This window comes from Protopterus annectens, chromosome 7.part0, assembly GCF_019279795.1.
Source record: "Protopterus annectens isolate FY-2018-M chromosome 7.part0, PAN1.0, whole genome shotgun sequence".
NCBI lineage: Eukaryota > Metazoa > Chordata > Ceratodontiformes > Protopteridae > Protopterus > Protopterus annectens.
In genome coordinates, this window is record NC_056739.1 from 1572173192 (window position 1) to 1572245280 (window position 72089).

Genomic DNA, 72089 nt, shown 5'->3' on the forward strand with positions numbered 1-72089 from the left:
AAATGCCAATAAATAAATAATAAGTTACATGTCAATAAACATTTACCATATTAAAAATTAAAAATTCATATACTTAAAATTATAAACTTATATATCTGAACTCCTAACATTCACATTTCAGGCACTAAGGTTTCTTAAGTTTTCTATGATTTAATGTTTATGACTTAATTTAAATCCACTTAACAATCAGTTCATAGCCTTAAATGCCACTTAGTTTCTTTTATTTCGAATTTGTTTTTAAAATAACTCCCTCTTCGAATCTATCTGAAAATGATCAATAAGAAAAAAACAATTATTTTTTTTATTTTTCTTACATTCTCTAACATGTTTATATAGAACATTCTTAATATTGTCTACTTCAATGTCATAAAGATGTTCCTTTATTCTTTAATGTAAACATCTGGTAGTTATTCCAGCGTGAACGGCAGAACATCCAAAGTACTTTGCAATGTAGACAACTCCAAAAGAATTACAGTAGTTTCTATGCATGGTATCAAAGGTTCAAAACTGATGTATAGTCCTTCCAATATGTACCTACAAATATCATAATTACCACATTTGTAGTTGTTTTTAGGTTTCTTTGTCCTTGGTATTTATACTAAAGCATTATTCATCTGGACAATTGAGAGGTATACTTGTCAAAGAGGAGGAGTTCTCTTCAGTAATGTCACTACATTGTATAGCATTATTCATCTTAAAATAATAAACCCCTTCACATGTCTGATGATGTTGTAGACCTCCTTGAATCTTTAAAGGAACCCGATAGGCAGTTTAGACTCATAAGCAGTTTTTATCTCTTGCAATCTTTTTTTTTAATTTATAAACAACAGCTGTTTTCTCAAACTGTTCTACTCCTGTAAAAAACATTGTCATAGTCAGCCTTCAAAGTGGAATGGTTTCTCAAAAGGTTTTTAATATGTTTATCCAAAGAGGTGATTTCTTCATATAATAAATTAATACATTTAATATTGTTTTTGACTAATAACTTTAACAATTCCAGTCCTGATTTGTTAAAAAAGTAACAAGTTCAGTATAAAAAAGAGTCAGATTCTTCCAACCTATTAGGAAATTTATAAAAGCACAGACCATCATATTCATTTGAATATATTGTGCAAAAAGTACATATTGTCCAACACTGGGGTCTGATGTTTCCTTATTTTCTTTTCCAAATCAGAAATAAATTCTTTAATGTCACCTTTTCTAGAAGAAATACAACCAAAATAGTATTCTCAAAAAAGAATTACTTATGTTATTTAAAAAAATGGAAAGTTTATAGTTGTAATTCACAGAATCAGCTGGAACACTTTGATCCCCGCTAACAGTAGCTTTTTACTTAACTCGACAAGTATAGGTTCATTTGAAATTGATCCACCTTCATTAAAACTATATAAATTGCCTTCCTTAGCCTTCTGCAATTTGGCTACTTGTGTAGATAGCTTGATGATAGACTTTTTATACATGTCATGGCCATTTGCAAATAATGTAAAAGTTTTGGCTCTGGGGAATGGAATAGATAGAAAGATCGAGACTTTGTTGTCGCAAATATTCAGCATCAGAATAAACCTAATAAAAAACAAATAACCCAATCAGAACATAGATGAAGAAGCACCAGTGTACCTAATGTAACCCATTTATTCACCATTTTATCTCTCTAACAAAAAAACTTCATCAGAATAAAAGTGATAAACATTTTATCATTATAAGAACAAAAACTGGTCACATAATAAATTGTGTCGATAAACATTGACCATATTTTGCTTTAAAAATTCAAATACTTAAAGCTATAAACTCATATACTTGAACTTCTAGCTTTCAAGTTTAATATACTAAGGTTTCTTAAATTTCCTATGCATTTGATGTTTGTTATTTCATTAAACCCAGATAACAATCAGCTCCTAACCATAACTGCCACTTGTCTTTCATTTCTTATTTGTTTTGAAAATCACCCTCTTTGAATCTATCTGTAAATGATCAATAACAAAAAATAAAAATCTTTTATTTTTCTTATATCCTCTAATGTGTACATAAAGCATTCTTAATATTGCCTACTTTTATGGTACTTATTCTAATGTAAAATGCAGAACACCCAGAACACTTCACAACATAGACAACTCAAGTGATGTTTTCCTAAAATAATCCCATCCCAATGTTCAAAAATGCTTCCTCATTTATGGTCTCCACCAGAGATTTGGAGGTGAAGCACATGCCTCAGTATATACATCTCCAGCCCTCTACCCTTAACAAGACAGAAGATGTAGCTTAATTATAGCTTGTTTTCCCTTGATGAATCTTCCAGAAGCTGGTCTGCTTATTTGACCCAGGTTGTTTGGGTCATAGTCTGAATTCCATCTCTCTACACCATAGAGCGTGTATAGTTGTATAAAAATACCAGAAGATACATTGCCAAGTAAAGGATTTCTAAGTTGGAAATTTAGTACCTTTATGATCTAAGACATATGCCAAGTTTTAGCTGATTAGTCTAGACTGCGATATAGTAGCTTGTGAATTTTCCTACAAAGATTAGTAGGACTTCTGTCCATTTATAACCCTGCCCTATAAATTAAATAAGAGGTATATTTGGGAAGTTCATTGGACATAGCATCAAAATAAGATGGATTAGTTCTCGATCTTCTGATGAAATTCTATGAACTATGGTACGGAAAAAAAATGATGGACTTGAAAAACAAAACAACAACAACAAAAAAAAGAGAATTAGTTCATAACGTCTACACTAAGTGTGCACCGTTTTGAGTGAGCAGACAACACTAGTATAACTCACATCTTCTTCATCCTAATTTTAGATTTTCTTCTGATTTTCTTGCAGATTGAAATACTAAGGGGATTCATAAAAGTTACCACAAAGTGTAGACTACATGTGCACTTAGCATAATCTTTCTGAGTGCCTAAAAGCACAAAAAATGTGGTAGGCATGTTCTTGAAAACAGATAGTCTACACTTAGTGCAGGTGTCATTGAATCTGGCCACATTAAACCCACAATTTTCTACAGAGGTTATAGCTCCTTTTCTGAATTTCTTCATCATCCACACTGGCTTTAGGATTTTTTCTCCAGAAAATTTTCTTGCTTTATATTTCTGTTATGAGATGTCATCAAGTGCTAGTAATGGATTATAGATCTCAAGATATGTTGTGTATTGTTGAAATATATACAAATACAAATGGGTAACCGAAAATTCACCCCAGGGTTCTACCTATGTCCCTCTTGGACAGGGGCAATAAGTGCTGATTTTAGTATCTGCTTGAACCAGACACCCTTGGAAACATGGGTTGAAATTGGATAGGCTTAAGGGCCCTGGGGCTATTAGCATAGTAACCTCCTATGATCCTATGAAATATGTATGATATCCATAGTAAAGCACATCATATGACAAGGAAATTGTTTCATATCTATCTATCTATCTATCTATCTATCTATCTATCTATCTATCTATCTACATATATATACGCACACACACACACACACAAACACACACACACACACGCACGCACGCACACACACACACACACACACACACACACACACACACACACACACACACACATATTCCCGCTATCCTGATTGATTAATTCCATGATATGTCTTTCCATTGCTTTTCAATATGAGACTGGGCAGACTTATGTAATTGCCTGCGTCTGTGGAATGTCCTCCCTTATACAGGAGAATGACTGAAGCTGCTCTCCATTCACTTGGTACAAACCCTATATGGAGACTGAGATTGAACAGTGTTGTTAGGGGTGTGACTAAATCATGCTTCATGCTATTTAAGATACATCTGGGGATATTATCAGGACCCATCAATGTAGTAATTTTAGCTTTTGACAGCAGTAGGTGACACAGTTTCTGGTATATCTTGAGGTACAGACAGAGGGGAGAGATAGGTAACTTTAGAGCAAAATTTATCAGCCAGTAGCCATAGCTCTCAATTGTACAGATTTTCACAGAATGTCAAGATTTTTTACTCATATTTTTGGATCATTTCTCCTAAAATAGTAGTTTTCTTGTATATAAAATAGTAGTTTTCTTGTAAATCACTGTCAAATCATTGAGGACTGAAGTCAGAAAATGCCAGACATTTAATTTTCAGACATTATATCCTTCAGAAAATTTATGCTACACAAATCCTGTTATTATATCAACTTTCTAAGTTTTAAGAGCAATATTTAAAATGTGTCACGATTTTTGGGCCCCCCACTATTTGTGGCTTTGTCTAGATTTCTTCCTCTAAGAGGCTGAGAGGTATCTTCAGCTTCAGTGTAGGTAACAGCATTCACAATCAGCTCAGTGCATTGCTGCATTGTTTTTTTGAGATTATGAACATAACTAAAACATGTCTTCTGATAGTTTTGGGCTTGGGTAGCTATTTTAGCCTCAAACTTGGCTTTTGTGGATTTCATTAAGCTCCGGAGTTGTTTGTTTATTTCACTGACAAAGGCTCTAACATTCTAGGAATTATTCTTCTTACTTTTGGTCAAAATTATTTTCCTTTTATTATAAAAGCTTGTTGATATGACTGTTCCACCATGTGAAGTTGTTTCTGGGGGTTTGCCTTGCACCTGTTCCTACAGGGTACAGTTGCATCTATGTATATATATATATATATATATATATATATATATATATATATATATATATATATATATATATATATATATAAATATATAATAAATATAACTACTCTATATATATATATATATATATATATATAGATATACAATATAGCATGGTGATGTACATTTCTGCATAATCAGTGTAATTATATGGGAATTTTTTTTTTCAAATGTTTCTTTTATTTTTCATAATAGAAAACAATGCATACAGAAAAATAGAGAACATTGCAATTATGAACATTAAAATAAAACGTTGAATTATCACAGGTTGTTGTGGATATGAAGACAATTTAGCAATGGTACATAAAAAGAAGGGAAAAAAGGAAAATAAGGCATTGTAATCAATCTGACCAAAAACACTTATATACAGTATTTACAAAATAATATGCTACCAATCCTCTACAGAGACATTAAGGAGAGGAGGAAAGATAAAATTAATTGAGTTGGCAGTGGATCTCCAGTTAATAACAGGGATAAGGATACGTATTGCACTAAATGCAGGAATAGGGAATTATTCGCTCAGGATTAAATCAATAAGATGTTTCCATAATTTGCTAAAATAGGCTCTCTTCTTGGGACCCTTTATAATGAACTTATGAGCTGAAATGTGTTTGTAAGCCATCTCTTTCAAACCCCTCCAACAAAGTCTGGTGCGATCCATCCAGTTGTTTGTGATGTATAATTTAATTAGGGAACAAAGAATAATTAAAATGTGAAGTTGTAGTTTAGACAACTTAGAGGTGGGGATATGTAGAATGGCTGTTTCCCATGAAAGTGTGGAGTTATAGTAACCCATTTTTTGCAGACGGACTTTTAGAGAGCACCAGAGTTTGTGAGAGTGGTTGCAGTACCACATAATGTGTAGTAGATCAGCTCTCGGATAGGGACAACAAGTGCATGAGGGGGATAGATTGGGGTTAAATTTATTAAGTGTTACAGGAGTGTAGTAAGAGTTATTGTTCAGCATCAGTTGGGTATATAAGAGTTTTTTGAAGAGGGAAAGTTCTAAAGTAGATTTTATGGCTGAGAGTTTTTGATCCTCTGTAATAGGGGAGCCAAGGTTATTCCAATAGTTGGAGAAAAGACAATTCGAATTGTATAGCAAGGCATTCAATAGTTTGTAAGAGGATGAAATTGTTTTTTTAGGGCTCGAGATTGCAGAAATGATTTCACCTAGTTTGTTGATTTCCTGAAGATTGGGAGAGAGATTGAAAGGTTGTGCAAGCATAATCTCTCTTAGTTGCCGGAGAATAACTGTGTATTTGTTATTGGTCCCAAGAATTAACCGTAGCTCGGCAAGGGTTTTAGTCCTATATTTGAGGATATCCCATATATTAAGATCCTTGATGAGAGGAAATTCAGTGAGGTCAAACATTTTATTATTGATCTTGAGATTTGGATTATGGTGTAATGGTTGGAGAAGGGGTAAGATATTTTCAAGGTTGATGTCTTTAATCAGTTTTTGGAAAAGCCTGATTTTGTGTTTCAGGGATTGAGCTAGTTTACAGTTGGTCATGGAAGTAGTGGATAGAAAGGGGATAGCCTGTGGGTTAATTTTGTTAGAGATAATATGGTGATGCCAAATTTTCATCCAGGATGGATAGTGAGTATGAGCTTTACTGTTAATATTTGAGATAGACCAGACCCTATTAGAGCAGATGATCTTGTAGTAAAGTTGAAAATTTGGAAGGCCTAGCCCTCCTTTCTCCTTAGGGTAGATTAACTTGGAGTAAGAGATCCTGACTGACTTAGGAAACCAGATGAACTTGGCTAGATCTTTGTTAATTTTGGAGAAAAACTTATTAGGGACTAACATATCAGAAGCATTGAATTGATATAGGAGTCTGGGTAGAACATTCATTTTCACTATTGCTACTTTGGATAAGAACGCTAGGTTCAGGAGTTTCCATCTTTGTAGATCTTGATGTATACTAGACCATGTTTTTAGTAGGTTATTTTGAAGCATGGAAGCTTGGTTATGTTCAAAGTGAATACCGAGATATTTAAGGTTATATGTTATTTGGAAAGAAGACTCAGGAAAATAGAAAGATTTATGTGCATTAGGGTTGATTGGGAAAATATGTGATTTTTTATTATTAATTTGGTATTCTGAGGCAATAGAGAAGTTCCTGACGGCGTTTAAAATTTTAGGTAGATCTGAATTGGGAAATTGAAAGTATAGATTTAGGTCATCGGTGAAAGCCGATAATGCAACAGTATTTAGGATTTTAGGAATAGAGTGGTGTGAGTTTTGGGTGATATATAAAAAAGGGCTCAATAAAATGTTAAAAAGAAAGGGGGAAAGTGGGCACCCCTGCCTTGTTCCATTGGTGATCAGTATTGGACTGGATCTCTGTTTGTTTATGTATAGGTATGTGTGTGAGTTTGTATAGAGTATTCTGATCATATCAGAGAAGGTTTTAGGTATATTAAAATGAGACAGGGTAGCAAACAAAAAGTCCCAATTAACTCTGTCAAAAGCTTTTGATGCATCCAGGGTTAAGGCGTATATCGGGTTTTTATCTTTTTTTGTAAATTGTATTAGGGAATCCAATGTTAAGGTGTTGTCCCATGTGTGTCTATTGCTCATAAAACCAGCTTGGTCAGGGGATATTAAGGATGGGAGTATCTTTTGGAGTCTATTAGCTAGAATAGCAGCAAAAATTTTAATGTCAACATTTATTAACGAGATTGGTCTATAATTGTGGGGGTCTGCTTTATCTTGTTTGTTTTTTAATAACAAGATAGTTTTTGAGTTGTTCCAATGAAGGTCAGTAATACCCTTCTTTATAATAAAGTTGAAGACTTTCAATAGAAAAGAGGAGATTTTTGAGCTAAAAACTTTGAAGAAGTTAGTGGTAAAGCCATCTGGGCCCGGGGATTTGCCTACTTTAAGGTTATTTATGATGTTTTGAATTTCTTGAATGTCGAGCGGGGCAGATAAAAGGGAGACTTGGTTTGCTTTAAGAGAGGGAAAATTGATGGAGTTGAGAAAGGTCTCCATCTGTGGTTTAAAAGTGTTGCGTTCATTTCTACTATAAATATCTGAATATAGTTCATAAAATAATTGGATTATTTCAGAATCTGATTTGTAGATTTTACCCTGGTAATGGAGAGTGGAGATTCTAGGAGCACCATTATTGTTTTTTAGTATTCTTGCCAGTGTTCTTGAAGGAATTTGTGCCCATTCAGAGTATATTGCTATAAATTTTTGTTCCTGCAGGGAGTAGTTATGTGAGTGGAGTTCAAATAAATCTTTACGTGTTGTATTGATCAGTTCATCTATTTTTGGGTCAGGGAATAGTCTCTGTTTTTTTTCTAAAGAAGAAAGTTTTAAGGACAAATTAGTTTCTTTTTTTTTGTTGAGTTTTTTAAGAAAGGAAGCTTTATTAATCAAAAAACCTCTCAATTCAGCTTTGCAAGCCGCCCATTGGATGTCTAGTGGAATTTGGGACTTTTTAAGATTAATGTCTAGATCAGATAGCATGTTATTAATTTTATTTAGTATATCCTTGTTATTTAGTAAATTATTGTTAAGGGTCCAGTTAGCGAAGGTATATGTAGGGGTAGTAAATCTAATTTTGAGGGAGATTTTTGCATGATCTGAAAGAAATCGGGGTTCAATATTGAAAGCATTTTTAAATTTAGATAGAGGGTCTGAAATTAGAAAGAAGTCTAGACGTGACCAGGATTTATGGCAATTAAAGTAGAAAGTATATAAATTCTCTTTGGTCAAGATATTACTAAAAGCAATAGTGTCAATAAGATTAAAATCTGAGATAAGTTCCTCTAGGGCTATAGAAGCTTGGAAGTTATAAGAGGAAGAGTTGCTGGTGCGGTCTAAGCTAGGATCTATTACAGCATTCCAGTCCCCACCTATTATGAACAAGTAGTTTGGAAATGAATTTAGTATATTATAAATTTCTAAAATAAAGGTTTGTTGTTGAGAGCATGGTCCATATAGATTCAAAAAAAGAACTGGTTTGGAGGAGTCTGGGAGCATAGAAGTGAAGTAACACCATCTACCGTTTATATCAGATTTAAACTCGTTAATAGCTTCCTGGAATTGTTTCTTAATTATAATGGCCACACCCTTCGAATTTGAGCTATCACCGGCACTTATTATAGACCTAATCCATTTTCTGTTGTTTTCTTTCTCCCAATCTTCTTTAGACAGGTGTGTTTCCTGAAGAAAACAGATACTAGCCTGGGATTTAAAAACAAGGTGGAGTAGCAATTTTTTTTTAGCAGTATTTTGTAAGCCTCTGATATTCCAAGAGTCAACAGACCAACTCATGCAGGTTAACACTAAGCAGGGTGTAAGGAAACGTTATATATTTGGAACCTTATTATTAGATATGGAAAGGTTAATGAGTGTTGAAAAGAATCTGCACTATAATTGCAGTAGAAAGGGGAATTGGAGAACCACATCAAACCTGGGTTTGTAAAAAGTTTAAATGTAAAGGAAAAGGTAGCAAAGTACTCCTTCTGACTCACCCCGGTGCCTACCCACCCAAACCCCTTAGGTGAAGAAGTACAAAACCAAGCATAAAATAAACATAACATTTCTATACATATGTACAAAGAAAATCTCATCCAAAAGATCATCAGACTAGATCCCTACTACAGTGCACAGAAAGCATCCATAAATGAAAAGTAATCCTACTAGTATGTCAAATTGCTATGACACGATGTAAATTAACATATAGTTACAAGCCTGTTCGCTTAATCTTAATGCGTATGATAAATGAGGATCTATGAAATCCATGGAAAACAGACTTTATACAATTAAGAACAACTCTTATGGAATCACAAACAAAACAGGTAATATGTAGGACTGGTACACAAATAAAACCTCATGGAGCTTATCATATACAATAACATGTTACTGGTGTATATAACAGTATAGCAGAAGTTGTAAAAGTTTAAGGAGCTGAACAATATAGATATTTGTAATGTAGTTGGGCAAAAATACTAATTAGTAATATAATAGTAATTATATGGGAATTTAAATGTATCACTTAGGCTAGGTACTTTGTCTGAAAGAAATTTATAAAGGTAGCAGTTTTGGTTTTATTTTAAAGGAGACTGCTTCATGATCAGACCTAACAGGTAATGAAGATACTCAAGGGATGGTACAAGATGCTTCCATGTTAGTAAGGACAAGATCCCTCAGTGGGTACTCCGACTAATTGTTCCATGGGATTTATATTCACAAAGTCCAGAAATTTCTGTGCTTGTACACTAGTTGTGGTGTAGGTTTCCCAGACTATAGTATATGTACACACACATAAACACACACACACACACACTCACACACTCACACACACACACACACACACACACACACACACACACACACACACACACACACACACACACACACACACACACATATATCTATAGTACATAGTCCATATTATCCTTCAGTTCCTAAGCTCTGCTCTCTGCCTTTTTCCCATATTCCCCACGTACTGTTTCAAATACCTACTTCCGGTCCCTTGTAATATTCTATATGTCTGTTTTTTTACAGCTTTTGTAATTCTGCTATGCCAGGCTAAGACATGTGCCTGTCCCTTTTCCTTCCCTCCTTTCCTTTCCTCTCATCTACCCTACTCCACTTCAGATGCTTCAAAGTCTTTTCCTTACAATTCACTGATATACTGTTATTGAACAATAAAGTGTTCTCTTAGTTAGTCAGTCTTCAACCATCCAGGACTCTCAACTCCCCTATCTACATGCCATCTTTGCCTTCATTTTCTCTGGGATATTTTCATTATCATATAGGACCTTGCCTACCCTTTATAACTTCTCAATTTCCCTGTATTCTTCAGCATTTTGAACAAGAATGGGTGTCCTTACCAGCCAAACAACTTTACAATATTACTGATAACATTATGCATTTCTGATAGAAGTCAGTTTCAAACCTCCCCCCTTCTGCTGGAATATGTCTGAGAATGCATCCTTTCAGTGGTCATATCATCACTCTGATAATGTTAACATCCCCTGTTAGCGCACACACTCTCCCTCTTTCTCACAATAATAGGCATTCTGCAAATCTATTTAACTTTAAAAATAATTTAAGTATGGCAAGATAAAGAATATTCATTTTGATGTTATTCTTTTGGAAAACTTTAGCTAAAGACCAGCAAACTGTCTTTTTTACCAGTTTTAGTAGATAAGATATTCTTATTGCCTATTTTAATAGAGATGTTAGATCAGACAGATGGTGTCCTCCTGACTGTCATCTCATCCACTTTGAAACTGGTACCCATAGTGTAGAGGCAGATATTCTTTTTTCAGGCTAAACTTTTACCTCTAGAGTGACAGGAACACTTTTAATGTATATTGGTGCCCTGTTGACCCTTACATCCCATCAACTTTTGAAACTGTCACTTGAAGCATGAAGGCAAATTTTCCTTTTTCATACTAAACTTTTACCTCTGGAGAAACAGGAAAAAAATAGCTTCTCAGGTAAAGGACAACCACAAAACTTTCTACAGTGATGTCCATAACCTCAAGGGAAATATGCAACAATGTGCAAAACTTATTGTAAATGGCATCAATCACACTGAACCGGGGACCATTGCCAATTTTTTGGTTGAGAGGTTCAGCTCCAATCCCCCCCCCCCCCGATAGTCCAAAGGAAATACCACATATCACAATCTCCCACATCATTGCCAGGGAACAGGTCATGAATGCACTTTCCAAGGCTAAAAACACTGCATCAATGGGCCCTGAGAAAATCCCAGGATACTTACTAAATAGCATGAAACATGACCTCTCTAGTTCACTTGAATGACGTTTCACCTGGAGCCTACAGTTAGTTTTTGTGTTCAAGGAATGGAAGATGGTTACAATAATTTACCTGCACAAAGACAGTCCAACCACCGATCCAGGTAACTATAAGCCTAGAAGTCTGACCAGCCTCATATGTAAGACCATGGAAAGAATCATCATGGACATGGCAAAAGAGGACATAGGTAACCTGCAAATGCTGGACCAATCACAGATGGGCTTTGTTAAAGGAAGGTCATGCCTATTAAATCTGGGGCACTTATTTGAAAAGGTCAGCAAAGCAATGGATGATGGCAAGATTGTGCACGCAACTTACCTCAACCTGGCCAAGGCTTTTGATACAATATCCCACTCAGGCATTATAGACAAGCTCGCTAAATTAGGTATAAACCCTTTTATCAGCTGATGGGTAGCCAGCTGGCTCACTGATAGTACCCAGGAGGTCAAAATAGGTAAGACCACCTCCACCAAGAGGCCAGTCACTAGTGAAGTACCTTATGGCTCAGTACTGACCCAGCTCTTTTTTAGCATCTATTTCTCGGAAGTGGAAGTGACTATGTTTGCAGATGATTGCAAGCTGGGGGTTCGACTCCCCTGCAGACACTAGTATTTTTCAAAAAGGCCTATCTCTGATTAACAAATGGTGCCAAAACCATGGTTTTAAACTCATTGCTAAGAAATGCATAATTGTACCCTTTGGGAAGTCAACCATCCCATGTCGATAACATGCCCCTAAGAGTTGACCCAGTGGTCAGGGATCTAGGTGCACACATAGAGAGTAGCTTTATCTTTGACCATCACATGGCCATAGTGGTGAGGAAATCATTTTATGTTGTGCAACTTATAAGTAAGGGCATGGCATCCAAAGAGGTCATTATCCCACTGTACTCTGCCATTATCAGACCAATCATAGAGTGCAATTCTCCCCTCTGTATGTACCTGACCAGTCATATGCAGCAACTAGACTGACCTCAGAGGTTCCTCACAAATAGAATACAAGGCACAACAAATCTGCCTTATGCAGAGCACCATAAAGCCCTTTCCCTTTACTCAGTCTCCTAAAGAGTGCTGAGAGGTGATCTGTTCCTGGGTTTACAAGGCATCTGCAAACCCTACACCTGTGAATCTCCGGCATATTCATAAGTCAAACAGTACAAGAAATACAAGGTTTAGGGGCCTAAATTTTGTCTGTGACTTAAACAGAGCATGCTGGTGAGACAGATATCTCTCCCAGAGACTGGCCTTCCTATAGAACAGGCTTCCCATCCATGTGAAGCTGATTTCATCTATTACTCAATTTAAGTGCAACCTAGACCAGTGGCTGGGGAATAGGAAATTTACACCAGACCTGACACCCGTATCCCTTATGGGCAGAGGTAGCTTATAATATACCTGGCCCACAATGTCCTATTTGGATACAGAATGTCATTATTCTTTTGGGGCAACTTTTCTAGCCTTAGAAAGGATCCCCAGGTTGTTAGCTTAGAAAAAAATCAGTGAAGTTATGAATCTATTATATCATGCATTTCATTAATGTAAACAGTTGCACATCCTTAATTTATTATGAAAACAACAGTTTTGGTATATTGGCAGGCTGAAAGGGCATTAATGCCTGTGACTGAAATATCTGCATGTATACTAACTGTTAAAATGAGTTAACAGAATGCCGAATTGCGATCATCACTGAATGCAGGCAATGCATTCCTCGTACTCCACTTTCACATTGTCAATTGGAATCTACACCCTAACCGCTTGTACATGGGGCAGTCACCCCTTTGCCTTACCTTAGCTATGATTCTGCTGACATATACTGGTTTCCCTTAGAAAGACACCACCTACATAGGCAATTATTGAAACCAATCATCTTGTCTTTGAATCCTAGTATTTGAGCATGGCAAGAGTCTATGAGTATAGACTCAGAAAGGTATAACAGACTAAAATAATACAAATATAGAGCTGATGCTAGCTTTAAACTCATTGACTCCTAAGGGCAAGTGTCAGAATAGCAAGACAGAATATGTGTAAATGGGGACTTACATCTGACTTTACTGTGTCATGGATTATGTGCACAACTGACATTTATGAGGTCAGACAGGTCACCCTAGTAGAAATGTTTCCCCAAACTTAAAGATACTTATTTTTTTGGCAATTTCACTCAGGGAAGTCATAAGAAGTATACCTAATAGCATTGCAGAATTTGCACTTGGTTTGATTATTTCTTTTTTTCTTCCCAATTTTCAGAACTGGCCCAGAGCATCATGAGTCTAGACTTTACTAATGATTGCACTTTGTGAGGGCAACATTTGACACTTCATCTGTCTATGCCCCATACCTCTCAACCTCTTACAGCAAGAAATCTGGACAAAGCCATAAATAAAAGTGGGACAAAGGACCAAAAATAAGGAAAATTTTTAAATATTGCTCTTACAAACTTAGAAAGTTGACAGAATAACAGATTTTGCATTAGCATGTATTTTCTGAAGGATATGAAACATCTGTCATCATTTTTTAACTTCAGTGTTTAATGAGCTGCCACTAATTTGCCAGAAAACCATAATTTTATGAAAAACTGACCAAAAATATGAGGCAAAAATCTGGACATTCTGCAAAAATCTGTACAGTTGAGGTATGCTATGCCTCCAAAGGCAAGGAGTTGCATCACCTAAATGCCAGGTGGACTTCCACCCCTGCCTATCTGGCTGTGGAGTCAGATCTGTGGAGTCATCATTTAACTCTCACTTCCACTGATTCATGGTTGCAGTTTAAGACAAAGATTGCCAATTGTTATCATTGATTTGAGGCATCTTTTTATAGATTTATTCGACAAACATGCTTTATTCCTCTTATTTGATCATTTTGGATGCCAGCTGTAAGATTTTAGGTCACACACTTTGCAATCTATATGATCACAATTTACTCCAGCTCAAACAGCTTATATGGTTCTAACAACATGTAAATAAGGGCAGCGGTGAATTAGTGTTGCCCTACTTAGAAAAATCTTGAGAAGTGAAAATGTTTTTGATAGTTTGTTAGACAAATATGGTGTGATTCAGTCTTATCAGGAGGTTGCTTGGTCTGTAGTTTTCTGACTACTTTCCATCTTTGTATGGGAAAGCCTACTACGTCATGCCATTAGCCTCTTCCTTTTTTATCTAATTACTGCCATGAAGATTTAAGTAAACCAGTGTCATTGCCTGAACTGGATAAGGTACCTTCCTTAGTTAATGTGAACAGTGTTCTGGGGCTTGATGGCATTTCTTATCCCTTAGCCAGGGATCCAATCTTTTCTGATTAATTTGTTTGATGAATGGTTTGAGCAGGAGATACAGCATCCTAAGATCATTTGAATTGCAATATATTTCATCTAGATGAAGTGTGATAGTTGTCTTCTAAAGAACTGGGATTCCTGCTATAATACAGAGTATGAACTCTTTTGTAAGATCTTGTAATTGCTGTTTCATGCTAAAATGGATACCACACTGAGGGCTGTTTTTTATGGCAATGTTGGCCAGACAATACAGGAATCGCTGTTATATCTTAATGAGCTGATTGCAGAAGTTTTTCCTTCTTCCAGAGGGATATTGGTGTTCTCTACTGACATATCCAAGGCATTTGACTGTGTGAGCCACTCACAACTAATTTCCATGTGATCTGCTTATGGTTTTGGAGTTGTCTTCTGTTTGTTCATTTCTTTAGTTTATGCTGGCAGTCAGGCAATAGTAGTATTCAATGGTTGACAGGGGCATTGGATTCCCATGTTAAATAGAATATGACAGGGCTGTCCACTTAGTAGTTATCATTTTATGATGGTAATGAGGGCTGTTGTGTGTAAGGATCAGGAAGAGCATCCCCTACCACCATGGTTATTTGAGTGTAAAGGGATGATGGTTCACCATATTTGAGCATATGCAGATGATCTCATTGTGTTCGCTGAGGACTGTCCTGCTCTGAGTGTAAATGCATATTTTACTACATTAAGATTTCCCCTTATTTGTTAACACCTAAAACCTTAACAAAAGTGTTAGGTTTGGTTGTACTGGTCAATTGGAAGGTATTTATTTAATGGACAGGGCTTACACATCTCGGGCTGCCTTTTGGAGATCAGTACCCTTGTGGAATTTCACTGGTCCAAACTCTCGAATACAGCCACATAGAAGGTTAATTTTTGGAGAACATTTACTTTGTAAATGAAAGTAGGTATACATTAATGGCTGCTTATTAAACATTTTAGTTAAATTTGAGACACAGTTGACATCCCCTGTATTTTATTTATTAATTTTTTGGGGTGGGATCTAAGTTAAACCCAGATGAAGTGGGTTGAGATCTAAGTTGAACTCGATGAAGTGTTTTATTATTTATACATCAGACAGCAAGAATGGCTTGGGTTTATTACATCCTGGGGTCTTTTAAAGGCATTTTCTTATTAAATATATCCTTCACCATTTCAAACTTAAGATCAACTCCCTTTTGGGCTGGTATTTGTATCAGAGACGGACTTATTTTTGGGATGCTTACCTTGGGAGTCAGGGTAAATGCTTTTTGTGTTTAGTCTCTGTTGAATGCAAGGAAATGAAGCCTGTTTTGAGGCACTGGAAACCATTCTTGGAGACGGTCCCAAACAGCCATAAGTTATTGTATAACTCTCTCCATGATGCATATTATGCAGAGAATGGTTTTGCAGGATATTCTCATTTATTTTATTTATTCGTTGTTGATCAGGTTACTTTTGCTAGGCTAGTGGACTCTTTTGAAGGTAAGCCTGAGGTGGTACTTCTATTATAATGAAAAATTTAGTCAGGGTATCATAGAACTTCCCCTTCTCTTTTCAGTAGGTGTGTTGGGATCTTTTATATCCAACTGAGCTACCAGCAACTCATGCAGATGGAATGTCAGTTTAATGTCTCATCTGAAGGATGACACACTCAGAGGTGCAGCATCTCAGTCATGCTGCATGTCAGTGGCTGCAATCCAGTTACCTGGAATGGGAGTAGAACCCACAATCTTCCAGTCTTCTAGCACCAGAGGGGAGTGTGCTACTTGTGGATAACTAGTTGGAATTCCAGAACATCTCAGCTGTTATCAGTCAGTGGATGAGTGGTCTGACTTCTTTAGGAAGTGCTTTCTCCAGAATTTGCCTTTAAAGACTGAGGTAAAATATCATCCTTTATCTGAAAGGTTGTGTCACAGACCTGACTGCGGCAGCACAGAAACACATGAACACCTTTTCTTTTATTGTACATGTATGGATGGATTTGGGTTTTTTTCATCAGTTTTTTGGGGTTACCACTTTTTTTTTATTGTTCATGAGTGGATGGATTTTTGGATTTTTTTCTTCAGTTTTTTTGGGTTACCATTGTTATTCTCTATGTCCTTGTTCAATGCTCTTTATGGAGACTATGGTATTGCATGGAACCTTCCTATACACTGTACTGATTTTTGCATTTGTGTATGCTCTTTGGCATATTTGGAGGGCACACTGTGAAGAAATGATTTATAATAAAAAGTCCTCTCTTCAGGATATATTGACCTCATTGAGTTGGTGGCTTTGGCAGAAGTGCTGAGAAGGTGGAATGAACATCTTTATAATTTTTGTGGTCCTTTAGAGTTGATAGTTTGATTGTTTTATCTTCACTGTTGTTTTCTTCATACTTCCGTTTTGGCCATTTTTGTGTGTGACTATCCTCCTACTGTATTGATCCTTCTCCAATGGTTGTGACCTTATTAACTGGAAAGGATTAGGATTTGATGTATATTTGCTTTAGTGTATAATTTCCTTTTCCCCAAGGTATGTCAGTCTTGGAGTTAGTATAAATAAGTAACAGATTCTGGAGTGCCACCCCAACTTTGGAGGTACACTTCAACTAGCCCCTTTGCAAAAATAACTTTTAAGAACATTGCTTAGCAGACACTGGAAAAGGTACTGTATGAAGCACTTAGTGACTACCACAAAACTGATGTAAAAGTAAATTTATTAAAAATCAACAGTACCTTATGATATCAACAAAGTGAAATCTGAAAAGAGAGGTTCACAGATCCTCCCAACAACAGAATCGATTCTCCAGTCATTGGAACAATGGAACTTCAGCATTCAGAACAAGGTGAGCCATTTCCTTTAGAGGAGACCGTTTGCTATAAATCATGTACAGTTACTGTTTCTAAACATCTGAATTTTAACATTTTTAACTGTACTGGTTACCCTGTGAATTCTACACATCACAGGCTTTTTTAAAGGGTTTTTCTTTTGTTCTGGCCAAGTAGGCTGCTATTGCCCCCACTATTATTGACCTAAAACATTTCACTAGAAGTTTGAAATTAAAGTTGTTTCTTAATTCAACAAATGATTCAATGACAATCAATAACATTTTAAAAGGAACAATACTTTCATCCCCCCTTAGTCTGTTTCTTGATTCATTTGGAAAACTGTGCAAGGGTGACTTATGCAGGGAACTGATGACTCTGTCCAGAAACAAGTTTTTCAACCTCACTAAAGCTGAGAGAAAGATCTGCTTCATACTATGCCAGGGGATAAGACATTGAGATTTATGAAACCAGACAAGGGAGGGAGATTGGTTATCATGGAATCCCTTGACTATTTTGATTGGATGATGGCCCTAAGAGGGGATGTTGATACATTTGAGATTGTATGCAAAAATGAATTTTTTGTGGCATACAGAAAGATTGATCTATTTTTGGACAATCTTGTGTTCAATGAGGACATATTGCAAATCTTAGTTCTTTATTGAAGGTTGAATCCTCCCTTTATTCTGACAATCTTCCCAAGATTCATTCTGAGCTGGGAGACCCTCCTTTGAGTTCTATAGTGGTCACAAGGGGATTCAAAACTGAACCTCTTGCTAAAATGTTGATGAACAAGACAAGAAAGTTTTCTTACAACACAAACAAATTTAGAAAGACTTTTGGAATTTTCTAGATTAGTTAAGGCAAGTATACATCACAGATAGACAGTTTGTTGTTACCCTGCATGTGAAAGACCTTTTTACCGTTATCCTCCATGAAAATGGGATGGAAAGGTTAGAGGTGACTTTTAGAAAATTAAGGAACTCAACAGTTGTGACATCAGAGTAATGGGTGCATTTATGGAGATTGTTTTATAAAGCAATTATTTTTTTGAGGAGGAATTTTTTAAACAGCATAAAGTAATGGCCAAAGGTCTGTATGTGCCCCAATGTTTACTAGTGCAGCAATCTGTTGGTGGGAGCACAATTTTGTTTTTAAGAATAATTTATTTAAATTTGTGTACTTTATGCTATAGGTACTTGTACAATGTATTTATTTAGTGAAAAGGGTCAGGTCCTCAGTTCACTCAATTTGTAAACTTTCTAGAAAGCGCCCCCAACTTTTTAAAATTTAAATTCACCATAGATAAAAAAAACAAGTGCATTTTTGGATCTGAATTTGATGTGAGATGAAGAACAATGCAGTTGTTTCTAACATTTTCTGTAAACCCACCTTTAGTAATTTGTTTTTACACTTTCAAAGTTGTCATCCCTTCCACCAAAAGAAAGGGCTGACCAAAAGTCAGTTTATTAGACTGGCAAGGGTGATTTCTGATGATGGGATATTTTAGCATGAAGCCCTGAATTTCATGGGGATGTTTCCTGAAAGGCAATATCCCATGGATCTGGTGAATGGTTTTCTACATGAGATTCTACTCAACAGGGTGACAAAATATGGCCCTATTATTAGAGTAGGGTTAGGTACTATTCAGTTGAACAACAGAGGTTATGAGATCCGTGCTAACCCTACAAATGTTGAACACCATAGAAATCAAAATTCCAATGCCTTGATATTAACATTATTCCCTAGACTGTGGTTCTGTAAGGGATATTGTTTGAAGGTACTGAAAGGTGTTTGACCAGCTTGAGGAATTTAAAGACTGGGTGACAACCCCAACATTATGTATAAAGGTCATTCACACCAGCATGAACAATGACAGAGTCATATTTGTACTTGCTTTGGAGTGACCTGAGTGCGTGTGTTATGTGGCGGATCCTGGCACCCAACAGACAGCTTACAATGACCTTCTCCTTGTTCAGCCTGGTGAGTGGGACATCAGTGTGTCTGACTATAGATTCCCCTACTACAAGTGTATTAGGTGTGTTGTTTAGCCCTAAGGGCTGTGACTGTGTGGCACACTGACTTTGTGGACTATGTGATACGTGGGTATTGTTGTGGGGTAGCAGTTGTTTGGGTGTCTGCTTTGGAGGTCTCTGCTGCTTAGGCAGATTTTTATTTAGAGCCTCCAAGTATGTTTTTGTGTGTTTAAGTGTTTGGTTTGTTGTTGCTATAGGTCTATGTGAGACTGGATTTGTGGTGTGTGTTGTTACCTTCTTCTCCTGATTGACTGTGCCAGTCATGGGTCAAGTGAGCTCAGCCTCCAGTCTGGCAATATAGTTGCATCTCTCAAATATATTTGAGTTTGTTGGTAGGATAAGAGGGTTGTCTGTGTACATAAGGCAGTTGTAACATTGCCTTAAGATTCCCATATTCACCAGCTGGACTGGAGAGTACACATGAAACTGACCTTTGGACATGTCAGGATATTTATGATTACTACTATTGACTGATCTAGGAGGATCAGTTAAGTGTTTAGAAGAGTATAAGAGAGGTTTTAGTGCTTTGAAATTTCTTCCAAGTGCAATTGAAAGGCTATAAAGTGAAAACAGAGTGCTTCCTTTAAGATACAGATCAGTTCCAAGGGAAAAAGTGAAGAGCAGACTCTGTGGAGCCGGTAATAGTTTAAACCTGTTTAGGCGATGCCGCATTATGCGCACAATCGCGCAAAGCTGCACTAAAGTGGGTTTTTAAACAGGGTACTTGAAAGAGCTAGTAATTAGCCCAAAACAGCCAATAAACAACAAGATTCTGTGCTGAGATCACTCCTCCAGGGACAGATAGGCTGCTCAAAGCTCCCCACTCACACTGGTGAACAAAGAAGCTTCCTTCTATCCAAGTAAGGATATGGGCAACGCAGGAACTATTCTAAAGTCCAGAATACAGCAATACCTGTATTAGGGACTATTCTAGCTCATGCACAGTAAATACTTTACACAGGCTAGCGCACTTGAGTGAGCAGCCTCAACAGTTAAATCAACAAAAAGACAAACTTTAAAGTGCAGGTATTAAATAAATGCAGAAAACCAGCTTAATTCTAACAAAAGAGCAGTTTTTACTCGCTTTTCGGCAAGAATAGACAGTCACAAAGGTAAAGGCAGTAAAAGGTACTTAAAATCAGGTAGCAGTCACTCTTTTTCATCTCTCTGCTGCTAGCACCACTCTGCAGGACCACGAGGAGCTTTGCTGAGTTGGAACAAGCGCAAAAAATGCGCCAAAGTGGGTTTTTAAACAGGGGACTTGAAAGAGCTAGGAATTAGCCCAAAACAGCCAATAAACAACAAGATTCTGTGCTGAGATCACTCCTCCAGGGACAGATAGGCTGCTCAAAGCTCCCCACTCCCACTGGTGAACAAAGAAGCTTCCTTCTATCCAAGTAAGGATATGGGCAACACAGGAACTATTCTAAAGTCCAGAATACAGCAATACCTGTATTAGGGACTATTCTAGCTCAGGAAAGGCAAGAAAACAAGGATTTTTTTTTCTTTTTTTTTAACAGGCAACAGAAAATGCACAGTAAATACTTTACACAGGCTAGCGCACTTGAGTGAGCAACCTCAACAATTAAATCAACAAAATGACAAACTTTAAAGTGCAGGTATTAAATAAATGCAGAAAACCAGCTTAATTCTAACAAAAGAGCAGTTTTTACTCACTTTTCGGCGAGAACAGACAGTTGCAAAGGTAAAGGCAGTAAAAGGTACTTAAAATCAGGTAGCAGTCACTCTTTTTCGTCTCTCTGCTGCTAGCACCACTCTGCAGGACCACGAGGAGCTTTGCTGAGTTGGAACAAGCGCAAAAAATGCGCCAAAGTGGGTTTTTAAACAGGGGACTTGAAAGAGCTAGGAATTAGCCCAAAATGGCCAATAAACAACAAGATTCTGTGCTGAGATCACTCCTCCAGGGACAGATAGGCTGCTCAAAGCTCCCCACTCCCACTGGTGAACAAAGAAGCTTCCTTCTATCCAAGTAAGGATATGGGCAACACAGGAACTATTCTAATGTACAAAATACAGCAACACCTGTATTAGGGACTATTCTAGCTCAGGAAAGGCGGTAAAGCAAGGATATTTTTTTTTTCTTTTTTTTTTTTAACAGGCAACAGAAAATGCACAGTAAATACTTTACACAGGCTAGCGCACTTGAGTGAGCAGCCTCAACAGTTAAATCAACAAAAAGACAAACTTTAAAGTGCAGGTATTAAATAAATGCAGAAAACCAGCTTAATTCTAACAAAAGAGCAGTTTTTACTCACTTTTCGGCGAGAATAGACAGTTGCAAAGGTAAAGGCAGTAAAAGGTATTTAAAATCAGGTAGCAGTCACTCTTTTTCGTCTCTCTGCTGCTAGCACCACTTTGCAGGACCACGAGGAGCTTTGCTGAGTCAGAACAAGTGCAAAAACAACGCCAAAGTGGGTTTTTAAACAGGGGACTTGAAAGAGCTAGGAATTAGCCCAAAATGGCAAATAAACAACAAGATTCTGTGCTGAGATCACTCCTCCAGGGATAGATAGGCTGCTCAAAGCTCCCCACTCCCACTGGTGAACAAAGAAGCTTCCTTCTATCCAAGTAAGGATATGGGCAACACAGGAACTATTCTAATGTCCAAAATGCAGCAACACCTGTATTAGGGACTATTATAGCTCAGGAAAGGTGGGAAAGCAAGGATATTTTTTTGTTTTTTTCTTTTCTTTTTTTTTTAAACAGACAAAAAATGCACAGTAAATACTTTACACAGGCTAGCACACTTGAGTGAGCAGCCTCAACAGTTAAATCAACAAAAAGACAAACTTTAAAGTGCAGGTATTAAATAAATGCAGAAAACCAGCTTAATTCTAACAAAAGAGCAGTTTTTACTTGCTTTTCGGTGAGAATAGACAGTTGCAAAGGTAAAGGCAGTAAAAGGTACTTAAAATCAGGTAGCAGTCACACTTTTTCATCTCTCTGCTGCTAGCACCACTCTGCAGGACAACGAGAAGCTTTGCTGAGTCGGAACAAGTGCAAAAACCCACCAAAGTGGCTTTTTAAACAGGGGACTTGAAAGAGCTAGGAATTAGCCCAAAATGGCCAATAAACAACAAGATTCTGTGCTGAGATCACTCCTCCAGGGACAGATAGGCTGCTCAAAGCTCCCCACTCCCACTGGTGAACAAAGAAGCTTCCTTCTATCCAAGTAAGGATATGGGCAACACAGAGACTATTCTAAAGTCCAGACTACAGCAATACCTGTATGAGGGACTATTCTAGCTCAGGAAAGGTGGGAAAACAAGGATTTTTTTTTTGGTTTTTCTTTTCTTTTTAAACAGGCAGCAGAAAATGCACAGTAAATACTTTACACAGGCTAGCGAACTTGAGTGAGCAGCCTCAACAGTTAAATCAACAAAAAGACAAACTTTAAAGTGCAGGTATTAAATAAATGCAGAAAACCAGCTTAATTCTAACAAAAGAGCAGTTTTTACTCACTTTTCGGCGAGAATAAACAGTCGCAAAGGTAAAGGCAGTAAAAGGTACTTAAAATCAGGTAGCAGTCACTCTTTTTCATCTCTCTGCTGCTAGCACCACTCTGCAGGACCACGAGGAGCTTTGCTGAGTTGGAACAAGCGCAAAAACTGCGCCAAAGCAAGTACAAATATGACTCTGTCATTGTTTATGCTGGTGTGAATGATCTGAGACATACCTCCCTGGACTACATGAAAAGAGACATAGAGGAGCTCTCTGATCATGTAGACCAGGCTGGTATGACCCTGACCTTCAGTAGCATCTTACCCTCACCAAGAATGATGCCACAGTATAAAGACAAAATGATAAGCTTTAGCAATTGGCTAAAGTATTGGTGTCATTCAAAGGGGATCCAGTGTCTGTCAGCCTGGGATGACATGCTCGACAAGCCACGTTGCTTCGCTAGGGATGGCTTGCACCTGTCACCCCTAGGTTTTTGAATACTGGCTAAGGCTCTTGCCACCCCCATAGTGCCTTTTTTAGGCAAGGCTCAAAAGGCAAACCCACCTCCATAGACAATACAAGGAAAAAGAAACTAAGGGTAATGCTGCTCAACGCCAGAAGTCTAAACCTCAAAATGCACACACTCGAGACTCTCCTCAGTATGGAGAACATCGATGTCTGTGCAGTAACAGAAACCTGGTTCAAGGCTCCCGAAAGCACCCGAGCACTACCAGGTTACACTTCATACCATGCTTTTCAGCCACAAAACTCGGACCGAGCCACAAAAGGAGGGGGAGTATCCATATACATCAAAAATACCCACACCTCCAGGTTAGAATTACTGCACGAAGCAATGGAAACCATCCATGTGCAACTAACAGTGGGCAAAACTGCCTTTCAGTTTATAGCCTGCTACAGACCACCCTCGCAAACTCAGGAACCCCATTTGGCCTTCCTGAGAACACTGGAGAACATGAAGGTCTCTCCAAACACCATTATATTGGGTGACTTCAACTACCCAAACATTGACTGGGTAAACTACTCAAGCCCACACACCCTCGCCCAATGGTTCTTAGAATTTATAAACTCAAATGCTATGGAACAACTGGTCACCACCCCCACAAGAGGGGAAAACATATTGGACCTGGTCATCACAAACATAGGGACTCTATGTACCACACCAGAGGTATACCCCTCACTGGTAAGGTCAGACCACAAATTAATCTCACTGGACATCCATATCCCATCCCCACCCCCAGCCAAGGTAACCATGGTGAAAAACTTCTCAAAAGCAAACTTCACACTTCTCAAAACCGAGGTGGTATCCTTCAAAGCCCCTGGGCCAGTGGAAAACACGGCTCAAACCACAGAATCCTTCACAAATGCATTCTATGTACACCTACAGGAATGTATGGATCATGCTATCCCAAATAAAACCAAGACTCACTCCTCCAAAGGCAGGAGATCTGTCTGGTGGACCCCAGCCATAAATAAGCTATACAACAAAAGGAGGAAGCTACTACACAAAATCCCAAAAAGGGAAGGCATCTCTAATCAGTACTAGCAAGAAGCTACAATCCCTCATAAAATCATCTAAGGCTAGCTTCGAAAGAGAAATTGCACAAGATACTAAGGACAATCACAAGACCTTCTTTAGTTATGTCAGGAACCTGGGCGGCAACTCCCAGATATGCTCCGAGTTAGTGCAAAATGACAAAAAATACACTGAACCCGCAGACATAGCCAACATCCTGGCAGACAGGTTCAGTGCAAATCCCCCCCCATCCCCCCTAAAGAGCAACTCTCCATCCCGACAGAGTGTAGCCTCCCAGACTCACAGATGAACAGGTGAGAGCTGCCCTCTCCAAAGCAAAAAACACAGCATCAATGGGACCGGATGGTGTCCCGGGCTGCGTCTTACACGAGCTACAAGATGAACTTAACCCACACATTAAGTCACTGTTCAAGCTCAGCCTTACCACAGGATATGTACCCAAGGAATGGCGCACAGCAACGGTGGTCCCGCTCCACAAGGGAGGTGCCACAACAGACCCCAGAAACTATCGCCCTATAAGCCTGACTAGCCTGGTCTGCAAATCTATGGAGCGTATCATCATGAAATTCATAAACAATGACATTGGAAACCTTCAGACACTGGATCCTACCCAATTCGGCTTTGTTAAAGGCTGATCTTGCCTCTTGAACCTGGTCGACTTCTTTGAAACAGTTACTAGTCCACACAGCCTACATGGACCTCGCAAAAGCCTTCGACACAATACCCCACTCAGGAATCATAAATAAACTCACTAGCTTAAATATCAACCCCTATGTCACAAGATGGGTTGTGAACTGGCTGAGGGATAGAACCCACATGGTCAGAATTGCAGGTGCCTTGTCAGACTCTAAACCAGTCACAAGTCGCATTCCACAAGTTTCAGTCCTGGGACCTCTCTTGTTCGGTATTTATTTCTCTGAGGTACAGGCAAACACGGGAGGACTATGGCTGACCAAGTTTGCAGATGACTGCAAACTGGGTGCCATAATTGACTCTCCGGCTGACACAAGCATCCTCCAAAAGGGTCTCATAGAGACAGATAACTGGTGCCAAAGCCATGGGCTGAAACTAAATGCTAAAAAATGCATAGTCATCCCCTTTGGGAAAAACAAAGTGCCCACAGACTACCACACAGGAGGTAATCCATTAAGTTCGGAGGAAGTAATTAGGGATTTGGGGACCCAAGTAGATAGTAATCTCTCCTTTGACAATCACGTTGCCAAAGTGGTTAGAAAGATCTTCTATATAGGCCACCTCATCACAAAAGATTTCACATCTAGATCAAGAGAGGTCTTTGTGCCACTCTATTCATCACTCATCAGGCCCATAATTGAATACAATGCCCCCTTTGGGATGTACCTTACCCGACACCTGCAGCAACTGGAAAGACCCCAAAAGTACCTAACCAAGAGGATCAAGGGACTCAAACAGATGCCCTATGCAGTTAGGCTAAACAAACTCCAGCTCTACTCAGTTGCTTACCGCCTACTCAGAGGCGATCTGTGCCTGACATATAAAGCCATGTACAACCCAGAACTAATGGACATGCTCCACCTCAAGAAATCCAAATCCCTTAGAGCTACATGCTCCAGAGACGTAAACCTCAGCACAGAAATAAATAGGACACGCTGGAGGGACAGATTCATATCCCAGAGACTCCCTTCACTCTGGAACAAAATCCCAGTCCAGGTTAGGCAGAGCCCCTCACTGACCCTCTTCAAGAGAAATCTTGACGAGTGGATGGGAGATCATAAGTATACCCCGGGATCTCTTCTGGGTCCCTGCTAGACAGAGGCACAATAAACTAGCCATAAAGGGGCTATATTCAAAGGCACAGTCTACAAATCTAAAAGGGTGGCGAAAGACAAACACACTCTGGCTAGGCTTATAAATGCCCTAGGGCAGATAGCCTAGTATCAACCTATGAACCTATGAACCTATGAAAAGGAAGTCCAACAATAAAAAAGAGACTAGAGTACCCCTTGAGGTTTGATTTGTGGAAAATTCTATGAACTAGTGACATATGTTCTCAGTGTAAATACATTAACACCTCAGAGAAAAGGGACATCATGCAGAAAATTAAAAGAGGATTCCTGGTTAGTTTAACTGCAACTCAGCCTGTGTAGTTTACCTTATGTACTGTGATTCATATGAGGCATTTTGCATAGGAAAAACGAGCATACCCTAAATAAAGGGATTTATCAGCATATGTACAGTGTAACCAAGAGAGATAGTTTCAGAGGTTCTTAAGAGATTACTAGGCTAACAGCTTAACAGCCCTTACAAGCCTAGCCAATATGCATGGATTTGTGCCTGTGCATTGAGTATTTTGCAGATTGCCCCTGTCCATAAGCGACTTAGGCACTACCTCAGGTGTGAATTTGCAGTTCCCCATCCATTGATCAAAACTGCATTTGAAGGGCCAGAGAAAGGCTCTGCTCAATGTGAACAGGAATCCTGTTCCAAAGAAGAGGCAATCTCTGAGACACACATTTGTCTCCAGCATGTTTTGTTTGAGTCACTGACTAAATTTAGACCCATGGATCAGGTGACCCTTGTAATGTTTTACTTGTGTATGTCTATCAGCTCCATCAAAGTTGGATTTCACCGCTTAATTTTTGGTAGGAGGCAGAGTAAAGGGATAGGGCTTTTAGTCTATCTGCATAGGATGTGTTGTTTACATCCTGCGTTTTCTTTGTGACTAACCTCTGAGACCACTCCAGCTGCTGTAAGTGCCTAGTAAAGTACGTGCCAAGTAACACATTGTACTCAATTATTTGTCTAATGAGGGCTGAGTACAGTGCAGCTATAATTTCCTTGGACCTGGAAGCCATACCTTTACTTATAAGTTGTGCCACATAGGAGTTCATCACCACTGTGGACACATGGTGGTCAAAGTTCCAGCTACTGTGCTATTGATGTTGTAATTAACAGGGGAATTTGGCTTTCCAAAAGGTATGATAATCCATGTTTTTGAATTTAGTTTTAGGCCATGGTTCAGGCACCAGTCATTTGTATGATCTAGACCCGCCTCCTATATACATTGCTGGGAGATTCGGTGATTGCCCCCAGCTTGCAGTCATTAGCAAACGTTGTCATCTAGAGGCCTTCCACATTAGCCTTGACTTCAGAGAAGTATATTCCTAACAGAAATGGTCTCCACACTGAGCCCTGTGGCACACCACTAGTAAGTGGCCTCTTGCTGGATCTGGATTCACCCACTATAACCACATGTGCTTGTCTATGAGTCAACTGGCTATCCATCTGGTGACATAGGGATTTATGACTAGCTTTGTGAGTTTTTTTTGAATAATGCTAGAGTGGGGAATTATGTCAAATGTCTTGTTCAGGTTGAGGTAGGCAATATGTACTGTTTTAGCCTCATCCATGGCCTTAGTGACTTTCTCAAAGAAATCCACCAGATTCAGTAGGTGTGACCTTCCCTTGACAAAGCCAAATTAGGTCGGGTCTAGTGTTTGTAGGTTTCCTATGTCATGATTTATCAGGTCCATTGTTATTCTTTCTATGGGCTTACATATAAGACTTGTCAAACTTATGGGTCTATAATTTTCCAGGTCAGTAGGTGGTCTCCCTTCATGCAGAGATGACTGTTGCTGTCCTCCATTTAATTGTGACAAAGCCAGTCCAGAGAATGTGGTTACATAGAGATCCTAATGGGCCTGATAAGTCCTGATTTAAACTGTTTATGAGGCAACCTGGTATATCATCAACTCCACCAAAGCTGTGTTTTTAACTTTAGAGAGTGCAGTGGTAACCTGTTCTTTGGTGGTAACTGGCAGTGGAATGGCAGAGGGTATTTCTTTGGGGAGAACAGGGGGTGACAGGGAGGTGAAATTTGAGATGAATTTGTCAGTTGGATTTGCTCTATCTTCTGGTTGAGTATAGTGATGCCATCTACAACTAATTCTTCACATTTTGAGTGTTGCCCTTAAGATTGTGGATATCACATGTCTACAGTGGTGAGGAAATCATTCTATGTTGAGCAACTTATAAACAAAGTTATGGCATCTAAGTCCAAGGAAGTCATTGTTCCACTGTATTCGACATTCATCAGAACTATCATTGAGTACAATGCTCCCTTTGGTATGTACCTAACCAGACATATTCAACAACTGGAGCATCCACAGAGATTCCTCACTAAAAAAATACAGGGCATAAGTAATATGTTCTATGCAGACTGCCTCAAGGCCCTATCCCTGTATTCTGTCTCCTACAGGCTTTTGAAAGGAGATCTATGCCTGGAATACAGGGCATTGTCAGAATCCACTCTGATGGACCTCCTGCATATCCACAAAACAAACATTAGCAGAATTAACTGTTCTAAAGACTTGAACCTTGCCTGTGATATAAATAGGACCTGCTGGAGAGATAGGTATGTATCCCAGAGACAGCCCCATCTATGGAACAGGCTCCAGATTCATGTGAAGCAGAGTTCCTCCCTAACCCAATTCAAGTGCAACGCAACTTGGACATTTGGATGGGAAACTGGAAATTTATCCCTGGTTTGGCACCCATGTCTCTAATGCAAACCGGTAACCTGTAAATGGTTCATCTTTCAGGCCCATGCTTACACTTATCAAGGGTATCAGAACTTGTCAGAGATTTGGTATGCATGGCTAGGATTAAAAAGGCCCTTGTGGTCATTAGCCTAGTAAACACCTATGAACCTATAACTGAAAACATCAGAAGCATAAACAACAAGGTACATGAACTTCACACAGTTCTATTAGACCTTTCCCCAGACATCTTGTGTCTAACTGAAACCTGGTTAAAACCCACAACTACCGCCAATGAAATATTAATCCCAGGTTACAATATTCATCGGAGAGACCGAGTCCCTAAGAAAGGAGGAGGGGTTGCCATACTCTATAAAGCTGATCTAATTGTGTCTACTGACGTTATGCAACCACCTCAATTTAACAATGCAGAAATACTAATCTCCAAGCTCCAAATTAACAGCAATAAATTTATCTATATTATTTGCATGTATATTCCTCCAGGAAATAATATAGAAACCCTCGAATCTACCCTTTACTGGATTTCTACTCATTTCCCTCAAGAAACCTTAGTTCTTGGAGACTTCAACATAGACTGGAATACCTGTGCCCCCTCAGCTCCCACTACACACATTAACCTCTACTCTTTCAAGCAAATTATTAATACCCCCACCAGGCTAGGGAAATCTAAACAGAAAGACAGTTTACTTGACTGGGTGCTAATAAATAGTCACCCTGACCATTATACATCCGGTACTCTGCCCGATAGTTTAAGTGACCACCATCTTACGTACATCATTAAGCATAAGTTAATCATTCCTAAGCAACCCACACACAGAGCTGTTAGAAATAAAAGAAACTTGACTTATCTAAACTACAACTAGAACTTTCCTCTTGTAACTGGACAATACTAAAATATCTACCCCTAGATGAAGCAGTGCTATACTTTAACAAAAAATTCCTAGAAATTCTTGATTCTCATGCTCCCATTCGCTCAAAGAAAACCAAAACTGTAGATGTTCCTTGGCTAACAAAAGAAACAAGGCAGAAAATTAATCTCAGAAATAAAGCGTGGTCTGCCTGGCGTACTACTAAACTCCCTCTGGACCAAATTAAATACAGACAACTTAGGAATGAAACCAAAAGGCAAATATTACTTGATAAAAGACAATACTATTGTAAATTGCAAACTGACCACCAAAACTGCCCACAAAAATTCTGGGCTGGACTAAATCAACTTCTTCACCCTGGGTGTACTACTACCCCTGTCCCTGCCACACTCATTGATAAAACCTCTGTCGATGTCTCCAATAGCTTTAACCACTTCTTTACTGAGACAATTCAAACTCTATCTAATCAATTACCACCCAGCCCTCACACCTTTGACTCTCGAACACCCAATAATATTCCCCTACTTACCTTTCAACCTGTACCAACCTCATTTATTTGTAGATTAATTAAAAAACTAAAACCCTCAACACTCTCTGCTGACCAACTCCCAGCTGAATATTTGCAAAAAACAGCTGAAGTAATTGCTTATCCAGTGTCAATCCTCATCAACCGTTCCTTAGCAGAGGCCAAAATTCCCGAGATCTGGAAGATATCATATGTAATTCCTCTCCACAAGGGAGGCACTTCCACTGATCTCTCAAACTATAGGCCCATATCCATACTTTCCCCTCTAGCAAAAATAATGGAAAAATGTGTTCAGAAACAGTTCATGCAACACCTAACTGTCAACCATCTACTGACTGATAACCAACATGGTTTCAGACCCCTCCATAGCACTACCTCAGCCCTCCTTGTCTTCTCAAACACCATAAACTCCCATCGTAATAATAATAAAATCTCATCTGCATTATTTCTGGATCTGTCGAAGGCCTTCGATATGGTGGATCATAAACTTCTAGTTAATTCATTGCCCTCATTCGGCCTTGACAATACTGCTGTACAATGGTTTGTTTCCTACCTATCAGGTAGAAAACAAGCAGTTTTATGGCAGACCAAACTCTCTAACTTACTACCCAATACATTGGGAGTCCCGCAAGGATCTATTTTAGGGCCGCTATTATTTTCCATCTTTATCAATGATCTCCATACAGTTATTCCTAATGCTAGTTGCATACAATATGCAGATGATTCTACGTTAATTTGCTCTGGTACAACTCCCTCAGATCTACAAGTGATAACCCAGTCCACTTTCAGCAAAATAGAACACTGGCTCTCCAATCGGCGCCTGATTTTGAATCCTAAAAAAACTAAAATGTTGTTGTTTCTTCCAACAAATAAGTCTTGCCCCTTTAATTTTACTATCCAAGCCAAGGATGGGACCATAATTTCTCCAGATCTCTCAACAAAATTACTAGGGGTAACCATAGACAACAAACTAAAATATGATATACATATAAACCAAATGATCAAGACCATTAATAAGAAACTAGGCTCCTTATATAGAATAAATAGCTTCTTGACCCCTCAAGCTAAAATGGCCATTGCCCAGACTCACCTTCTCTCATCACTCCTGTACTCGTCCCCCTTACTTCATAACATAAGCAAAACTGTCATGAACAAACTCTCTAACTGCTACAATCATATTGCTAGGTTTGTCACTGGGTCACCATATAGGACCCATCATTGTACCAACTTAGCCAAGCTTAACTGGTCTGAGCTTCCTACCCTTATTTCTTTCAACCTACTAGTCCTTATACACAAAATTATATATAACCCTGAATATGCTCCTTCCCTCAAAATGCTGCTTCCTCTATGCAACAATCCTCGTCCATTGAGGTCATCCAACCGTCTCCTAATCCAAACATTCAAAACTAATAACTCTGCTGGTGACTCCCTTCTCAACAATGCTGAAGGTAAAATTTGGAACAAACTTCCCCATGATATTATATCTATGTCTACATTAAGTCAATTCAAAGCTAAGCTAAAAACACATCTGGGTACAATACGAAATTGTCACTGCCTAAATCCGGGGTAGTTAACCTTCGGCTATACTAACAGTCATTACACCTGACTCTCCTACTTCTCCCTACTATCCTAAATCCTCTCCCTTTTTAAATAAATTATAATTGAACAACATATGTTCTAACTTTGAATGTAAAATAATATTTCACTGTTATTCAAATTGTTTTTGTACCTATGTTTGGAGCTTTTCTCCCCGGGCCTCCGCTGAAAATGGACATGTATCCAGTCGGATCCTCCCGGTCAACAAATGTAAAATAAAATAAAAAATAAAAAAAAATAAATAAAAATGCCTTATGGTTATCCTTAGCTTTGAAGGCTATTTTTACCTCAAAGTATCCTTTCAGAGACTTGACTAGTTCCCTGGTTCAGTTGTTTAGACTAATAAGGGATTTTTTGCTCTGTTGTGTACATTCCCTCTTACTTCTTAACATGAATTTCTTTCTTTTGTTGTACTACCTATTAATACCAGGGGTCCACAAGAGTGGCTTGTTTTTATAGGTTGGACCTGGGTTTATTTTGGTCTGGTATTGCTGTTTCTATGCAGTTGTTTATATGGTCATACAGGGCTTTTGTGTATGTCTCTGTGTAGGTTTCTGTGTTTTCTGGATTTAGGGGAACTTTGAAACTACCTATGCTTTCATTAGGTAATTTAGCTTTCATATGGTAATTTACCATAGACAACTTCTTAAGCTTTTGGGGTTAGATGGGGGACTACTTTTACCTTTATGTTAAGGGAGAGCACTTTGTGATCTGATCTTACCATTGAGGACATCACATTGGGTGGGGGGAGCCCTCTTCCATATTTGTGAGTACCAGATCTAGAATATTTGTTCCAGTAGTGTGAGTGCAGACTAGCTGCTCCAGGGCATTTGAATTTACAATGTGAAGAAATCTTTGAGCTTACATATTAGTGGTCATGTATGCCTCCCCAATTAATGAAGGGATAGTTAAAATTGCCCATGAGTATGGCATTGGGCTGAATGGTGAGTGATTCTAGTAACTTCAGGTATGACGTATGGGTATCCTGGGTCATGGTGGGGACTTGTAGCTAGCAAGAATATAGAGGTAGATTTTTCTTATGGTTAGTTGGACACAGCGTAGTTCAAGCATGTTATGTTGTTTGACCAGCCTTGATGTAAGTTTATTCTTGTGTAGATAGATATACCTCCACCTTTTGCTCTTTCATGTTCAGCCAGTGGTCGGAATGTATGAAAGGCATTATAGCCATGTACTGCTGGATTACTTTCTGTGACTTTGAGCTATGTTTCAGTAAATGCACAGACGTCAGCATTCTCAAGGGAAAGGAGAACTTCCAGGGAGTGCAGTTTCTTGCTGAGACTCCTAGCATTGAACAGTAACACCTTTAGCATGTCCTGAGTAGCTTTTATTATGTTGGAATATTTGCCGGATAGGCAATTCCTAAAAAAGGCAATATATGGGTAGATAATCCTTTGACCAATATCCAAAAGCCTAGCAGTGACAGGTGAAGACCATCCTTGGCAAAGCAATGTGGCCTATCAACCATGTCCTCCCAGGCTGACAAGTACTGGACCCCCTTGGAATGACACCAGTAGCTAAACCAATTGTTGAAGTGGTTGACAAATACTGGACCCTATTGGAATGACACCAGTAGCTAAACCAATTGTTGAAGTTGATCATTTTCTGTTGGTATTGTGGCATCATCCCTGGAGATGGTAGAATACTGCAGAATTCTAGGCTCATACCACCTGGGATACATATTCTGAGAGCTCAATAATGTCTCTCTTCCTATAGTCTAAGGAGGTACATCTCAGGTCACTCATGCCCACATGGACTATGACTGAGTCATACTGGCACATAGGGGTAAGTGAACTAAGTGCTTGCATGATCTGATAGATCCTGCCTCCTGTAAAACAATTAACTGTAACCTTCTATTTATCCAGACTGGTAAGAGGGACATCAGTGTGTCTCACAACAAAGTCTCCTATGACCACAATATTGCGTTGTAGTGTTTCACCTTATGGGCTTGGTAGTTGAGACACAATGAGATGTGGCTTTATGTGTTGTGATTAGAATTGTCTTGTTTGTGTGCATGTGGACTATCTGAGGACTGCACCTGAGAGGCCTTTGAGGTTTGGGTAACTTATACGTGAGCACCTCTGCATATGTGGGTCTATGTGTTTTCTCCTTTGCAAGTGTAGTGATGAGTGTGAATCGCTGACAACCTTTTTGTTACTTACTTTGTCCGTATGTGAGAGTCTACGCTCCAGTGCCAATGTATAACTACATCTGTCACATAGTGCCTTGGCTAGATGTCTCAAAGCATGTATAATGCGGAATTTATTTTTAGTTTTGGTGTTGTAACAGATAGCCATTTATGGGGGGAGGACTGGAAAATTCATCTTGAACATATGGTGTTAATCTGGCAAATCAGGATGAATTCTACAAAGATTCCTGGTTTAAACAAGGGTATTTCAATATTTAGTTTGCTCAAAAAAAGTGCTTTAGTGTTAAGTATGTTTCATCTTTTACCTTTTTCAGTATTGTTGTTTTATAAGTCTGCCATGAAAATGTTTTCTATTAGGACCCCAAAGGTTAATTCAGTGGAATGACTTGACATAACTTATTTAATATTTTTTTCTGGATCACACGACTCGATTTTTTTTTTTATTTAAATATGGGAGGGGTACTAGTCAGCATGGTTCTGATGAAGTCTTGTTACTGCAAGGATGAAAGGACTTAATCATTGTTGTTTTTTAATAAATTTATTTTTACATTTATTTTGTGGTGATCTCTGTTTCCTACAACACCTTTTCCAGTGTTTTCAATGTTTATTTATTTTTGCTGGACATTTGGTTGCTCAGAGGTCTTGTACAAGTTTTAATAACAGTAATTATCAGCATTTGATATTCTCCTTTAGTTTAATGTCTATTTTAATAATTACAGGACTCATAATTATTGATCTTGGAACTATAATATGGAGCCTGTAAGACTACGTACATAGCAAAGTTAGGCCTATCAATGGATAATCTTCCAAAAGATGGGTAAAAGCAGTAACAATGACAAGTTGAACTAAAAAGTGATAAACTAATATGAAACCGGACTATTAGGAATAATAGCAGCTGTCAATGGTTCAGAAGTGCTATGAATAAAGACAACAAAAGAACTACAACAAATTCAAACAACAATAATCAAAAGTGCAATAAAACTCAGTTATGTTGCCTTTATGAATGGCTCAATAGGAATCACAAGGCACATAGGCTGACAGTTCATTTGTACCTTGCGAATACTCACCGTCATGATGTACTAGAATGGCAAATCAGGCTGGGCGAGGAATGGATTTGCAGACGCTCCTCTGATCATTGTGATTTGTCTTGAAAGATGCAAGGGAGTCACTCTGTTTTACATGCAGGGAAATTTGTTGCAGAGATGGGGTAAATGTTGGGTTATATAACTGTTTGTCCAGGTGTGTTTTATTTATAAGTTGATGGAGATTTAAATCCTTAGTGCTAGTGTTTGTGGAGTTGTTTGACTTACAGAGATCCGTGGAATGAAGGAGGGCTGTGCCCTTAATGGTAAAGAATGAAAGACATAGATCTCCATAAAGGAGTCTATAACAGATTGGGTTTATAGGCAGGGCTTCAAGACTGTCTTGGTAGCCAGGGGTCTTTACTGCACTAACTTTTTTGCTAAGAACCTCTATGAGGTCTTTTTTATCTGTGTGGAGTATCTGGATAGATACATCCTGAAGGGGGCATTTTAGTCTATAACTGGTCTAATCAGAGCTTAATGCAGTGGGATGACAACTTCTATTGTCCAGGATGAGATGTCTTTGGATATAAGTTGTGTTGCATAGATGAATTTCCTGACTATTGATGCAATATTATGTTTGAAGGAGTGGGAGTTGTCAAACAAGGTATCAGTCCCTAATAGACTGTATTTGTTTGGGGTGGATTACTGATCAGGCATCAGATATGTCACTGCAAGGATGGCATGGATGCCGCTGAGCTTGCTATGTAGAAATGCTAACGACAGAACACAGGTGCATCACAATCAGAGATGGCTCTGACTGACACTGATTTAACTATACAATTAGTAATCAGAAGTGCAATGTGAATTAATTTGGTAGTAATAATAAGAAATGTGCAAAGAACAGTAACATAACTTTCAACGATAGCCTGGATAAGTAACAGCAGTTGGTAATAACCAAACTGTTAACATTGATTGAATGAGAACTAAAGTGAAAAGGATTACAATAATCAATAATGATAAATCAGAGGAAAGCTCTGTCAATACTCAATAATGATCACTCTTACAAGAACTGGGCAGCACAGAGGTGCAGTGCTTAACATTGTCACCTCACAGCAAGAGGTTCTCTAGTTCAATTCTTGGCTGGGCTGCTTTCTGTGCAGAGTCTGTATGTCATCCATGAATTCTGGGTACTCCAGTTTCCTCCCACATTCCTAAGACATGCATCTGGAGCATTTCTTCCCAGGACTCTGCTGAAAATAGACTTTATCCTAGTCAGACTTTCCTGGTTAACAAATGTTAAATAAATAAATAAACCATTGTCTTACCTTATACAGCACGTAGTATAGTACACAGTCCATGTTATATAATAATAAGTTAAGGACACTACAACAACAAATACAAATACAAATAGTGAATTCTATGTGGACAAAATCTCTGCACTTACTCTATGCTTGGGGTTACACCTCTTATATATTCTTTTTCAAATTTGGATTCTGAGACCCCTGGAGAATGTGTTCTTTTGTTTTGAAGTCTGACAGCTGGCAGTGTGGTTTCAGAGTCAATGAGTCTTGGTGTTTTTAACAACCAAATAAATAATTGGAAAACCATCAAAGTGGTAAGTATTGCATCTCAGAAAGTACAGAAGTATGAAGGTATCACTATTATACATCAGTTAAGCAATTTTCAGTAAGTATTTGCATGCACATATAAATACACACACACACACACCCACACACACCCACACACACACACACACACACACACACACACGTGCAAAACAAGCTGTTTTGTACCTTGAATATGGGACTGCATTAGCTTGTGCCATCAGGAAGGTGGTATCCAGAATGTTAGCCAGTTTACTTTCAGAAATTTGTGTTCACCCCCCCCCCCCCAATGAGGGAGGTGTGAAGGCATCAATATGGAACTAAGGAAGCGTTTTCAATAGAATTTCTATTCAGACAATTTCATGTTGCAGTGCTGTAGATATCAAGCAGAGCAGTGTTTTCTGCCTCTGCCCTTATTTTAACCAACTGATGAAACTAAACAACCTTTCTGAATGATTCATAAAATGCTCTCTGCTGAAAACAGGCAGTGCACAATTATGTCCTACTTATGCACCTGTACAAATATGGATATTATTGTTGCTGATTACTGTCTGTCATTTTACATCTGAAATTGTAATTATTATTTTTTCTTTTTTCCCCTCGGAGCTTTTCTTCCTAAGACTCCACTAAAAAGGGAATCTTGTTGCTCAGTAGTATTATGCCAGGAAATAAATTACAGTAAATAACAAGAAAACAACACCAATCTTTGTATAAAATACTAAAAACAACAAAAAAAAATCAAAGGAGCATTGTTTAGGAAAGGAGCACCACAAGAGAACTCACTGATAAAATGTTAATGAATTAAATCCAAAATACATCTGTGCTAAGCACTTTTGTCCAAATAGTGAACTTCATCAGAGCATCCACTACTTGGATGAAAGCACTTAGCACTGGTTCATTTTGGATTTAATTTATTAAAATTTTATCAGTGAGTTTGTTGTTTGTGGTGCTCATTTCCTGAACAGTGCTCCTTTGAGATTTGTTTTATAATTAAATAAATATATTTAAGATAGCCATCTAAAAGTGTTATATGGGTCATGACAACTATCAAATGCACTCTGTTTCAAGTCTGCTAAATGGTTACAGTATGTCCACAGCAGAACAATTAGAAATTTTGTGACTAGGAAGCATTCCTGTAGACCAGGTAGACAACTTCCTGCTCCAGTCTTACTACTTATTAATTTATTGTAAAGTTTCATGCAGGCTTCCTCCATCAATCCACACTAATGAGCTGCAGCTGACTAGTGTAGTGACCCTGTGAACAGCCACTAACATTTGCATATATATGTGTGTGTTTCTGTGTGTGTGTGTGTGTGTGTGTGTGTGTGTGTGTGTGTGTGTGTGTGTGTATGCATGTGTTGCATGTGTGCTTGTATGTATGTGTATGTATATATATATATATATATATATATATATATATATTTATATACACACACACAAACACACACACACACTCACCCACCTACTGTAGATCACACTCTTCCTCAGTTATACATGCGGACTTTAATGAATCATTTGCATAATATAATTATTTCTTTTCTTCCACTCAACATAAGAATGGTCTTATATTTACCACAAGAAAAGGCTCTTAATACATTACTTTCAAATATCCTTCTGTTTATTGTTTCTCATGGATGCTCAGTATTCTTATTTCTAGTTCTTGTCTGCCAGTCTTGTTTTACCTTTACTTGGCCCCTTTACTGTCTCCTCCTATTCTGTTTGTCACATCTCTGTCTGGATGGCTTACCTTCTTGATATCCCTGGAAGCATACCTCTTTTGCATTTACAATGCACTTTCTTCTCCCTTCTTGCATTCTTCATTTTTCATATACAAGTTCCCTCCCCTGGCATTTAAAGTACAGTATTCCTTTGTGCTTCTTTCATGCCATAGCTATTTCCTTATATACTGCCTGATTTCTATAACTCATTTGACAAATGTTGCGCTGACTGGTTTCTAATCTGCTCACTGCAGTATTATGCTTCTACATACTGTTTCTGTTCCCCATTTTCCTTACATCCTCTTTGCTACATTTTCAATGGTTTGTCTTCTGTCATGTATAACCTGTGTGACTGTCTAAGTTAATTACTTGAAAGTATACACTACATGAAATGGATACTTTTGTGACTGTCACTGAATGTGACAAGTGCTCTTTCTGAATGAGATAAATTGAGCTCAAGTGACCATTGCATTTTATATATTAAGCTGGTGGGAGAGGGGAAGCCCCCTTCATGTCAGTTGTGACAATGGTGGAGGATTTGTCCTGCATGAATACAAGATTTCAATTCCACTTTTATTTATTTATTTTTAACAGAATTCAAATTTCTGACATTTGCTATCCTGTTTGGCATATACTTCTCAGAAGTACAGGCAAGCATGGAAGGGCTGTGGCTGACTAAGTTTGCGGATGACTACAAACTGGGTGCTATAATAGAGTCTCCGGCCGACATGGAGATCCTCCAGAAGGGCCTAAATGAGACTGATGCATGGTGTCAAAGCCATGGTCTCAAGCTAAATGCAAAAAAATGTGTAGTAATCCCCTTTGGAAAAAACAGAGTACCCGCAAACTACAACATAGGAGGTAATCCCCTGAAATCTGAAGAAGAAATAAGGGATCTAGGGACCCAAGTAGATAGTCAGCTTTCCTTTGATAACCATGTTGCCAAAGTGGTTAGAAAATCCTTCTATGTTACCCATCTGATCATGAAAGGGTTCGCATCAAGATCTAAGGATGTAATGGTGCCCCTCTACTCTTCCCTCATCAGACCCATTATTGAGTACAATGCACCAATTGGAATCTACCTGGCTAGACATCTCCAGCAGCTGCAGAGACCACAGAGGTACCTAACCAAGAGGATTACTGGCCTCAAACAGTTGCCCTATGCAGCACGATTGAAAAAGCTAAGACTGTTCTCTGTTGCATACTGCTTTCTCAGAGGCGATCTCTGTCTAACGTACAGAGCCATGTCCAACCCAAAATTGTTGAACATGCTCCATCTTAGCAAAACCAAATCTACTAGAGCTACACGCTCTAGGGATATAAACCTCAACACAACAATGAATAGAACATGCTGGAGGGATAGATTCCCTTCACAGAGACTTCCCTTACTATGGAACAGGGTCCCGATCTACATAAGACAGAGCCCCTCACTATCACTCTTCAAGAGGAACCTTGATGAGTGGATGGGTAACAGAAAGTTCACACCGGAGATCCAACCAACAGCACTACTAGATAGGGGCCAAGGGTACTAGCTGCTAGTACAAGGGTCTAGGGAACTACTAAAGGGGCGGTGAATACCGCATAACATGGCTGGGCTAATATATGCCTTCGGGCAGATAGCCCAGTACCAACCTATGAACCTATGACACAGAAACAAATTAATTCCTTATTTATTCATTGAGTTAACCTGTTGAGCCTCTTATCATTATTAGAACATTTTTCTCTGTGTGTAGCTTTGATTTTTATTTAATGGCAACTAAGCTTTTTAAAGAACGCTGAGGATTGATTATGTTTCCTCAAGATATTGAGTATGTAAATATGATAGTACAGAAATTTCACTTTTAAAGAGATTCATTCTTTTCCTTTGGATGATCTTGCCACTTATAAGTATGAAAAAATGTAAGATGGGATTTATCATTCTATATGAATGAATTTGAAGAAAATCCCACTTACTGAGAAATACAATTAATTAGTAGTAGGTATCCAGAGTCAGAACTGTTTTTCTTAATATTTAGCATACTGACTGCTGACACATTTTTTGTTTGGGGAAATGCTGTTTTCTAAATGAAATGGTTATGTTTATCAGCTATAAGGGCAACATCAAAAATATCACTGGATGTGTGTGTGTGTTTATGTGTGTGTGTGTGTTCAACATGAATGCAGGAAGAGTACAAATACTTTAGTTGAAACAATGCACATCTGGTGAATTTTAGATATAAACATTTGTGAGATTAAAAATGACCCCTTCCTTTTCAGGTATCCAGAAATGGCTTGCATTAAGATAGCTGCTGGATGATTTCATACTCCCCAGATGTTATTTTATTTATTTTGTTTATTTAATTAGGATATTTTGTTACTTCTTTGATGTTGTACATGTCATGGCACAAGTAATGGAGTAATGTTGCATATTACCTGAAACAGGAACTATCATGTTAGGAAGAAAACAATAAGGTATACTACCTTCATTGCTCCCAGAATATGCCCCGTTCCGACAGGGTGCAGTTCAGAAGGAAGGGAAGAAGTAAACATCTCTGTAATTGCTAATCACTGGTGCTATTTCTCTACTGTTAGCAAAGGCCAGTAACAACCTAACAACTTAGATAAATATACAGTATCTGTATGTAATTATCATAATTATTTAGACATTTAATATAGAACATTTGCAACTCAGACAACCATTTTATTGTTTACCGCTCCCAGGAGTAGGTCATCAATAACATAACATAGCACAAGGGTAATTTATCCACTCATACTGCATATTTATCCTGTGCAACTCCAGGTTATTTTAAATAAAATGCATGTTACTGAAAATAGCTTTTAGAATTGTAGTTAAAATGTATTTGACCATTCTAGGCACATTTCAGACTGGTTACGTGTTATTCTATTCTTAACAAATTTGTTTACCTAGTTAATACCACTGAGAAAATCAAGCCTGTGCATTGTGTACTTTATGTCAAGATGTTATGTAATTGTTATCTTTTGCCTGCAAAGCAGCCAAAGTAAACCAAATCACTTTAAAGCAGCTGCCAACATTCATACACTCTCTATACATCAGCAAGGTAGCCTTCAGGGTCTAATTAGAAGGAAAAGGTGGTAGGGGAACTCTCAGGGATAAATTCACCCTTATTGATATTGTACCTCAGGTAGGTTTCCTGGTAAGTAGACTGTTTTTTTAATGACTACACCTCCAAGATGGAAGAGCAAAGGCTATAAACATGGACAGCATAAATAATCCAATCACTTTAAGTAGCATTTTTAGGAAGAAAATAAAGTGCTCGAAGAAAAGCCACCACAACCATGGATAAAGCATGCTGAATCAGTGCAGATAAAAAACAGAAGCCAAGATTGAAACCTGGCCACAGAACTTTGAAGCATCAGCAGCAAAAATTATCAGGATACCTTCCTAGTTCACACAGCCATGACCCACATTTCTCAACAGTACTACTGTTTATATCACAGCTTGGTTCCTAGGCTCACTGTTGCATTAATACAGCTCTATTGCCTACTCTGAATATAAGTTATGACACCAATAGGTGGGAGTCAGGCGCTGCTGCACTTTTGGCACAGCAGGAAATGAGTCAGGACTCCTGCAGAGAAACCTGAGTTATTTAAATGACCCACAAGGCTGGAACTACGTTTTATGATTTAATGATACTTAAAAAATACCAACTAGACCTATATGATGCCACTATATTCTATACAGCTTGAATCTGTCAAAGTTAGGTATATTATTAACCTATGGAATTGATCATTATATATACTCACTTCTATTTAGGGATAAAGCCCTTTTAATTATGTTAATATTTGACCTCCCTTGTTTGCCAAATGGTAGCTGTACTAAACCATGTATTTCTTTTTACAAGCTTTGGGAAGTTATGATCGAAGAAGGGTTTTACACTAGATGAGGGAATCTAGCACCATGTCCTCTACACACAGCTGTGAAGCAGTGGTGGGTGGAAGAAGCAGTTACCAGAAGATTAACTGGATGCCTTCACAAGAATCAATAAACAACAGTCCATTGCTGTACATACACATATCAGCAGCCCATCGCTGCCCATTACTGTACATACACATATCAGCTGCCCATTGCTGTATATACACATATCAGCAGCCCATTGCTGTACTTAAACATTTCAGCATCCCATTGCTGCCCATTGCTGTACTTACACATATCAGCAGCCCATTGCCACCCATTCCTGTACTTACGCATATCAGCAGTCCATTGCTGCACATTGCTGTACATACACATATCAGCAGCTCATTGCTGTACATACACATATCAGCAGCCCATTGCTGCCCATTGCTGTACTTACACATATCAGCAGTCCATTGTTGCACATTGCTGTACATACTCATATCAGCAGCCCATTGCTGTACATACACATATCAGCAGCCCATTGCTGCCCATTGCTGTACATACACATATCATCATCCCGTTGCTGTACATACTCATATCAGCAGCCCATCGCTGCCCATTACTTTACATACACATATCAGCAGCCCACTGCTGCCTATTGCTGTACTTACACATATCAGCAGCCCATTGCTGTTCTTACACATATCAGCAGCCCATTGCTGCATATTGCTGTACATACACATATCAGTGGCTCATTACTGTACATACAAATATCAGGAGTCCACTGCTGCCTATTGCTGTACTTACACATATCATCAGCCCATTGCTGTTCTTACACATATCAGCACCCCATTGCTGCATATTGCTGTACATGCACATATCAGTGGCTCATTACTGTACATACACATATTAGTGGCCCATTACTATACATACACATATCAGCAGCCCACTGCTGCCTATTGCTGTACTTACACATATTAGCAGCCCATTGCTGCACATTGCTGTACATACACATATCTGCAGTCCGTTGCTGCCCATTGCTGTACTTACACATATCAGCAGTCCATTGCTGCACATTGCTGTACATACACATATCAGCAGTCCGTTGCTGCCCATTGCTGTACTTACACATATCAGCAGTCCATTGCTGCACATTGCTGTACATACAAATATCCGTAGCCCATTGCTGTACATACACATATCATCACCCTGTTGCTGTACATACACTAGCAGCCCATCACTGCTCATTATTTTACATGCACATATCAGCAGCCCACTGCTGCCTATTGCTGTACTTACACATATCAGCAGCCCATTGCTGTACATATATATATCATCAGCCCATTGCTGCATATTGCTGTACATACACATATCAGTAACCCATTGCTGTACATAGACATATCAACAGTCCATTGCTGCATATTGCTGTACATACACATAGCAGCCCACTGCTGCCTATTGCTGTACTTACACATATCAGCAGCCCATTGCCACCCATTCCTGTACTTACGCAGATCAGCAGTCCTTTGCTGCACATTGCTGTACATAGACATATCAGCAGCCCATTGCTGTACATACACATATCAGCAGCCTATCGCTGCCCATTGCTGTACTTACACATATCAGCAGTCCATTGTTGCACATTGCTGTACATACAAATATCAGCAGCCCATTGCTGTGCATACACATATCATCACCCCGTTGCTGTAAATACCCATATCAGCAGTCCATCGCTGCCCATTACTTTACATACACATATCAGCAGCCCACTGCTGCCTATTGCTGTACTTACACATATCAGCAGTCCATTGCTGCACATTGCTGTACATACAAATATCAGTAGCCCATTGCTGTACATATACATATCATCACCCTGCTGCTGTACATACACTAGCAGTCCATCACTGCTTATTATTTTACATACACATATCAGCAGCCCACTGCTGCCCATTGCTGCTCTTACACATATCAGCAGCCTATTGGTGTACATACACATATCAGCAGCCCATTGCTACATATTGCTGTGCATACACATATCAGCGGCCCATTGCTGTACATAAATATATCTGCAGCCTGTCGCTGCACACTGCTGTACATACATATATCAGCAGCCTATTGTTGCACATTTCTGTATATACACATATCAGTAGTCCATTACTGCACATTGCTGTACTGACACATATCAGCAGTCCATTGCTGTACATTGCTGTACATACAAATAACAGCAGCCCATTGGTGTACATACACATATCAGCAGCCCATCGTTACCTATTACTGTACATACACATATCTGCAGCCCACTGCTGTCCATTGCTCTACTTGCACACATCAGCAGCCCATTGCTGTACAGACACACATCAGCAGCCCATCACTGCACATTGATGTACATACACACATAGCAGCCTATCGCTGCATGTTGCTGTACATATAAAAATTGGCAGCTCATTACTGCATGTTGCTGTACATACACATATCAGTAGCCCATTACTGCATGTTGCTGTACATACACACATCAGCACCCCATTACTGCATGTTGCTTGCATACACACATCAGCTGCTCATTACTGCACATTGCTGTACATACACACATCAGCAACCCATTACTGTATTTTGCTATACATACACATATCAGAGCCCCTTGCCACCCATTGCTGTACGTACACATATCAGCAGCCCATTGCTGCCCATTGTTGTACTTACATATATCAGAAGCCCATTGCTGTACATACACACAGCAGCAGCCCATCACTGCACTTTGCTGTACATGCACACATCAGCAATCCATCGCTGCACATTGCTGTACATACACATATCAGCAGCTCATTACTGCATGTTGCTGTACATACACATCAGCAGCCCATTGCTGCACATTGCTGTACATACATTAGCATCCCATCACTGCACATTACTGTACATACACACATCAGCAGCCCATTACTGCACATTGCAGTACATACACATATCAGAGTCCCTTGCCTCCCATTGCTGTACTTACACATTATCAGCAGCCCATTGCCCCCATTGCTGTACTTACACATATCAGAAGCCCATTGCTGTACATACACACATAGCAGCCTATCGCTGCACGTTGCTGTACATATACAAATTGGCAGGCCATTATTGCATGTTGCTGTACATACACATATCAGTAGCCCATTACTGCATGTTGCTGTACATACACACATCAGCACCCCATTACTGCATGTTGCTGTACATACACATATCAGCAACTCATTGCGACCCATTGCTGTACTTATGTGTATCAGCAGCCCATTGCTGTACATAGACACATCAGCAGCCCATTGCTGCACATTGCTGTACATGCACACAACAGCAGCCCATCACTCCACATTGCTGTACATACACACATCAGCAGCCCATTACTGTATGTTGCTATACATACACATATCAGAGCCCCTTGCCACCCATTGCTGTACATACACATATCAGCAGCCCTTTGCCACCCGTTGCTGTACTTACATATATCAGAAACCCATTGCTGTACATACACACATCAGCAGCCCATCACTGCACTTTGCTGTACATACACACGTCAGCAGCCCATCGCTGCACATTGCTGTACATACACATATCAGCAGCCTATTGCCACCCATTGCTATACTTATGCATATCAGCAGCCCATTGCTGTACATACACACATCAGCAGCCCATCACTGCACATTACTGTACATACACACATCAGCAGCCCATTACTGCACATTGCAGTACATACACATATCAGAGTCCCTTGCCTCCCATTGCTGTACTTACACATATCAGCAGCCCATTGCCCCCATTGCTGTACTTACACATACCAGAATCCCATTGCTGTACATTGCTGTACATACACATAGCATCCCATTACTGCATATTGCTGTACATACACACATCAGCAGCCCATTACTGCATCTTGCTGTACATACACATAGCAGCCCATTGCCACCGATTGCTGTACTTATGCATATCAGCAGCCCATTGCTGTACATACACACATCAGCAGCCCATTGCTGCACATTAAACATATCAGGTCTTGGGGGGATTTTCATTTTGACTGTTTACAGGAAACAAGACATCAAAAAAGTAATATCCCCTACTCCACACTATTAAAGTTGGAAGATCTTTCATATGCCAGTCTGATTTAAGTACATTGAGGAATAATCAAATGATTAGCATCAGAATTTCAAGGGATTACCAACATTAGCAATTTGACTGGACCTTCCCATAAGTCTCTTTTTTCTTTTAAATAATTACAGTATAACTATAAAATCTGTAGGCAGTGCTTCTTGAATGTTTTGTTGACTAGATACTAGTTAACCAATATAATGAAGGAAAACATTCAGGTATAAACTGGAGCAAGCACTTGTTTCCATTAATGGGAAAATGCTGGCTGGGCATGATTGGACTACTTTATAAAAATATTATAAGGTAAAAAATTGCCTGTTTTGTGACTGCCGCTTTTCTCCCTGACTCTGTTGAGGAGGGCCTACCACAAGATGATCAATGGGAAACAGAATGCAGTATTATAGTGCTGATTATCTGCCAAGCACTGCTGCCTGATACCTTAATGAGAACTAATAAGCAGAGCTAGGCAAGACGAATGATCTGAAGTTGTTAATCTTCTTCCTATTCATTACTGATGGGTTCGGTTCTGAGCCCTCGGAACTCAGTCAGCCTAATACTAAGCTTGCGTACACCAAAAACTCTCAAGTTAAGCTGCTACTCACAATGCCCTTTTTCCAATTACCTCAGATCTCATTTCCCATGCAGCCATATAGCAGTGTTTCACCGAGCTCTCCAGCTAAGTATTGTATTTTTTAAATTTTTGCAGTATTTTGTAAGTTTTTTCTCAAAATTCCTATATTTCTTGTTTTTTTAACTAGCTCTACCCATGGATATTCTCTTTCTTACCATTGTTGGTAAACTCCCTTCCTTACCCTTGTGGTATTCTTAATACCATTGTTGGTATTTTCTTCTCTTTTCTTTCCTCCTCAATACATTTTTTTTGGATTAGTTACTCGTTTTTTTTAGTATGTCTGAAAAGAAAGGGACTTCGGGGTTTATGCATTGCTGCTCCTGCAATGGTAAACCCCCCAACAGCGATCTACATGAGGAATGTGTTTATTGTCTGGGGGTTCCACACCTATCTGTGAAACCTCCCTGTCAAATTTGTGTTAGTTTCTGTCAGCGGACACTGAATGAAATAAAGAATAAACTTATTCTGAAAGGCCTGCTTCCTTCTCCATTTTCTGAGGCTAGTTCTGCATCGGAGGTCTCAATCCCTCCATCTACGCACAATAAACGTCCTCATTTGGACCCTTCTTCACTGGTTGGTGAAAAGGGCAAGCCTCATAAGCACAAGGCCCTTAAAACTTCCACAGGGCACAAGATTGCCTCCTCGGTTCCGATAACCTTGGCTCCGAGTTCTGCCCCACTGATGTCTTCTGATATTGTGATAACTTCTACATTGCCGCCACCCTCGGCACTGACTACTGCTATGGTTCCGATTGTGGTTTTGGACCCTACCTTATTGCCTACCATTAGCTCGGCACCGTCGTCCCCTATCTCTGTTCTGAGATCAGTACTGATGACTCCAGTGGAGCCAATAATGACCTCCACAATGATCAGTGGGTGCAGAGAATAATTTCCAGAGGTTATTACATTCCACTAATCTCTTACCCAATACCTCTGAAATCCCTTCCTAATGTTCCACCCAGTCAAAGGGAAAAGGCAGCTTCAGAAATAAGAAAGCTGTGTCAAAAATGAGTCATCCAACAGGTCCCCCCTGACCAGTGGGGATCTGGTTTTTACTCAAGATTCTTTTTGGTGCCAAAAAAGACCGGGGACTGGAGGTCCATTTTGGATCTCAGCCAGCTAAACAAATCAGTAGTTCAGACCAAGTTCCACATGGTCACGATTCAATTAATTCTCCCATTTCTTCGGGAGGGTGTGTGAATGTACTCGACAGACCTCCGGGACCTCCAGGAGTCTCCTTCACTTCCAGCTGGGAGCCAATCATTACCAATTCAGAGCCCTGCCATTCGGTCTCTCGACAGCGCTCAGAGTGTTCACGAAATGCCTAGCAGTGGTGACAGCTCATCTGAGACTTTAGGGATTCCAGGTGTTTCTGTATCTAGATGATTGGCTCCTCTCCGCCCCCACTAAGCGCCTACTGGTCAGGGCCCCCCACTACACCTTAGCACTGGTGGAGTTCCTAGGCATCACAGTTCACTGAGAAAAAATCCAACCTCCATCCCACCCAACAATTGGAATTTATAGGAGCGATATTCAACACTCAAATCAGCCAAGTCTCTCTTCCTCCTCACATACTTCTGAGATTATGGTTACAAGTACAATTGATACTCTGTCAAAGGAAGGTGTCTGCAAGGGAAGTTCTTCAGACTCTGGGGTCTATGGCGACAGCCATTCCAATTGTCCCCTAGCAAGATTGCATATGAGAATACTACAATGGCTACTTTTGTCCCAGTGGATATCCAATCTCTACCCTTTGAACTCACAGATCCTCATCACCAACTCCTGTAAGCAAGGTCTCCTTTGGTGGATGAGAACAGACGAAAATCTTTGGTGTTGCCCCTTCCAAAGTCCCCAACCCAACACCATGACAGACACTTCCCTGATAGGGTGAGGGGGGTCACTTCCAGGGAAAGACAGTCCAAGGAATGTGGTCCAACCTAGAGGTCAACTTGCATATCAATGTCCTGGAGTTAAGAGCAGTGCTGTTAGCGTTGTAGGCACTTCATCCATTCCTTCCATCAGGAACAATTGCTATCCAGTCAGAGAATATGTAAGTTGTCTGGTACATAAACAAACAGGAAGGGACCAAATCCTACCACCTATGTCATGAGACAATGAGAATTTGGCATTGGGCGATAGCTTCCAACTATTTTTTAATCGCAACACATATCCCGGGGAGCTCCAACGTGATTGCGGACAGATTAAGCAGATGCATCCTCCGTCCTTATGAGTGGTCTCTCAACCCAATCGTGGTGGCAGAAATCTTCAGGTGTTGGGGCCAGCCTCGTTGTGATCTTTCAGCTCCCCCTCAAACAAAAAATGCAACAGCTATTTTGCCCTCTTTTCCCCACACGGGGAGTCACTGAGAGATGCTTTGACTCACAATTGGCCCATGGGTCTCCTCTATGCTTATCCCCTGATACCTCTGATTCCCTTATTTCTAAGGAATGCTATTCAGTTGAGAAGCAAGGTGATCCTCATTGCCCCTTTCTGGCATCATGAAGTGTGGTTTCCCTTCCTCTGACCTCACCTGTTACAACCTCCTTGGATCTTGGAAACACGTCAGGACCTAATATCTCACCCACAAAGGCTGACTCCTCCAAATCTATCCACCCTCAAGCTGACAACTTGGTTTCTCTACTTCCATTAGTCTCCAGGCAGGAAACTCTCTCTTCTTTTGTCCGGAATATTATTCTGGCCTCCCACAAACCATCCACCAGAAAACTCTACAGAGATAAGTGGAAAAGATTCGCTATCTGGTCGAATAATCAGATGCTAGACCCCTTTTCAACTCCTAAAGCCACCATTCTTCACTATCTCTCTGAGTTGTTTAATAATGGGGCATCAGCCTCTACTATTCGAGTTAATTTAGCAGCTATTTCTAATTTCCATAATGGTTCAGATGGAGTCCCTCTTATCTCCACCCGACTCTGCAAGACCTTTCTCAAGGGAGTTTTCCATAGTAGACCTCCTATCAGGCAGGCTGCAGAGACATGGAATCTCTCCCAGGTTCTCCTGTGTCTCTCTCTACCTCCCTTTGAGCCTGCCGCAATGTGTGATCTAAAATTCCTGTCATGGAAGTCTTTGTTTTTGGTGGTGGTCAAATCAGCCAGGCGAATATCTGAGTTACAAGCCTTATGCATCAAGAGCTCGTATCTAATCTTCCATAAGGACAGGGTATCCCTTCATGCTAACCCATCTTTTCTCCACAAAGTGGTTTCTGACTTCTCTATTAACCAGTCCATTGAGCTCCCTGTATTTTTCCCAAACTACTCAAACAAAGAGGAATACTGCCTTCATTCATTGGATGTACATAGACAACTACATTTCTATCTAGACAGGACTAAGTCCTTTCACAAGTCGGACCAACTTTTCATTTCCTTTTCTGGCCCTAGACTGGGATGTGCTGTATCAAAAGTTACTTTATCAAAATGGCTCAGAGACTGCATTACCTCTGCATAATCCCTTATGAATGAATCCAAACCTGATCAAATCAAAGCTCATTCAACTAGGACTATCGCAACTTCAGTTGCCTTCCATTCCAGGGCTTCCATGGATGACATTTGTGTAGCAGCCATTTGGGCTAAACTCCATACCTTCATCAAGCATTACAAATTGGATCTGGTCTCCAGAGAAGAGCGGCCTTCGGCTCAATGGTTCTCAGGAATGTTCTTCCATAAGGGCCACCCAGGTTCTCCAAGTACTTTGGGATTCTGTCCCATCAGTGATGAATAGGAATAATATTAACAACTTCAGATAAAGAAGTTATGTCTTACCATAATATTCCATCTGAGTTGTTGATCTACTTCCAGTCATCACACCCTCCCACTGTCCCCCACCAAAGGCTCCTGGTGGATCTTCTGGGTCCTTGTGGTGTTTCAGGGTTTCTGCTCAGAGATGGCCTCTGTATTTCTGTTTCTTCTATATGTTGCATGCAAACTCGATCTGAGGTAACTGGGAGAAGGGCATTGTGGGTAGCAGCTTAGCTTGAGGGTTTTTGGTGTACGCGTGCTTGGTATTATGCTGACTCAGTTCCGAGGGCTCAGAACCAAACCCATCAGTAATGACTGGAAGAAAATCAACAACTCAGATGGAACTTTATGGTAAGACATAACTTCTTTTTTTCATAGGATCGTATGATCATAGGAGGTCACTATCCTAACAGCCCTAGAACTTTTTTTAAGCCCAGCTATTCATGCCCCTGTTTTCCCAGTTATCAATGCCCATGGATTAGAATGGCATTGGTATATGCTTGTGCCTTACGACATCTACAAACTGCCCCTGTCCATAATGGCCACAGGTGACATGCCAGTGGTGAATTTATGATTTTCCATCCATTTATCCAAATTGCATTTGAATAGTATTAGGGAATAGGCTTTCATTTACTATGTTCTTGATTCTTTGGCATACACTACTGTCCTATAGTGATGAGTAGTAGCCAAATATAGCCAACATAAGTATTTTGCTTTATTTTGCATGATTGCAAATATCATTCAAGGTTCAGCAAAATAGAACATCTAGAGGTTACATTAATTCAACCATGTATATTTGAAAAAGAGACGGAAACAGGGAATTCCTACAGCAACATGATTGATTTAGGGCAAGGACTGCTGTGTGCTTCTCAGAAGTCAGAAGTAATAGCCAAATTTAAGCAAGAGTATAGTGCAGTGTATGTATGTGGAAGCAGGAACACAAATTATTGATTTCTACTTTGTACTTTGACTTTATTAACTCAGACATCGACTGCTTAAGTTTCACAAACTTACTGCTGATTGCTCAACTCAAACTATACTTGGAAATGTGTTTTGCAAGGGATAAGCCTCCCTGCACCCCATGATGTGAAGACCCTGCTTCTACATCACCAATCTATAAATATACTTTATCTGAGGTCATTTACACTCTGAGAAAGTATATTTACAGACTCATGCTGTGTACTTGAGTATCTTGTATGTAAGTACACAGACAAGCTTTTTTATGAGCTGATGAGCTGTGCACAGCTGAATGGTGAGTAAAAAGATAATCTTTATGTTTTTATTAGTAGCAGTATAAAATGCTTACTACAAAAGAAAACTGATCATGTGATCATGAAGATGCAATATACAGCAACATTATCATGAGTCTTTGTCAAGTGCTGTTTAGTGAAACACAGTAGTGAGAAGTAATAGTGAGCTATAAACTAGATGAATAGCACTAACATTTTACCTTATTTTACGTGGCTAGATAAAGCATTCAGTGCAGTATTTGCAAATGAATGTAGGAACTCACATAGTATTATTAGGCAGTTCGTGTTTTAACAGTGAAACAACTTAATACATAAAGAAGGTGATCACAGATAAGCAACATACACCATTATATTCTTGATTGTTTCACAAACGCTATTCTCTGATATGCAGCAGTGAGAACATATAACCAAGTGAAAGTATGAGAAATATTTCAATGCATTTTCCATAACTGCAGAGCAGCTATGCATGGCACACTATTTTCAGTCCATTATTTTTGTATCATTGCTACTGTAGTCACTTCATGATGTGACTGTACCTCTGCTTCTTAATCCTTTACTAAGAGGTATTCTTTGATGTACGACAGTGAGAAGTACTAGCAAAATATAATAATGAGAGATATTTCCATTTATTTTCCATGAATGCATCTCGACAACTGGTGATGTGTTGTTTCTCAACCCATCTCCTTCTGCCACCACTACCAGTGCATCACTACACTATAGTTTAATGCAACAATACCACTGTACTGCAAGCCAACACTCACACCATCAAATGATTACTTTTGAATATTCATTTAAGGATAGTGTAATTTCTTAAGCTATCTCCTTCATTCACAACTACCTTCTCCAACACTCAGTTACACCCTAATACAATTCAACTTAATGATTTGCAAGCCAGAATTCAGCATTGATAAATGCTTGTTTTTCATCTGTCTCATTTAGGAATACCCAATTTATCCTTATAGTACTGTTGTTTTTCATTGCTACTTTCTAGAGTTGTTTTATTTTAGAATAGTGTACTTTTTTTTTTTACTTTTAACACTTAATAATTGGGTGAGTATCATAGGCCATAACAGTAAGGGTATATAGTTTAGCATTTCCACTCTATTAGCATGTTTTGGAAACATAGGCAGGTACTGGAATGCTGAGAGAATGCCCGCACTGACAAATGAAGAGGAGGCAAAACTCTATACAGACATGACCAGAGGACAAACTTGAAATCTGGATTCTGTACATATGAGTCATGGACCTTGCCCCAATGACACCAAGCTGACTGTGATGCTAAGATGGCATAGATGGACTACGCTGGCATCAGCAGGGTGTTCTCTCCAATGCGACCACTGGTAGCAGTTTAAAGTAAAGAAAGTACATACAAGTCTGATTCAATAATCAATTCTCAAACTGCAACCTTGACCCAAGAGCATTAAGGGAATATGCATTGGTGATCTGGGTATGACATCCACACCCAGACTAGACTGTACAAAGGTCACTTTCAGAGCTGAGTCTTTGGAGGAGCATTTCAGGTTGCTTTCTCACTCTTGTTCCTAAAGTGTCTTCCACCAACCTTTGTCAATGACTTTAGCTGCCTTTTCCACAAGTTATTCTACACAAATGCGCATGAGTGTGCTCGTATACACACACACACACACACACACACACACACACACACACACACACACACACACAGACACACAATTACTAGGTAGGGTTAGCAGAATTCTTCAGTTCTATACAACTTTCTGGTAATACTGTCACCAATGTAGATATGGGCAAAGAATACTAGCTACCCACTGCTCTTGATTTAGCTTTATAGAAACAAACAATTTAATAAATTTCACTAGTTGTAGGTTCAAACAAGCTAGCTAAATGGAGATGGAAGCCGCAGCTTAACATACAGAGGTAAATAATGATATAACTCTTTGCAGATAATAGATAACAATAATGTATATATAATGAAGATCAGTCATAACAGAGTAAAGTGAATAAACATTATTTAAACAATAAAACAATACGTGCAGATACAGATGAAATATATAGACAAATGAAGAAGTGCACAAAGAGTATCAAAGAACAGTTAGATACATGGACAAGAAAATGTAAAGAAAACCTGTAACTAAGCTAGATAAATATATTTAACTATCTCTAGCTTAAAAAGAATTGGACACTCACTGCTATAAGTTCCAGAAAGATAAAAGCCAGAAATTGCATATAGTAAATGTTCAGGGAAGTAGTTACCTCAGTATCTTTAGTAAGACTGAGTTTCTTGGCTTCAGATTCAAATAAATAATAATTTTCCTTACATTCCAGTCCATATGTGAGGCTTGTAAAATTACATCATCTTACATAGCCACCCCAAAAAAGCTGCAATTACAGTATATCACATTATACTAGCTTTCTTAATCACAACAGACTAGGCTAAGGGTAAGTACCTGCTAACAGTCTGTACATTAATGTCTGCACCCCCTAACAGTTCTCGAGAGCTGTTCCTTTTCAAACAGTTCTGGAGAACTAATCCTTTTCAAGCACATTTTACTCACATTTAATGACTTGTTAGCTTTCTAAAGTAGCCCTTGTTTGACTTAATTATATGCAACTATAATGTCTTTCCTGAGTCACACTTTATGCTTCTAATACATTGCTTGTATTTTAAATACCAGTTCCATGCATTTCTTTTCCTTTCATCTGCTTCTACACTGAAAGAGACAAAGGTCATAAGGTTACACACATTTTGCAGATTAAACCAGAGTTCAAAGATAGTTTACAAAGGTGCCAGCAGACTGTATTAAGAAAAGAAAACAATCTATTATATTTTACCACACCTTGAATTTCATTCTTGAAACTGCCATGGCATATCTAACATTTTGTTAATGCTATCAAAAGAGTTGCGTAGATGACAGATTTAATAGTTCATGAAAGAATAAAACAACAATCGCACAGCACACCTTTTTATTGCACTACAAGATTGTCATTTGAAGTTGGTCCCATGTACTGGAACTGGGGTAATATTCACACAGGTGTTATCTTTCAGGGGGGGTAAGCATCACTGTGATGCGCATACCTTTAATAAGGCTTGTGCAATACTCAGCTCATGCAATTTGTTAGCATTGCACACAAAAATCTACTTTCTGCAGGGGCAGTAACACGACAGTTGATTATATTATGTCTGTGGGTGCAGCTAAAAAAGGCACCTGCACTAAGGTTGTGGAAGGTTTTGTTAACTACAAAATATTCTGTACATATATGTGGTGTGTGTGTGTGTGTGTGTGTGTGTGTGTGTGTGTGTGTGTGTGTGTGTGTGTGTGTGTGTGTGTGTGAGACTGGTATTTCAGACTGTTTGTTTCATTAAAAATGATATTCACACTCTTCTTTTACAGTGGTGCCCTAAACCCCTCTTTCAGCACTAAAAAGCATGTGTGTATCTTTATTACTACAGTTTTTTTTTAAATTGGGAAAAATGCATAATGTAAAATAATACAAATAAATACAGAAGAAGTGACAGAAATAAACATTTCAGTGATGCCAACCCAGCTTCAGAATGTTTTTACACTGTCTTCCAAGGAAAGGAAATAGTTGGTTGTTGCATCTGCAATCTCCAAATCTAATCTTATCTTGGCACGAGTGGAGAAATGCGAACTAAATGAATGTAGGATGAACACTGACAGTAAAGTAATGTATGGCTGCCACATGTCCATGGTCTGCAATACTGGTCAAGCATTACGTCCCTTTAAGTATGACAACAAAAACAAACCACAAGGGTCAAGCAGCTTGGTGAATTTCTATTAGTAGCGTCCATTAGCTGATTAGTTGAAGATGTACTGGCATTGGGAAAAAGCTGCGTTTTCACTTTGGAGTTTGCCTATTGCACATACATAATACAAAACACTGAATTAATATTTTAGAGCTTACTTATTCCACATGCTTAATACAGAAACGCTGTCTTTTTAGTCTGTAGATTGCTTACTGCATGTGCATAATATAAAAGCACCACATTTGTATGATGGACATTGCATATTACACATATATAATATAAAAGCACCACATTTGTATGATGGACATTGCGTATTACACATATATAATATAAAAGCACCACATTTGTATGATGGACATTGCATATTACACATATATAATATAAAAGCACCACATTTGTATGATGGACATTGCATATTACACATATATAATATAAAAGCACCACATTTGTATGATGGACATTATTATTACACATATATAATATAAAAGCACCACATTTGTATGATGGACATTGCATATTACACATATATAATATAAAAGCACCACATTTGTATGATGGACATTGCGTATTACACATATATAATATAAAAGCACCACATTTGTATGATGGACATTGCATATTACACATATATAATATAAAAGCACCACATTTGTATGATGGACATTGCATATTACACATATATAATATAAAAGCACCACATTTGTATGATGGACATTGCATATTACACATATATAATATAAAAGCACCACATTTGTATGATGGACATTATTATTACACATATATAATATAAAAGCACCACATTTGTATGATGGACATTGCATATTACACATATATAATATAAAAGCACCACATTTGTATGATGGACATTGCATATTACACATATATAACATTAAAAGCACCACATTTGTATGATGGACATTGCATATTACACATATATAATATAAAAGCACCACATTTGTATGATGGACATTGCATATTACACATATATAATATAAAAGCACCACATTTGTATGATGGACATTGCGTATTACACATATATAATATAAAAGCACCACATTTGTATGATGGACATTGCATATTATACATATATAATATAAAAGCACCACATTTGTATGATGGACATTGCATATTACACATATATAATTTAAAACACTGCATTTGTATGTTGGAAATCACCTACTGCAAATGCATAATACAAGCCCACAATTCAAACAGAAAAAAAAATACCACTCAGGGATCTTTGCATCAACAAAGTCTACTGCACATGATTCATTTTTTGGCACAACCGGTCATTCATTTGGTAGTAAAAATGTGCTTAAAGCATTTTATTCATCAGTGAAGGAAAGCTTATATTTGACTGCAATATTAATCTTACTCACTTTACACCATGCAGCCCTTTAAATAAATAGCAGTAACTGAACTCATCATGATACCACCAAGGTATGCATTAACATATTCGTTCATGTAACAAGTGCCATAGCTTGCATGAAATGAATAAATCAGCTTACCTGAGGCACTATCATGGTAGACCAGTTGTAGCCTAGAATGTCATGTTTGTTCTTGGGATCTGTAAGCTTTTTATATATTTGTGTGCACAGATTAATATGAACTTGGTGCTATGATGGATGTATAACAGTTGCTCAGGATACAAAGTGTTTTTCAGCAGGACCATACTTGATACTAGGTAGACATGAAACTAATGAATAAACCAGCTTGATGTATAATATAATTTGCTAACCTTTAACAGTCAAGATAACTCTAGTACTTTTAACAATTAATGAGCTTATAGGCACTTTAGTGAGCATGTGAATGTGGATTCTACTAGCAGTTAACACAAAAATATTAAATACAGTCCATAATCATATCTCTCAACCTTTGGCACAAAAAATCTGGACAAAGCCAAAAATAATGGGGGTACAAAGCCCCAAAAATAGGGAAACATTTTAAATATTGCTCTTATAAACTTAGAAAGTTGCGAGAATCAAAGGTCTTGTGTTATCATGCATTTTCCGAAGGGTATGAAGTCTGAAACTCAAATGCCTTCATTATTTGCTGAATTCAATCCTTACTGGTTCATCAACAGACCAAAAATGTGAATTAAAAAAATCAGGACATTCTGTGAAAATCAGGACGTTCTGCGATCAACCTGCAAAGAAAACACTTGACTGAAATTTCAGTTCTAATAAATCCTGCCCAATGGTTTTAAAATGTTAATAAATGTTCACATGCAGGTAACTCAAACAAGTGCAAACGTTTTTATTAGTTTCAAAGAAATATCACTTTGAACAGAATTATTAGGGGAATGTTAGGGCTTAACGCATACTGATAATGTTTAAAGAGTCATTACCTTACAAAGAATCACCGTTTGTCTTTCTGTGTATTATTTCTCTGTTCCTTATTTTCCAATTCTCTGTTTCTAGATTGCATTTCATAATTTACTAATGTGACTGTAACACTGTAATTCATGTGACTATTGTGTTCACCCTTGCCTGTCTCACCTTTCTCCATGGCTGTGTAACTGTGGGGTTATATTTAGGTTAGGGGTATAGGGTGCCCCCCTCACAAAACAGTGATCATTTGTGATGAAACTCATTCATTTGAAAGAGTGGGAATTTGACTACAGCATTTTTAAGCCTATCCATTCATGCCTCAATTTTTCCAATTATCAGTCCCCACACGCAAGAACAGCTTTGGTATATGCCTGTGCCTTACGGCATCTACAAACTGCCTCTGATCATAAGGGCCTCAAGCGACAAACCATGGGAGAATTTTTGATTTTTCATCCATTGGTCCAAACAGTGCTTGAATAGGCTTAGGGAAAAGCTTTGTTTCACATGAATGGGGAATCTGTTCAGGTAAAAGGTAATATCTGAGAAACATACCTGTCCCTCCAACATGTTTAGTTTTTGTCACAGATGATGTTTAGATCCTTAGATTGGGTAATTCTAGTGCTGTTTGTTTTTCAAATGTGTAGCAGATCCATCAGGGATGGATTGGAGATTACCTTGTAGATCAGGCATAGATTGCCCCTCAGTAGTCTGTAGACAACTGAGTATGAGTCCAGGGACAGGACTTTGAGGCAGTCTGCATAAGACATATTATTTACACTCTGTGTTCTTTAAGTAAGGAACCTTTGTGGTTGCTTCATCTGTTGCAAATGCCTGGTCAGGTACATACCAAAGGGTGTATTGTACTCAGTTATTGGTCTAATGAGGGTTGAGTATTGTGGGACTATGATCTCCTTAGACCTGGATGCCATGCCCTTACTTATAAGCTGCACAGAGTAGAATGATTTTCTCACTACCATGGACACATGGCAATCAAAGTTCAGGTTACTGTCAACCTGAGTTTCCAAGTCCCTTACCACTGGGTCTACTGTTAGGAGAGTGTTATCAATGTTGTAATTTGAAGAGGTTGCCATCTTCCAAAAGGGTATAGTTTAAGCCATGGTTCTTGCACCAATTATTTGTCTGTGTCAGACCTGCCTGGAGAATATCTGCATTTTTTGTGTGATTCAGTGATTGCAGTCATCACCAGATTTGGTCAGCCAAAGTCTGTCTACATTTGTCTTGACTTCATTGAAGTATATTATAAACAGGAGAGGTCCCACTACTGATCAATGTTGGAAACCACTAGTATCAGGCCTTCTGGTGGAGGTGGATTCCACTACCCTAACTTCACATGTGCTTGCTATCTGTGAGCCATTTGGTTATCCATCAGGTGACATAAGGATTTATGTCTAAATATGTATGTTTGTCTGTCATATATTAAAACACTGTCAGAGCTGGGAACCATACTAAAGTAGTATTCACATTAATTTAATAATTTAATAAGCGCTTTTGTCTTTTCTTAAAAACTTTATCAGATAAAGCCACATCACAAAATAAGTTAATTTATATGGCAACCATTTATCAAGTAGCCAATCAATTCCCTAAAAATTCTCATGTGATCGCTAAGCCCCCATCAATCAAATTAATGTAACAATTTACTTAAACAACTCTAATAAACAATTAAATATATATATATATATATATATATATATATATATATATATATATAATTAAATATAAATTATGCCCTATCACACTGCCAACGAATATAAAATATAATGTATTCTACTCCCTTAAAATACTTTGAAAAACATTATGAAAAATATTATGAAAAACATAAAAGATTATGAAAAATATTATGAAAAACATTATGAAAGACATTATAAAAGATTATGAAAAAGATTATAAAAAATATTAATTCCTCTTGATTCAGCTTTGGGTCTTAGTAGGCAGTTTATTAACACTTGCTGATTTAGCCCTGACTAGTTGCTTGTATTTAACTTCAACTGCCAGTAAAGCTCACGTTTTTCTAGATGCAAAGTCCATAGACCTCCCCTATCATTGTACATGATCAACAACTATAAATTTAAATTAATGCCCTGGGTTCTCATGTACATGCTTTTATAGAGCGTTTGTTTCTTTACCTATTTTCATATCATATATATGTTTGTATATCCTATCTTTGAGCTTACGCTCTGTTTTATCTATATAGAACCCAAGGCATGATGTACATAAAGCACAATAAACAACTCTTGGTGTATCAGAATTGAATACACTATTGGTTTTAATTAAAATGTTGTTGATCAAAACTTAGTCATTAATCAGAACATGTCTACAATATGTACAATATTTGCACTTCCTTATGCCCAAATATTTGTTCATATTAGGTACACTGTAAAACATGAAATCTATGTAAGATTAAACATCTTAAATTAAGGAAATAATGCCTGCTTTTTGCTTGACAAGATTTTTCTAGTTTTTATGCAAGAGAAGTTTGCTTGTTTCAAGCCATTTTGTCCTTAATTATCTTAATAAGATTATTTAAGTTGTTACCGATATTTTATTACTGATTCTAAGTAAATAAATGCTTAAAACTAGAACTATAACATTTATAACCATGCTCAGGCATGCAGAAATTGGTTTGTTGTAGTTAGAATTTCTTATTTCAAGTATCTTTTTCTTTCACCTCTTCATTAATTTATTGCAAACATTCAAATAGCATAGCATGTCTTTTAAGAAGAGGCTTATCTGTTCAAGTCTGCCTTTATTGATGTAAGATATTTGAAAAGTAAAGTTTGCCATTCATCTGGTCAACATGAACACAAGCAGAAATACAGCATTTTATAGCTGCTTTTCAAACCACTCAAGGATCACCTTAGAAATGGGGGATCATAGGTTTGTCCCAGGGATTACTCCCATGTCACTATTAGACAGAGGCACAGTAAACTAAACCTTAAAAAGGGCACAGTATACTCAAATCAAGGGGTGGCGTAAGCCATACAGAATCGGGCTAGGCTTATAATTGCCTCAGGGCAGATAGCCTAATATGAACCTATGAACCTATGAACCTAAATATACATGTCTACTTAAAGTAAAACATTTGTTGAAAAATCATTAAACAGCACAAATAAGCAAATGATATCATAATCTCCACAAACAACAATGCAGTTTGTGACAGTAAAGGATACATCTGCTTGCAATTCCGATGACATGAAGGACATGTAGCTTGGATGGTGACATCACCAGAACATGCATACAAAACATTTCAACCATTTGTAACTACATTTCTCCATTTTGCTTGAGCATAGCAACTTTGCACACTGTTTTCATTTTCAAAATATCCTTAAGGCAGCACTGTAGTGGGGGGTTATCAATCATGCTCCCACTGCTGAGGTTCTAGGTTCAAATCCCATGTGGGTGGAGTCTCAATGTTTTCCCCATGTCTGCGTGGATTATTCCGGGTACACTGGTTTCTTCCCACAGTTCAAAGACATGGAGGTTAGGTGAATTGGTGATGTAAAATTGACTAAGTGTATAGTGTGCGAGTGATTGCTGTAGTCCATGTCCTGTGATGAGTTGGCACCTTGTCCAGGGTGTACCCTGCTCAGTGCCCTATGCCCTTTGGAGATGGGCTCCAGATCACCGTGACCCCGAAATGGGAAAAGTGTTTTTTGATAGTGTGTGTGAAATATCCTCAGTAGCAGTCAATGCGAATTGGGAGACTTTATATCTGGGAACACACCATGAGTCATTTGAACTGTTGTACAATTCTATTACATCCCCAAGATAGTATCTGATATGTACAAGAGTTTGGTTGTTGTTGTGAATTGTGTAATAAAAGGTAAAATCAACCATATTTTCAGCATCTGCAAACTTAGTAGCTTGTACAAGGTGTGTGGCCTCACTTGATAAGCCATGATATTTTCTTTAACTTTTAACTGCTCTACTGTCTCCTGCAAGCCTTAGTAGTGTTTATGAGACATTATTTCAGTGGTTTTACTGTAAATTTTTGGATACTTTATTAGATTAAGGTTTTAAAAGTCTACAAATAATCCAACATGAATTTCAAGTAACATCTACACCAAGTTCAGTGCTTTAAAGCTCCGGTCTGTAGCACACCAAATTCAAGTTGTAAAGTCCTAATCACCCAACATGAATTTCAAGGAACACCTACACCAAACTCAGTGCTTTAAATCTTTGGTCTGCAGCACACAGAAATAAAATAAATGTTTGAAATTAATTTTATCATTCTCCTTTAACTTATACATTCTTTGTAAGGCTGTCTGCATACCACTGGGCACCACCTTTACAATCACCCTTCTTGTTTGTCTCTATTTCTCTGCAAATACTTCTCCCCCCTTAAATTTCCTTTCTTCCTTTTTACTCCCTCTCACTGTTACTGTTGTGTTAACTCTGTGATATCTAGTAAACCCTACCTTATACTACAGCTCAGTACCTTGCATTTCTCTTCCTTTTACCCTTTCCTTTGCATTCCTAAATATTCTGTAATAGTCTAAATACTGATTATTGTACTCTACTTACATTTCTAGTGATAGGATTCTGCTGATAGATGCAGTCTGGTTTCACTTTCTGTATGTATTCCTGTACCTAGCCTTTTTGGACACATTACTATCCTGTACCTTGATTTCTTTACTCCCATACTGCCTTGCTACCTTCAAACAGCCTCATGCTCAGCCAGTGTTTGGTGTCATCTTTTCTTTCACTTTTAACTGCTCTACTGTCTCCTGCAAGCCTTAGTGGTGTGTATGAGACATTATTTCAGTGATTTTACTGTAAGTTTTTGGATACTTTACCAGATTAAGGTAATTTTATTTAATGCACATATTGTATTTTTCTTTTTTGAAATCTGCTTTAGTAACAATTTTCCACTGCAGGTATTTGTATTCAGCTGTACTGTAGTGATTTCTAGCTCTACATTTAATGTTTATTTTTGATTGTATCTGTCTAAGATTATTTATGGGATATTTGTGAGTTTGCTAACCATTTCTGGTGTCTATACAATAACCTGCCTATCAGATAAATCTCAAACAGTATAAACTGTTTTATCAGTTTAGAGGTTTGGCTTATTAAAAGTTGATTTAGCTACATGAATCACTACAGTATGGTGAGATTAACAGTCTGTTCTAGTTGTCTGTATTGATTGTACTGTAAACTTAACTGGCTGATGGTTGAATTTGTTGCATTTCTCTGCCTATAGCTTTTGTCTAGTCAAAACTTTGTTAGTTTATACAGTATTAGCACTTTCAGGAAATGCATGGCAATAAAAACTTTTTATTCTAGAAACTTTCTAAGATATACAAATAATATTTCATATGTGTTCCTGGTTTTGGGCCTTTGTTCCTCCCATATATTTTGGCTTTTTCCGGATTTCTTGTGCTACAAAGCTGACATTTTACAAGAAAGTGTGTGTCAAGTGCATTTTACAAGGACCTGAGAGCTTCTGCGGAAGAGAAGTTTAGTGCTGCTTATATGCCAAGTCTGATTACAATGTGCAACTGTTGTTTAGGAAACGATATCACTAGTACTGTGATAAAGTATTTGAAAGCATTAGTAGCACAGCAGGAAGTATACTTGGTTTTAATGCAGAAGACTGTAGGTTCTACTCCCACACCATGCAGATTGAGTGCTGGTATTGCAATGCCCTTTTAATTGCTTATTATTTGATGCATTTTAAGGGGGGATATGGTTTTGCACTCCTGAGTGTGCTCTCCTTTGTATGAAATGCCTATTAACTATGAACTTGTTGGTTCGTCAGTCATTTCATACTGCAATATTACCAGATTACCAATTTTTTTAATGTAGCATCAGCAATTTAATTCTTCAAGGACAGCAGTCACTGAATTTGAAGATGAAACACTGAAATGTAAAGTTCTTTGCCAGTAGCAACATCTTACAGTTCTTTTTAATGTGGAATTATTCAGATGATTTTATTTCTGCAGAGATTGTGCTTACTGACTGATATTGGTGGATTGTAATGACAGATGTCTGAGTGTCCTTTTATGTTTGAAATTTTCTGAAATGAGTAGTTTTGTCATTATTGGGTCATACATTTTGTTTCATTGCTTACTGAAAGAATGTTCAAAACTACAAATTTAAAACACATTCTAACAAGTGGTGCTGTATTAATCAAGGAATATAATTTAATACAATCAGGAAGGTGACTCAAAGAACACATACATATATGGGCAATCTCCAAGTGAAGTACCTCGCGGGCGGTTCCGAGCAGCTTTGGGCGGGGAGTGGGCGTAGATGAAATGATTGGCATGTGTCCGTCAGGAAATGTCAACAGCTAGCTGTCTTAGCATGTACAATAATAACCGTACGTGATACTTCTGTAAAAGTAGCGCATCACTGTTAGATGGTTAGCACCTTATTAACAGTACACACAAAAACATTTTCGCATCACAAACTATTATCGCTTATTAAGAGTAGCTAAAAATAGCGAGTAACAAGCATTTGTATGTGCCTCACATTATTAACGTTAGTATCGCCTAGGTATTCATTATTAACATTACATAACGTTATTATCGCCTAGGTATTCATCTCACATAACAATGGACTCTGCAGCTATAAAAGGAGGGATGCCTTTGCAAAGCTGTTTGCTAAATCCATCCTTAACTACAAGAACGTCGCAGACATGAGCCGAATCGATGATAGCTACCTGTCCTCCATGACATCTTCCCTGCCTTCTGCCATTGCATTCCTGCAGTCCGTTGGCATTGTGCAGAAGGAGAGATGCTGCCACCTCTGTGGCTGTAGGGCTTCTCTGGTTCGCCATAGGACATCCTTTGCCTGGAGATGCACTGGACAAAAGTGTAGGAGCAAGACAGGAATGCTTTCTGGCACCTTTTTCAATAAGAGCAGGCTGCCTGTGGATACCCTGATAAAAATCCTGTACTGGTGGTCCAGAAAGCTGCCCATCTGCAGACTTGCAGAGCACTTGGCAGTCTCCAGCAACTCGGTGCAGGACTGGTATCAATTCCTACGGGATATCTGCAGCTGGAAACTTCTGCAGGACCCGATGCTGCTGGGGGGACCTGGTAAAGAGGTCCAGATCGACGAATGCCTGCTAGTGAAAGCAAAGTACAATCGTGGAAGAGCCTTGGCCAAGATGGACCGTTGGGTCTTTGGCATATATGACTGCACTCTGAAAAGCGTATACCTGCGCTTTGTGTCCAAAAGAGATGCAGCTACTTTGATACCGATCATCAGACAGCATGTGTTACCGGGGACGGTGATAGTGTCAGATGAATGGGCTGCCTACAGGGGCATTCCTGTACTAGCAGGGATGAATTACACCCACCTTACTGTTAACCACAGTAAGAATTTTGCAGACCCTCACACTGGCGCACATACTAATGCTGTGGAGGCCATGTGGTTCCAATGCAAAAAACAACTGAGACAGATGAATGGGACTCTCAGACACATGTTGGACAGCCATTTGGATGAGTTCGTGTGGCGCGAGAAGTACAGCAGACAAGATGAGGACTTATTCCTCTGCCTACTTGCACATATCAAACAGTACCAGGATTTGCATGAAGAGGAACTGGGTGGCCGTAACATTGCTTTGACCTCGTTCTGTGTTGTTCCAAATTTATTTTAAATGCTGATTTTTACTTTGTGTTCCCATTGCGTTCCAATTCTATATTTTGAAATGGCATTCTTATTCGTTCTTATCTGATTAGAATTGCTGATACTGCTCCAATTCTATATTTTGAAATGACGGTAATCTCCAAGTGAAGTACCTCGCAGGATGCGCAGTAGCAAAGCCCGCCCCCAGCACGCCTCCTAGGCAAGCGGTCATGAATAGTCAATAGCAGCATTTCAAATCAGATAACAAACAGAATTATGTCATGGAATTGGAACGCAATTTATTTTCACTATATTCTTGACAGTACATTTTCACTTCATTCTTGACAGTACAACTCAGTATCAGCAATTCTAATCAGATAAGAACGAACGATGTCATTTAAAAATATAGAATTGGAACGCAATTTATTTTCACTTTATTCTTGACAGTACAACTCAGTATCAGCAATTCTAATCAGATAAGAACGAACGATGTCATTTAAAAATATAGAAATGGAACGCAATTTATTTTCACCTTATTCTTGACAGTACAACTTATTCTTGACAGTACAACTCAGTATCAGCAATTTTAATCCGATAAGAACGAACTATGTCATTTAAAAATATAGAATTGGAACGCAATTTATTTTCAGCTTATTCTTGACAGTACAACTTATTCTTGACAGTACAACTCAGTATCAGCAATTCTAATCAGATAAGAACGAATAAGAATGTCATTTCGGCAATCTCCAAGTGAAATACCTCGCGGGCGGTTCCGCGCAGCTTTGGGCGGGGAGTGGGCGTAGCTGAAATGATTGGCATGTGTCCATCAGGAAATGTCAACAGCTAGCTGTCTTAGCATGTACAATAATAACCGTACATGACACTTCTGTAAAAGTAGCGCGTCACTGTTAGATGGTTAGCACCTTATTAACAGTACACACAAAAACATTTTCGCGTCACAAACTATTATCGCTTATTAACAGTAGCTAAAAATAGTGAGTAACAAGCATTTGTATGTGCCTCACATTATTAACATTAGCATCGCCTAGGTATTCATTATTAACATTACATAACGTTATTATCGCCTAGGTATTCATCTCACGTAACAATGGACTCTGCAGCTATAAAAGGAGGGATGCCTTTGCAAAGCTGTTTGCTAAATCCATCCTTAACTACAAGAACGTCGCAGACATGAGCCAAATCGATGATAGCTACCTGTCCTCCATTACATCTTCCCTGCCTTCTGCCATTGCATACCTGCAGTCCATTGGCATTGTGCAGAAGGAGAGATGCTGCCACCTCTGTGGCTGTAGGGCTTCTCTGGTTCGCCATAGGACATCCTTTGCCTGGAGATGCACTGGACGAAAGTGTAGGAGCAAAACAGGAATGCTTTCTGGCACCTTTTTCAATAAGAGTAGGCTGCCTGTGGATACCCTGATAAAAATCCTGTACTGGTGGTCAAGAAAGCTGCCCATCTGCAGACTTGCAGAGCACTTGGCAGTCTCCAGCAACTCGGTGCTGGACTGGCATCAATTCTTACGGGATATCTGCAGCTGGAAACTTCTGCAGGACCCGATGCTGCTGGGGGGACCTGGTAAAGAGGTCCAGATCGACGAATGCCTGCCAGTGAAAGCAAAGTACAATTGTGGAAGAGCCTTGGCCAAGATGGACCATTGGGTCTTTGGCATATATGACTGCACTCTGAAAAGCGTATACCTGCGCTTTGTGTCCAAAAGAGATGCAGCTACTTTGATACCGATCATCAGACAGCATGTGTTACCGGGGACAGTGATAGTGTCAGATGAATGGGCTGCCTACAGGGTCATTCCTGAACTAGCAGGGATGAATTACACCCACCTTACTGTTAACCACAGTAAGAATTTTGCAGACCCTCACACTGGCGCACATACTAATGCTGTGGAGGCCATGTGGTCCCGATGCAAAAAACAACTGAGACAGATGAATGGGACTCTCAGACACATGTTGGACAGCCATTTGGATGAGTTCGTGTAGTGCGAGAAGTACAGCAGACAAGATGAGGACTTGTTCCTCTGCCTACTTGCACATATCAAACAGTACCAGGATTTGCTTGAAGAGGAACTGGGTGGCCGTAACATTGCTTTGACCTCGTTCTGTGTTGTTCCAAATTTATTTTAAATGCTGATTTTTACTTTGCGTTCCCATTGTGTTCCAATTCTATATTTTGAAATGACATTCTTATTCGTTCTTATCTGATTAGAATTGCTGATACTGCTCCAATTCGATATTTTGAAATGACATTCTTATTCGTTCTTATCTGATTAGAATTGCTGATACTGAGTTGTACTGTCAAGAATAAGTTGTACTGTCAAGAATAAGGTGAAAATAAATTGCGTTCCAATTCCATATTTTTAAATGACATCGTTTGTTCTTATCTGATTAGAATTGCTGATACTGAGTTGTACTGCCAAGAATAAGTTGTACTGTCAAGAATAAGGTGAAAATAAATTGCATTCCAATTCTATATTTTTAAATGACATCGTTCGTTCTTATCTGATTAGAATTGCTGATACTGAGTTGTACTGTCATGCCTTCATTGACTCTGATGTTACTAAGGGGCAGGACAAGAGGGTCTATATTAGATGAGCGAAAATCTAGGAACTCTAAACTGCAATTGTGGAGGGCTGCGTCCCCCACACCCCCTGCTAAATATATATTCCAACTCCGGAATCACACTACAGTGAGGAAAGGGCAAATATTCCCATCTTCACTGTACCACGATCTCACAATTGCAGTTTCGAGTTCCGCAATTTTCTCGCTCATGTGAACGTTCGCTAAGATGAACTTTCGTTCATCTAATACAGACCCAGACAAGCCTACCAAAATTCATCAAGCATATCCTTGCTTCAGGAAACTGGCTCATGTAAGCAAATGTGCTCATTTTAAGTAGACATGTATGTAACCAATGTATATCCAAATCCAGGAGACAGTACACATGCCAAAGTATCAGTAAAATACAATTTAATTAGTATGAACGCTTTCGAGTTGCATCCACAACACTTCCTCAGATACAAAACATTTTTTTAAAAACACAGTTCATCATTTAAAACACCCAAACACCCAATTAACTTGCTGAAATAAAAAAGTCACTTATGATGTATTAACTTAATACTGATGTATTGTCATTATTTTTAAGTTATCATAGTTCCTCACAGTGAATTCATGCCTCCCTGTTTCATATTGTATGGCATAAACCACAAAATAAATGAAAACTGCTGATATATAAAAGAGCTAATTCTCAGCATTCTAATATGACCAGAACATCACTTTTACATGTAATAAAAATGCGTTTCATAGTTAGAGCATTGTCTGTTAAATACCAGGTAAAATGTATATATATATATATATAATCTTCACGCAACAAAGCACAGCCTTACATAGTTTCCATGGGGACAATCCACTCATTTATAAAAAACATGACATTGCATAGTCTTTTCTGAGTCTCCTCCAGTTATAGAACAGTTCAAAGGCTCAAATTATAAAGACAGTGCTTATAAGTTTTAATATTTTTAGTCATACAAAGGCACTGTCAGTTTTCTTTTATTTTTAGGTTTATGCTGTACAATATGAAACAGGGAGGCATGAATTCACTGTGAGAAACTATGATAGCTTAAAAATAATAAGAATATATCAGTATTAAGTTAATATGTCATAAGTGACATTTTTTATTTCAGCAAGTTGATTGGGTGTTTGGGTATTTTAAATGATGAACTGTGTTTTTAAAAAATGTTTTGTATCTGAGGAAGTGTTGTGGATGCAACTCGAAAGCGCTCATACTAATTAAATTGTATTTTACTGATACCTTGGCATGTGTACTGTCTCCTGGATTTGGATATACATTGTTTACTTTGTGAGGAGTCAGTTTTATCCTTGTTATGTAGATTTTGGGTTTTGGACTGTATATATGTAACCAAATTCTAAATGAGATATAGTATAGCAATATCAGCTGAGTCACAATAATGAATGCAGAATGAAGATGCAAAATGTATTATTTTTGAATACCCACAAAAATATTAAAACTTTTAATCTTTTCTGGCCAATTCTTACCCAGCTATAACTATTATATATTTTTGACATTGCTCTGGTTGTGTGTGCATGTTAGCTAATGGATGAGCTCCAACAGATCCTTGATTGAGGGAACTACTGTTTAACTGATGTGCAGACCTACTGGGGGACCTTTTATGAAAAGGCACAGTTTTAAGCAGTATTCAGAAAGCTCATGAAGCCATCGTTGCTGGAAAAGGTAATTATTAACTCTTATTTGCTTCTATGTTCTTCTTTGCTTCTGAAAACTTGGGCTTATACCATCATATTGTAGGTAACATTCTGAGTAGGGATAATAAGTACCTCATACTAGGGTTGTCCAACATATGGAAAGTATCAATTTGATCATGTATTTCAATTCATTTTTTTATGTCATCTACTCTACAACATGCACTTCCAGTACAGTCTTGACTAAACTGGGCTACCACCACACAATAATTACCTCAAACCTATCAAAAAATTAAACTCTGCATGGGTCTCAAAGTGTTTTTTTTATCACTGAAAATACTTTAATGTATGCAGACAAAACTCCAATGTAAATACACTTTGATTTAGATAAACTGTGTTGAGTATAGAAAACGGTATTGAATTTCAATACTTATATTGGCATTGTATCAAAATGTAAAATTTCCTATATTATGACATCACAACCTGGTAAGTGTATACAAAAAAAAATCTGAATTGCCCTGTGGTTTTGAAAAGAACTGGCCACAGTAAATCATATGTCTGATTTTGTTTTTAATAGTGAAGCACTCAATTACCTTGATGAAGGCTTTACCAGACATGTTCCCATCACCTGTGGCTCCACCCAAGAAGTTACATGCAAGTGAGGCTATGCTTCACAACCTTGAGGTAAGAAATTTGTGAATTTTTGATAATTTATATATTACTTCAGCATAAATTGCAATGAATCATTTTTGTGGTCATAATCTTTTTATTTTTTCCTTGTTTTGATCAGTGTAAAGATGACCCCAACACCTTTCTTCAGACAAGGCCATTCTTCAGCCCTGTCATGATTGTCTGCAAAACCAACTGCTTACTGGCCATTGGAACCATGCCTTTGATAACCTTTCCAAAAGAAGACATTTATGAAAGTGTGATGTATCTCATGGCATGTTATTACACCTTTCACCTTACATATCCTAAGTACATTGCAACACTTGTCTGTGCTGCAGACTGAAGTACTGTCAGATGCCATCCATCTCTTCATATAGAAAAGCTATGGCTGAGTGGAAAAGTTCCTTGCAGAGTAGAAATGCACAAAATGTTTTTTCATTCCTGGTCATTATTGTGTAAACAACTTCAAATTTGATTTCATCTTTAATTGTTTGAGAGGGTGTTGTTTTATTTTGCTGCTTGTCTATTCATAAGATCACTGTATTTGATATATTGCATATGCTGACATTCTCATTTTCACAGTGAGCAATGGCCTTGTTTTGGCATGTTGTTCTGCCATACATGCCATTTGATAAAGAATTATTTAAGTAGTCAATTTGTAGTATAGTATACTTTTCTCTGTAAATTCCAGGGCATTTTGTCTCATTTCAAAGCATTTAAACCAAAGAAGATTCAAATATTCAAAGCAACTTTATTGTCATTTAGGAAACAGAAGTGCAACCTAAATGAAATGTTGAGTGTCAGTTCTTTTACAGGAAAAAACAAACACAAAAAGACAGACATGATGGGTATTAAAGAATAAACAATAACTATTGTACAAAACTGAATATCTAAGTAGCTGTCGCACATGCTTGTACACTATTTATTACATTGGACAACAGTGACTACTAGATAACTAACACATGAAAAGAAAAGTACACTATACACAGAGGTGAGCTTGGGTGATATTGCACATAATGAAGTGACTGAAATTGCACTTAAATGAAAATATATTAATTTTAGTATGCAATAAATAAATATAATTACTGTATGAAAAAAAATAAAAAGAATGAGAGTGTAACAGTCTATTATAGTTTTGATACACTGAATAAATAAAAGATAACTCATAAAACGTAAAAAATACAATAGCTGGTGTAAAATCCTTTATAGGTCCACAAAAAACAACAGGGATGAGCGCTTTCATCTGATCACAAGACTTCTTCAGTTTTTTGTGGAACTATAAAGGATTTTAC